A 72,089-nucleotide genomic window follows, 5' to 3' on the forward strand; every position below is an offset into this window, starting at 1 on the left:
GGGGAAGTTTTCCCTTTGTGGAGAGACAAAGGAAAGAGAAAGAGAGGCTGGGAAAGTGTAGAACTGTACTTGGACAAGAGAAAACAATATCGGACTGGGATGGAGAGGGATCCCATCTATAACTGCAGGTTAGAGGATTTCTAACTGAAGGTCCCATCTTTGGACTTGGGCCAGCTTCCCTGATTGCACACCTAGGGAGGAGGGGAGCCACTCCCATTTTTCAGTTGTAGGTCAGGGGTGTGGTCTGCAACAGGAGAAACCGGTCCCCTCCCCTGAAGGGCTGTGGCACAGGACAAAACAAGCCAGGACCTCACATTTGGAGATGTTTCCCCAGTACTGGGGCACACAAAGCAGGAGATTAATTCCCAGCCAAGCCCCTGGGGCAAAGGGATAGGCAGAGCCAGACAGGCAGCCTTGTATGCATCCACAGCACAGTGAGGATCGCTCCAAAGGAGTTATTTGGGAAACTGGGTTGTGGAGAAGAGACTGGGGGGGGGTCGCCATTTTTCTCCCCCCCCCCCACCACCAGGACGGGTCCTCAAGGATTGATCTGTGGGGCCCACAGTAGAGGCGGGACTAGCCTACACCAAACCACACACCTCCATGCTGAGTAAATGCGTTATCTACTGGAGCAGGACAGATGCTGTGGAACTAGATGGACAGCTCCTCCAGACCAGCACTGCAGCATTGTCTGGATCAATTCTTGGACAATTCTGGATATATAGGCATATTTTCCCCCCTACCCCGATTTCTCCTCCTTATCTCTTCCCTCCTCTAGGCTGGTTACTCTGGTTATTGGTTTGTTTAAACAGACATATTTAATCCATTCTCTTGATACATGTTCTACACCTCCTTCTTTACATTCCTTTCTCTCTCTCTGGAATAAGCCATTTAGTTCCCTGAGTAACTCTGTCTTCATTTCTTTTACCCTGCCTCCTTCCTTATTTTTCTTTCTCTCTCTCTGCATTAAGCCTTTGAGTCTCTCTCCCTGGTCAATGTTTATTTTTTCTTTTTCCTCACCCCTGTCATTTTTCTGAGTTCCTCCATCAACACTACCTCTACCCTGTTATTTATTTTTTAACTTTTTTACATTTATTTATTTCTGAGAGACAGAGAGAGATAGAGCATGAGTGGGTGAGGGGAAGAGAGAGAGAGGGAGACACAGAATCCGAAGCTGGCTTCAGGATCTGAGCTGTCAGCACAGAGCCTGACATGGGGCTCAAACCCACAAACTGCAAGATCATGACTGGATCTGAAGTCATACACTTAGCCAACTGAGCCACCCAGGTGCCCCTACCCTGTTCTTTATTTTTAACTGGTGTTTCTGTTGTTGTTTTTTTTTACTTTTGGATTGTTTTTAGTTTTTAGGTTTTAGGGGTTTTTTTTGTTTTTGTTTGTTAGTTTGTTTGGTTTATTTGTTTGTGTGTTTTTGTCTCCTGTTTGTCTGTTTGTTTTTCTTTACAGGTCTACTTCAAGGAACAAACCAAAGCACACCTGGTGGAGGGTCCAAAACATCAATACAAGTAGGAAAATAAAATAACAAAAGTGACAACAACAGAGAGCAAGTAACACTCTCCAAAAAAACAACTCCTGGAGGACAAGTCCTGGGACAGTGTATGACCCCCCCACTTTAATATATCAGTGCTTGCAGGTGAAGAGCACAAAACAAGCTTTTAAAACTCATAAGGGACAGAAAACTAGTAAAAGTAACAAAAAGGAAGAATTATCCTCAAAAGAATTTCCAGAAAGAAGTGACAGTCAAAGAATTGATCAAAACAGATCTAAGCAAGATTACTCAACAAGAATTTAGAATATCAGTCATAAAATTAATTGCTGGGCTTGAAAAAAGCATAGAGGACAGCAGAGGATCCATTGCTACAGAGAACAAGGGATTAAAATATAGCCATGATGAATTAAAAAATGCTATAAATGAGGTGCAAAATAAAATGGAGGAGGCCACAGCACAGATTTAAGAGGCAGAGGACAGAATAAGTGAATTAGAAGATAAAATTATGGGAAAAGAGGAAGATGAGTAAAAGAGAGATAAAAAAAAAACACCTTGGTTTATGAGGGGAGAATTAGAGAACTAAATGAAGGAATCAAATGGAACAATATTCATACAATAGGAATTCCAGAAGAAGAAAAGAGAAAATGGCTGAAGGTGTACTTGAACAAATCATAGCTGAGAACTTCCCTAATCTAGGGAAGGAAACAGATATTGATCCAAGCGACTCAGAGATCTCCCTTCAGACATAACTTGAATCAATCTTCTGCAGGACATATCATAGTGAAACTGGCAAAATACAAGGATAAAGAGAGAATTCTAAAAGCAGCCAGAGATAAACAGGCCTTAACATAAAAAGGTAGACACATAAGGGTAGTAGCACACCTATCTACTGAAACTTGGCAGGTCAGAAAGTAATGACAGAAAATCTTCAATGTGATCACAGGGAAAATGTGCAACCATGAATACTTTATCCAGAAAACCTGTCATTCAGAATAGAAGGAGAGATAAAGGTTTCCCAAACAAAAAGGGAAGGAATTCATCACCACTAAACAAGCCTTACAAGAGATCCTAAGGGGGATTCTGTGAGTTAAATGTTGCAAGGACTACAAAGGACCAGAGACATCACTACAAGCATGAAATATACAGATAACACAATGTCTCTAAACCCATATCTTTCAATAATAACTCTGAATGTAAATGGACTAAACGCTCCAACCAAAAGACATAGGGTATCAAAATGGATTAAAAAAAAAAAAAAAAAACAAGACCCATCTATTTGCTGTCTACAAGAGACACATTTTAGACCTGAGGATGCCTTTGGATCGAAAGTGAGGGGATGGAGTACTATCATGCTAGTGGAAGTCAAAAGAAAGCTGGAGTAGCCATATTTATATCGGACACCTAGACTTTAAATTAAAGGTTGTAACGAGAGATGAAGGAGCACATTACATAATAATTACAGGGTCTATCTATTGGGAAAAGTTAACAATTATAAATGTCTGTGCATCGAATTCAGAATCACACAAATATATAGAACAATTAATCACAAACATAAGCAACCTTATTGATAAGAATGTGGTGATTGCAAGGGATTTTAATACTCCACTTATAGCAATGGACAGATCATCTAGACACAGAATCAGTAAATACACAATGGCCCTGAATTTTACATTGGACCAGATGGGCTTGACAGAAATATTTAGAACTCTGGATCCCCCCCCAAAATAATATACTTTCCTCTCGAGTGCACAAGGAGCAGTCTCCAAGCTAGATCACATACTGGGTCACAAAACAGCTCTCAATAAATATAAACGAACTGAGATCATACCATGCACATTTTCAGATCACAATGCTATGAAACTTGAAATCAACCACAGGAAAAAGACTGGAAAACCTCCAAAAGCATGGAGGTTAAAGAACACCCTACTAAAGAATAAATGGGTCAACCAGACAATTAGAGAAGAAATTAAAAGATATATGGAAACAAATGACAATGAAAATACAAGAATCCAAGCCCTTTGGGATGCAGCAAAGGCAGTCCTGAGAAGAAAATACATTACAATCCAGGCCTATCTCAAGAAAAAAGAAAAATCCCAAACACAAAATCTAACAGCAAACATAAAGGAAATAGAAACAGAACAGCAAAGACAGCCCAAACCCAGCAGAAGAAGAGAAATAATAAAGATCAGAGCAGAAATAGACAATATAGAATCCAAAAACAGTAGAAAAAAATCAATGAAACCAAGAGTTGGTTTTGTGAAAAAAATACACAAAATTGATAAACCTCTAGCCAGGCTTCTCAAGAAGAAAAGAAGGACCCAAGTAGATAAAATCAAAAAGGAAAGTGGATGTATTACAACTAATTCCTAAGAAATACAAGTAATTATCAAGGAACACTATTAAAAATTATGTGCCAACAAACTGGACAGCCTGGAAGAAATGGGAAAATTCCTAAACACCCACACACTACCAAAACTCAAACTGGAAGAAATAGAAAATTTGAACAGAGCCATAAATAGTGAAGAAGATGAATCAGTTATCAAAAATCTCCCAATTAAATAAGAGTCCTGGACCAGATGGCTTCCCTGGGGAATTCTGCCAGGCATTTAAACAAGAGTTAATACCTATCCTTCTCAAGCTTTTCCAAAAAATAGAAAGGGAAGGAAAACTTCCAAACTCATTATATAAAGCCAGAATTACTTTGATTCCCAAATCAGACAGAGACCCAGCAAAAAAAGAGAATTACATGCCAATATCCCTAATGAATATGTATACAAAAATTCTCAACAAGATACTAGCAAATTGAATACACCAATAATGAAGCAATAGAAAGAGAAATAAAGAAACTGATCCCTTTCACAATTGCACCAAGAAACATAAAATACCTAGGAATAAACCTAACCAAAGATGTAATTATATATATATATATATATATATATATATATATATATATACATATGCTGAAATCTATAGAAAGCTTATGAAGGAAATTGAAGTAGACACAAAGAAATGGAAAAAATATTCCATGCTCAATGGACTGGAAGCATAAATATTGTCAAAATGTCAATAATACCCAAAGCAATCTACATATTCAATGTAATCCCGATCAAAATTGCAACAGCATTCTTCGAAAAGCTAGAACAAACAATCCTAAAATTTGTATGGAACCACACACACACAAACACACACACACACACACACACACACACACACACACAAAGAGCCAAGTAATATTGAGGAAGTAACCCAAAGCAGGAGGCATCACAATCCCAGATTTTAGCCTCTACTATAAAGCTGTAACCATCAAGACAGCATGGTATTGGCACAAAAACATACACATAGACCAATGGAATAGAATAGAGAACCCAGAATTGGACCCACAAATGTATGGTCAACTAATCTTTGACAAAGCAGGAAAGAGTATCCAAAGGAAAAAAGACAGTCTCTTTAACAAATGGTTCTGGGAGAACAGGACAGAAACATGCAGAAGAATGAAACTAGACCACTTTCTTACACCACACACAAAAATAAACTCAAAATGGATGAAGGACCTGAATGTGAGACAAGAAACCATCTAAACCCTAGAGGAGAAAGCAGGGGAAAATCTCTTTGACCTCAACTGCAGCAATTTCTTACTTGACACATCTCCAAATGCAAGCGAATTAAAACAAAAATGAACTTTTGGACCTCATGAAGATAAAAAGCTTCTGTACTGCAAAGTAAACAATCAACAAAACTGAAAGGCAACTGATTCAATGGGAAAACATATTTGCAAATGACATATCTGTTAAGGGTCTAGTAGCTAAAATCTATAAAGAACTCACCAAACTCCACACACGAAAAACAAATAATCCAGTGAAGAAATGGGTAGAAGACATGGATGGATACTTTTTCAAAGAAGACATCCAGATGGCCAACAGACACATTAAAAGATGCTCAACGTCACTCCTCATCAGGGAAATGCAAATCAAAACCACACTGAGATACCAGCTCACGCCAGTCAGAGTGGCTAAAATGAACAAATCAGGAGACTATAGATGCTGGTGAGAATGTGGAGGAATCGGAACCCTCTTGCACTGTTTGTGGGAATGAAATCTGTTGCAGCTGCTCTGGAAAACAGTGTGGAGGTTCCTCAAAAAATTGAACTAGGTTAAAAATTTAACTAGGTTAAAATAGAACTAACCTATGACCCAGCAATAGCACTGCTAGGAATTTACCCAAGGGATACAGGAGTACTGATGCATAGGGGCACTTGTACCCCGATGTTTATAGCAGCACTCTCAACAATAGCCAAATTATGGAAAGAGCCTAAATGTCCATCCACTGATGAATGGATAAAGAAATTGTGGTTTATATACACAATGGAGTACCACATGGCAATGAAAAAGAATGAAACCTGGCCATTTGCAGCAAAGTGGATGGAACTGAAAGGTATTGTGCTAAGTGAAATAAGTCAGTCAGAGAAAGACAGATACCATATGTTTTTACTCATAGGTGGATCTTGAGATACTTAACAGAAAACCATGGGGGAGGGGAAGTGGAAAAAAAATTAAAGAGAGGGAGGGAGGAAGACCATATGAGACTCTTGGATACTGAGAACTGAGGGTTGATGGGGGGTGGGGGAGAGGGGGAAGTGGGTGATGGACATTGAGGAAGGCACTTGTTGGGATGAGCACTGGGTGTTGTATGGAAACCAATTTGACAATAAATTATATTAAATAAATAAGTAAATAAGGAAGAAATACATAAATAAATAACATGTGGAGTTTTAAATCCAGCTTGTCTGGCTAAGGCAAAACACAGAAGCAGTGCACCACTGGGTGGGGAGAGAGCCCGGACACAGAAAGCATGAAGGTACCGATCTGGGAGATGCCTGGGACACAATAAGGGAGATTGCTCTTCTGTGAGGGCCTCCTGAACAGCAGCAGGTTTGAACTCCCTCCTCTAGGGATGAAAAAGTAGGATGATAAAAATTTCCCTCTATCATATGAACTTCAGTGAGCAACAGAGCACCTTCAGTGGAGGCTTGAGCCAATTACACTGAGTTCTGCCCACCTGCACATTGCAAGTCTTTTTTTACTGGGGCATATGTGCCAGAGCAGAGCAGAAGTAAAGGTCTCCTGCAGAAGATCAGCACATACTCCCTGCATGTACCATGTCTACTGACTATAATGGTTGCAAATCTTCAGCTATACTAGAAATATAGTCTAAATTCCTTGTAAAAAGCAGACCAAAACACACTTAGTTAAAACCCACCCACACTAGACAAGGTCCAACACTATCCAATTCAGAAAAGGAGAAACTCTTCAGATGACTGTCCTGAAGGAAAAATCAGCCAAAACATAGCAGTAGAGTGCATACAGCACACACCAGAGACACTTTCTGAAGCACCAGGCCCTGAACAGTATATGATCTCTTCTTAATAAAGCCATTACACTCAGAAGCAGGAAACATAACAGGCCTTCCTAACACAGAAGAAGAGACCTACAGGAAATGCCAAGACAGAGGAATTCAATCCAAAACAAAGAACAAGAGAAAGTCACAGCCAGGGATCTAATAGAAACAGATATAAGTAATATGCCTAAACCATAATGTAAAACAATAATCATAAGGGTACTACCTGGGCTAGAGAAAAACATTGAAGACAACAGGGAGTTCTTTACCACAGAGATAAAGGACCTAAAAACTAGTCAGGCCAAAATTTAAAAAAAAAATGCTATACCCAAGATACAAACCCAATTGATTGTAATGAATATGAGGATATAAAAAGCAGAAGAATGAATATTGATACAGAAGATAAAATTATAGGAAATAATGAAGCTGAAAATTAGAGAGAAAGGAAAATATGTGACCATGAAGGTAAATTTCGTGATTTCAGTGACTACGTAAAACATAATAATGTTCAGAACATAGGAGTCCCAGAAGAAGAAAGAGGGGAAAATGGGCAGCAGTTTAATATGAGAAATAACAGCTGAGAATTTCCCTAATTGGGGGAAGCAAAGAGACATCCAATTCCAGGAGGAACAAAGAATGGACCAAAAAAAGACCTATGTATATCATGCATACAAGAGAGTCATTTTAGACCTAAAGACACGTGCAGATTGAAAGTGAGTGTATGGAGAACAACTTATATTGCTAATGGACTCCAAAAAAAAATTTAAAAAGCTGAAATAACCATACTTACATCAGGCAAACTAGATTTTAATTTATTTTTCTAAAGTGTATTTATTTTTGGGGGGGGTCATAAAGAGAGGGAGGGAGAGAATCCCAAGCAGGCTCCATGCTGTGAGTGCAGAGCCCAACATGGGGCTCAATTTCACAAACTGTGTGATCATGACCTGAGCTGAAATGAAGAGTCATAAATTCAACTGACTGAGCAACCCAGGTGATGCCAGAGAAACTAGATTTTCTTTTTTTTTTAATATTTATTTATTTTTGAAAGATAGGGACAGAGTGCAAGCAGGGTAGCAGCAGAGAGAGGGAGACACAGAAATTGAGACAGGCTCCAGGCTCTGAGCTGTCAGCACAGAGCCTGACGTGGGGGTCTAACTCACAAGACCATTACCTGAGCCGGTCAGACACCCAGCTGACCAAGCCACCCAGGCGCTCCTAGACAAACTACATATCACACCAAAGTCTGTAACAAAAGATGAAGAAGGTTACTATATCATAAAAAAGCCTATCTAACAAGAATATCTAACAATCATAAATATTTATGCCCCCAACCTTGAATAACCCAAATATATGCATCAATTAATAACAAATATGAAGAAACTTATTGATAAAAATAGTAGGGGATTTTAACACCCACTAACCCCAATGGAGAGATCATTTAAGCAGAAGATCAACAAGGAAACAATGGTGTTTAATGACACATTTGACCAGATGGACTTAACAGATATATATATTCAGAATTTTTCCTCTTAAAGTGGCAGAATACATATTCTTTTCAAATTCACTTGAAACTTTCTCCAGAATCGAGCACATACTGGGGCAAAAATCAAGCTTCAACAAATACAAAAATATTGTGATCATACCATGCATATTTCCAGACAATAACACTATCAAACTTGAAGTCAATCACAAGAAGAAATTTGGAAAGGCTGTTAATACATGGATGTTAAAGAACATCCTACTAAAGACTAAATGGGTAACCAGGAAATTAAATAAGAAATACTAAGAATCATGTAAGCAAATGAATTGTAAACATGATAGTCCAAAACATTTGATACAGCAAAAGTGGTCATAAGAGGGAAATATATAGCAATTGAAGCCAAACTCAAGAAGCAAGAAAAATCTCAAATACACAGTTTAACTTTACACCTAAGGGAGCTAGGAAAGGAACAAAAAATGAAGCTGAGAACCAACAGAAGAAGGGAAATAATGAATATTAGAACAGAAATAAATATAGAAGCTAAAGAAACAGTATAACATATCAATGAAACTAAGAGCTGGTTCTATGAAAAAATTAATAAAATAGGTAAACCTCCAGCCAGACATATGAAAAAGAAAAGATAAGGGACTCAAATAAATAAAATCACAAATGAAGGAGGGCAAATCGCAAACACCACCACAGATATATAAGCAAATATAAGAGAATATTATGAAAAATTATATGACAACAAATTGATCAATGTGGAAGAGATGGATAAACTCCTAGGAACATACAAATTAGCAAAACTGCAACAGGAAGAAATAGAAACCTTGAACAAACCAATATAAAAATAGAAATTAATGAGTAATAAAAAATCTCAAAATAAACAAAAGTCCAGGGCCACATGGCTTTTCAGGAGAATTTTACCAAGCATTTAAAGTAGAATTAATACCTACTACTCACAAAATGATCCAAAAACGAAAATGGAAAGAAAATTTCCAAACTGATTCTATGAGTTCAAATTGATTAACTTGATTCCAAAAGGAGACAAAGATCCCACTAAAAAGGAGACTTACAAACCAATATACCTGATGAACATGAGTTCAAAAATTCTCAGCAAGATACTAGAAAATTGAATCCAACAGTACATTAAAAATAATTATTCACCACAATCACATGGGATTTATTCCTGGGCTGCAGAGCTGGTTCAATATCTGAAAATCAATCAACGTGATATATCACATTAATAAAAGGATAACAACCATATGATCCTCTCAATAGATGCAGAAAAAGCATTTGACAAAATACAACATCTATTTTTGATAAAAATTGTGAGAAATTAGGGATGGAGGAAACAGACTTCAACATCATAAAGAACATATACCGGGCACATGGGTTGCTCAATTGGTTGAGCGTCCGACTTCAGCTCAGGTCATGATCTCATGGCTGTGCGTTCGAGCCCCACATCGAGATCTATGCTGAAAGCTCAGAGCCTGGAGCCTGCTTTGGATTCTGGGTCTCCCTCTCTCTCTGCTCATCCCCTGCTCACACTCTGTTTCTCTCAAAAATAAATAAACTGTGAAAAATTGAAAAAAAAACATATAAAAACATCCACAGCTAATATCATCTTCAATGGGGAAAAATAGAGCTTTTCCACTATGGTAAGGAAAAGGACATAGATGTGCACTCACACCATTGGTACTTACCATAGTACTGGAAGTCCTAGCCTCAGTAATGAGACAACAAAAAGAAATAAATGGCATCCAGCAAGGAATCAGCAGCAAGAAGTCAAACTTCAACTACTCCCAAAAGACATTATAATCTATGTAGATTCAAAAGACTTCAACAAAAAAATTGCTAGAATTGGTACATGAATTCAGTAATGTTGTAGGATACAAGATCAACATACTGAAATAAGCTACAGTACTATACACCAGAAATGAAGCAGCAGAAAGAGCAATCATGGAATCAATCCCATTTACAATTTCACCAAAAGAAAAACATAAGATGTATAGAAAAACCTATCCAAACAGGTAATAGATCTGTATCCTTAAAACTATAGAACACTTATGAAAGAACTTGAAGATGGCACAAAGAAATGGAAAAACATGCAATGCTCATGGATTGGAAGGATAAATATTGTTAAAATGTCTAAAAAGACAGTCTCTTCAGCAAATGATGCTGGGAAAACTGGACAGAGACATACAGAAGAATAAACTTGGACCACTTTCTTACACAATACAAAAACATAAATTCAACATCTAGAAAAGACCTAAATGTGAGACAGGAAACTATCAACATCCTAGAGGAGATTTCAGGCAACAGTCACTTTGACTTTTGCCTCGGCAACTTCTTACTAGACATGTCTCTGGAGCCAAGGGAAACAAAAGCAAACATGAACTATTGGGACCTCATCAAGATAAAAAGTTTGTGGACAGCAAAAGAAACAATCAACAAAACTAAAAGACAACTAATGGAATGGAAGCAGATATTTGCAAATGACATATTAGATAAAGGGTTTGTATCCAAAATCTATAAAGAACTTAGCAAATTCAACACCCAAAAGAATGAGTCCTCCAGTGAAGAAAGGGGCAAAAGACATCAACAGACAAGAAGACATCCAGATGGCCAACAGACACATGAAAAGATGCTCAATATCATTCATCATCAGGGAAATACAAAGCAAAACGACAATGATATACCACCTCACACCTATTAGAATGGCTAGAATTAACAACTCAGGAAATAACAAGTGTTGGGGAGGATGGGCAGAAAGGGGAACCCTCTTACACTGTTGGTGGGAATGCAAACTGGTGCAGCCACTCTGGAAAACAATATGGAAACTCCTCCAAGTTAAAAATAGAACTACCCTATGACCCAGTAATTGCACTACTAGATATTTTTCCAAGGGGTACAAAAATGCTGATTCAAAGGAGACTCATGCACCCCAATGTTTATAGCAGCACTACCAAAAATAGTGAAATTATGGAAAGAGCTCAAATGTCCATCGACTGATGAATTGATAAAGTGGTATACACACACACACACACACACACACACACACACACACACACACAATGGAATATTACTCAGCCATCAAAGTGAATGACGTATTGCCATTTTCATTGGCATGGATGGAGCTAGAATATAATATACTGAAGTGTAAATGGAGAAATTAGAAGCCTGACACACTGCTCATAAGAATATAAAATTCTGCAGTAACCTTAAACACATGTTGGCAGTTCCTTGAAAGTGAAACATAGACTTCCCTATAATACAGCACTTTTACTCTTTGGTATATATACAAGAGAAATAAAAAAAAAACCTGTCCAGAGGAAAAAAATGCTCACAAATGTTTATATCAGTATTATTCATAATAGCAAAAAAGTGGATAATACCCTAAATGACAATAAATTGATAAATGTATTAAAAATGTGATATATCAATATGATAGAATATCACTTAACAATAAAATGGACTAAATTTCTAATAGTCCATTCTCACCATTGTTATTTAACATAGTACTGGAAATCCTAGATACAGCAATCAGACAACAAAAGGAAATAAAGGGCATCCAAATTGGCAAGGAAGAAATCAAACTATCCCTATTCTCAGACAACATGATATTCTATTTAGAAAACCTGAACGACTCCACCAAAAAATTGTTAGAACTGAGACATGAATTCAGTAATGTCAGAGGATACAAAATCAATGTACAGAAATCTGTTACATTTCATTCAACCATTAATGACCCAGCAGAAAGACAAAGGAAGCAATCCCATTTATAATTACACCAAAAACCATAAGACACCTAGAAATAAACATAACCAAAGAAGTGAAAGACCTGTATTTTGAAAACTATTAAAAACTGATGAAAGAAATTGAAATGACACAAAGAAATTTAAAGACATTTTGTGCTCATGGATTGAAAGAACAAATATTTTTAAATGTCCATACAACCCTAAGAAATCTACACATTTAATGCAATCTCTTTCAAAATACCACTGCCATTTTTCACAGAGCTAGAACAAACAATCCTGAAATATATATGGAACCAAAAATGATCCTAAATAACCAAAGAAATCTTGAAAAAGAAGAGCAAAGCTAGAGGAATCACAATTCTGAATTTCACACTATATTACAAAGCTGCAGTGATCAAGACAGTGTGGTACTAGCACAAAAACACATATAGATCAATTTAACAAAATAGAAAACCCAGAAATGGACCCGCAACTATATGGTCAACTAGTTTTTGATAATGTGGGAAAGAATATTCAATGGAAAAAGTCTCTTCAAAAAATGGTTTCGGGAATACTGAACAGCAACATAAAAAGGGCAAATAGACACATGCAAAGATGCTCAACATAACTCATAATCAGGGAAATAGAAGTCAAAACTACAATGAGATATTACCTCACATCTGTCAGAATTACTAAAATTAGGAACACATGAAACAACAGGTGTTGACGAGGTTGTGGAGAAACGGGAACCCTCTTGCACTGTTGGTGTGAATGTAAGCTGGTGCAGCCACCTGAAAAAGTTAAAAATAGAACTATCCTACAACCCAGAAATTGCACTACTAGGTATTTACCCAATGGATACAAAAATACTGATTTGAAGTGATACATGCACCCAATGTTTATAAAAGCATTGTCAACAATAGCCAAATTATGGAAAGAACCCAAATGTTGATTGACTGATGAATGCATAAAGAAGATGTGGTATATATATACAATGGACTGTTACTCAGCCATCAAAAAATGAAATGTTACCATTTGTCACAATGTTTATGGAACTACAGTGTATTATGCTAATTGAACTAATTCAGTCAGAGAAAGATAAATGCCGTATGATTCCACTCTTAAGTGCAATATAAGAAATGAAAGGATAAACATAGGGGGTGAAAAGAGAGTGGAAAACTATAAAACAGACTCTCAGCTGTAGAGAACAACCTGAGGGGACAAGGGAGGGGGATGTGTTACATGGATGATGGGTATTAAGGAGGGCAGTTATTGAGATGAGTAAAGGGTGTTATATGTAAGTAATGAATCACTAAATTTTACTCCTGAAATTATATTACACTATATGTTAACTAACTGGAATTTAAAGAAAACCTTGAAACAAGGAAAAAAATTCAGGTTCAACTACAAATAAATTAAATTTTTCAAAAAAAGAAAAAAATATATTATTTCTAGATTAAACTGTCTTGACACGCTTTTTAAATATCAGTTGACCACAAATGTAAGGGTTTATATCTACATTCTAAATTATATCCCACTGATTTATATGTGTCTCCTTATGCCAATATCATATTGTCTTAATTACTGTAACTCTATTTTAGTATTTTTTATTTTTATTAATTTTTATTTTTTTATTAAGTTTTTAGAGTACCCCAGTATACATAACATACAGTGTTATATTAGTTTCAGGTGGACAATAGAGTTATTAAAATTTCTATACTTTATTCGGTTCTGATGTGGTAAGTATGCTCTTTAATCCTTGTCACCTATTTCACCCATTCCCCTCATCTCTTGTCTGGTAACTATCAGTTTCTTTTCTATAGATATGAGACTAATTCTTGGTTTGCCTCTCTCTCATATTTTTTTTTCTTTTATTACTTTGTTTTGTTTCTTAAACTCCACACATGAGTGAAATCATATGGTATTTGTCATTCTTTCACTCACTTGTTTTACTTAGCATTGTAATCTCTAGTTCCATACATGTTGTTGCAAATGGTTAGATTTCATTCCATTTTATGGCTGAATAATATTCCAAGGTATATGTATACCACATCTTCTTTATCCATTCATCTTTTGATGGACATTTAGGCCATTTCCGTAATTTTGCTATTGTAAATAATATAGGGGTGCATGTACCCTTTGAATAAGTGGGGTTTTTTTTACATATTTTTGGGGTAAACACCAAATATTTAAATTACTGGGTTGTAGGGCAGCTCTATTTTCAACTTCCAGAGGAAACTCCATATTTTTTTCCAGAGTGGCTGCACCAGTTTGTTTCCCCACCAACAGTGCACCAACAGAGTATTCATATTTCTGCACATCTTTGCCAACATCTTTTGTTTCTTCTGTCGTTCATTTTAGCCATTCTGACAGGTGTGAGGCAATATCTCAATGAGTTTGAGTTGTGATTCCTTGTCAGATACTGATGATAAACATCTTTTCATGTGTCTGTGGGCCATCTTTATGTATTCTTTCGTGAAATGTCTGTTAATGTGTTCTGCCCATTTTTAAAATTGGATTATTTGGCGGTTTTGGCATTAAGCTGTGTATGTTCTTTACATATTTTGGAGACTCCCAGAGGAGGAAGAGAGAGGGAAAGGTGCTGAAGGTGTACTTGAAGAAATAATAGCTGAGAACTTCCCAGATTTGGGGAAGGAAAAAGGCATTGAAATCCAAGAGGCACAGAGAACTCCCTTCAGACGTAACTTGAATCATTCTTCTGCATGATATATCATAGTGAAACTGGAAAAATACAAGGATAAAGACAAAATTCTGAAAGCAGCAAGGGATTAATGTGCCCTAACATATGAAGGGAGACCTATAAGACTCGTGACTGATCTCTCTTTTGAAATTTGGCAGGCCAGAAAGGCATGGCAGGATACCTTCCATGTGCTGAACAGAAAAAATATGCAGCCGAGAATCCTTTATCCAGCAAGTCTGTCATTTAGAATAGAAGGAGAGATAAAGGTCTTCCCAAACAAACAAAAAGTGAAGGAATTCGTCACCACTAAACCAGCCCTACAAGAGATCCTAAAGGGAATCCTGTGAGACAAAGTACCAGAGACATTGTTACAAGCATAAAACATACAGACATCACAATGACTCTAAACCCGTATCTTTCTATAATAACACTGAATGTAAAAGGACTAAATGCAGCAACCAAAAGACATAGGATATCAGGTTGGATAAAAAAAACAAGACCCATCTATTTGCTGTCTAGGAGAGACTCATTTTAGATCTGAGGACACCTTTAGATTGAGAGTGAGGATGGAGAACTATTTATCATGCTACTGGAAGCTAAAAGAAAGCTGGAGTAGCCATACTTATATCAGACAAACTAGACTTTAAATTAAAGGCTGTAACAGGAGATGAAGAAGGGCATTATATAATAATTACAGGGTGTATCCATCAGGAAGAGCAAACTGTTGTAAATGTCTATGAGCCGAATACGGGAGCCCCCAAATATATAAAGCAATCACTCATAAACATAAGCAACCTTATTGATAAGAATGTGGTCATTGCAGGGGACTTTAACACTCCACTTACAGAAATGGATAGATCATCTAGACACGGTCAATAAAGAAAAGAGGGCCCTGAATGATACATTGGATCAGATGGACTTGACAGATATATTTAGAACTCTGCATCCCAAAGCAACAGAATATACTTTCTTCTCGAGTGCACATGGATCATTCCCCAAGATAGATCACATACTGGGTCACAAAACAGCCCTTCATAAGTATACAAGAATTGAAATTATACCATGCATACTTTCAGACCACAATGCTATGAAGCTTGAAATCAAGCACAGGAAAAAGTCTGGAAAACCTCCAAAAGCATGGAGGTTAAAGAACACCCTACTAACGACTGAGTGGGTCAGCCAGGCAATTAGAGAAGAAATTAAAAAATATATGGAAACAAACGAAAATGAAAACACAAAAATCCAAATGCTTTGGGATGTAGTGAAGGCAGTCCTGAGAGGAAAATACATTGCAATCCAGGCCTATCTCAAGAAACAAGAAAAATCCCAAATACAAAATCTAACAGCACACCTAAAGGAAATAGAAGCAGAGCAGCAAAGGCAGCCTAAGCCCAGCAGAAGAAGAGAAATAATAAAGATCAGAGCAGAAATAAACACTATAGAATCTAAAAAAACTGTAGAGCAGATCAACGAAACCAAGAGTTGGTTTTTTGAAAAAATAAACAAAATTGACAAACCTCTAGCCAGGCTTCTCAAAAAGAAAAGGGAGATGACCCAAATAGATAAAATCATGAATGAAAATGGAATGATTACAACCAATCCCACAAAGATACAAACAATTATCAGGGAATACTATGAAAAATTATATGCCAACAAACTGGACAACCTGGAAGAAATGGACAAATTTCTAAACACCCACACTCTTCCAAAACTCAATCAGGAGGAAATAGAAAGCTTGAACAGACCCAGAACCAGCGAAGAAATTGAATCGGTTATCAAAAATCTCCCAACAAATAAGAGTCCAGGACCAGATGGCTTCCCAGGGGAGTTCTACCAGACGTTTAAAGCAGAGATAATACCTATCCTTCTCAAGCTATTCCAAGAAATAGAAAGGGAAGGAAAACTTCCAGACTCATGCTATGAAGCCAGTATTCCTTTGATTCCTAAACCAGACAGAGACCCAGTAAAAAAAGAGAACTACAGGCCAATATCCCTGATGAATATGGATGCAAAAATTCTCAATAAGATACTAGCAAATCGAATTCAACAGCCTATAAAAAGAATTATTCACCATGATCAAGTGGGATTCATTCCTGGGATGCAGGGCTGGTTCAACATTTGCAAATCAATCAAAGTGATACATCACATTAATAAAAGAAAAGATAAGAACCAAATGATCCTGTCAATCGATGCAGAAAAGGCCTTTGACAAAATTCAGCACCCTTTCTTAATAAAAACCCTTGAGAAAGTCGGGATAGAAGGAACATACTTAAAGATCATAAAAGCCATTTATGAAAAACCCACAGCTAACACCATCCTCAATGGGGAAAAACTGAGAGCTTTTTCCCTGAGATCAGGAACACGACAGGGATGCCCACTCTCACCGCTGTTTTTTAACACAGGTTGGAAGTTCTAGCATCAGCATTCAGAAAACAAAAGGAAATCAAAGGCATCAAAATTGGCAAAGATGAAGTCAAGCTTTCTCTTTTTGCAGATGACATGGTATTATACATGGAAAATCTGATAGACTCCACCAAAGGTCTACTAGAACTGATACATGAATTTAGCAAAGTCGCAGGATACAAAATCAATGTACAGAAATCAGTTGCATTCTTATACACTAATAATGAAGCAACAGAAAGACAAATAAAGAAACTGATCCCATTCACAATTGCACCAAGAAGCATAAAAATACCTATGAATAAATCTAACCAAAGATGTAAAAGATCTGTATGCTGAAAACTATAGAAAGCTTATGAAGGTAATTGAAGAAGATATAAAGAAATGGAAAGACATTCCCTGCTCATGGATTGGAAGAATAAATATTGTCAAAATGTCAATACTACCCAAAGCTATCTACACATTCAATGAAATCCCAATCAAAATTGCACCAGCATTCTTCTCGAAACTAGAACAAGCAATCCTAAAATTCATATGGAACCACCAAAGGCCCCGAATAGCCAAAGTAATTTTGAAGAAGACCAAAGCAGGAGGCATGACAATCCCAGACTTTAGCCTCTACTAGAAAGCTGTCATCATCAAGACAGCATGGTATTGGCACAAAAACAGACACATAGACCAATGGAATAGAATATAATCCCCAGAACTAGACCCACAAACATATGGCCAACTAATCTTTGACAAAGCAGGAAAGAATATCCAATGGGAAAAAGACAGTCTCTTTCACAAATGGTGCTGGGAGAACTGGACAGCAACATGCAGAAGGTTGAAACTAGACCACTTTCTCACACCATTCACAAAAATAAACTCAAGATGGATAAAGGACCTGAATGTGAGACAGGAAACCATCAAAACCCTAGAGGAGAAAGCAGGAAAAGACCTCTCTGACCTCAGCTGTAGCAATCTCTTCCTCGACACATCCCCAAAGGCAAGGGAATTAAAAGCAAAAATGAATTACTGGGACCTTATGAAGATAAAAAGCTTCTGTACAGAAAAGGAAACAACCAACAAAACTAAAAGGCAACCAACGGAATGGGAAAAGATATTTTCAAATGACATATCGGACAAAGGGCTAGTATCCAAAATCTATAAAGAGCTCCCCAAACTCCACACCAAAAACAAATAACCCAGTGAAGAAATGGGCAGAAAACATGAATAGATACTTCTCTAAAGGAGACATCCGGATGGCCAACAGGTACATGAAAAGATGCTCAATGTCACTCCTTATCAGGGAAATACAAATCAAGACCACACTCAGATATCACCTGAAGCCAGTCAGAGTGGCCAAAATGATCTATAGTCAGGAGACTATAGATGCTGGAGAGGATGTGGAGAAACGGGAACCCTCTTGCACTGTTGGTGGGAATGCAAATTGGTGCAGCCACTCTGGAAAACAGTGTGGAGGTTCCTCAGAAAATTAACAATAGAGCTACCCTATGACCCAGCAATAGCACTACTAGGAATTTACCCAAGGGATACAGGAGTACTGATGCATAGGGGCACTTGTACCCCAATGTTTACAGCAGCACTCTCAACAATAGCCAAATTATGGACAGAGCCTAAATGTCCATCAACTAATGAATGGATAAAGAAATTGTGGTTTATATACACAATGGAGTACTACATGGCAATGAGAAAGAACGTAATATGGCCCTTTGTAGCAACGTGGATGGAACTGGAGAGTGTGATGCTAAGTGAAAGAAGCCATACAGAGAAAGACAGATACCATATGTTTTCACTCTTATGTGGATCCTGAGAAACTTGACAGAAATCCATGTGGGAGGGGAAGGAAAAAAAAAAAGAGTTTAGAGTGGGAGAGAGCCAAAGCATAAGAGACTCTTAAAAACTGAGAACAAACTGAGGGTTGATGGGGGTGGGATGGAGGGGAGGGTGGGTGATGGGTATTGAGGAGGGCACCTTTTGGGATGAGCACTGGGTGTTGTATGGAAACCATTTTGACAATATTTTTCATATATTGAAAAAAAAAATATTTTGGATACTAACCCCTTAACATTTTTGTCATTTGTAATACTAACCCCTTAACAGTTTTGTCATTTGTGAATTCAGTAAATTGCTTTTTAGTTTTGTTGATTTTTCCTTTCACCATGAAGAAACTTTTTATTTTGATGAAGTCCCAATAATTTAATTTCATTTTTATTTCCTTTGCCTCAGGAGACATACCTAGAGAAATGTTTCTAGGGCCAGTGTCAAAGAAATTACTGCCTGTACTCTGTTCTAGGATTTTTATAACCATAAAACCTGTCCAATATTTATGTCTTTTTTCAGTTTTGAATTTATTTTTGTATATGACGTGACAAAGTGGTCCAGATTCATTATTTTGCATGTAACTGTCCAGTTTTTCCAACACCATTTGTTGAAGAGACTGTCTTTTTCCCATTGTATATTCTTTCCCTCCATGTCAAAATAATTGACCATATTATTTCTGGGTTTTTATATTCTTTTGTATTGATCTATTTGTCTATTTTTGTGCTAGCATCATACTGTTTTGATTACTAGAGCTTTGTAGTGTAATTTGAAGTCTTAAATTGTGATACCTTTAATTTTGTTTTCTTTTTCAAAATTTCTTTGGCTATTCAGGTTTTTTGTGGTTTCATACAAATGTTATCATTGTTTGTTCTAGTTTTGTGAAGCATTCTGTTCATATTTTTGTATAGATTGCATTGACTGCATAGATTTCTTTGGAAGAACATTATTCTTTCAACCTGTAAGTATGGATTATCTTTCCATTTCTTTGTGTCACTTTCCATTTCTTTCATAATTGTTTTATAGTTTTCAGAATACAGGTCTTTCACCTCTTTGGTTAGGTTTATTTCTAGGTCCATTACTGTTTTTGATGTAATTGTAAATGCGATTTTTTTCTTAATTTCTGTTTCTGCTGCTTCATTATTAGTGTACAAGGATGCAACAGATATCTGTACATTGATTTTGCATATTGTGACATTACTGAATTTTTCAGTTTTGGTAGTTTTTTGTGTAACCTTTAGCATTTTATATATATAATATCATGTCATATGTAAAAATTAATTTTATTTCTTCCTTACCAATTTACGCATATTTACTCTCTTTGTTTTTTTGATTTCTGTGCTAGGATTTCTCTTCCTATGTTGAATAAAATTGGTGAGAGTGGACATCCTTGTCTTGTTCCTGACATTAGAGAAAAAGATCTCAGTTTTCCCCCATTGATTATGATGCTTGCTGTTTTATTTTTTTAATATACCCTATAGTATGTTGAGGTATGTTCCCACTAAACCTACTGTGTTGAGGGTTTTTATGATGGATAGATGTTGTACTTTGTCAAATGTTTTTTACTCGTCTATTGAGATAATCATATGCTTTTTACTGTTTGTATTATTGATGTGATACATCAATACATCAATGTTGATTGATTTGAGAATATGGAAGCACCCTTGTTTTCTCAGAATAAATCTTACTTGTTTGTGGTGAATGTTTTTAAATGTACCGTTGCATTCGGTTTGCTAGTATCTTATTGAGGATTCTTTTGCATCTATGGTCCTCTGAGACATTGGCCTTCAATTATTTGTGTGTGTGTGTGTGTGTGTGTGTGTGTGTGTGTGTGTGTGTGTTGTCCTTATCTGGTTTTGGTGTCAGGTTAATTCTGACCTCAAAGAATGTATTTGAAAGTTTTTTCTTTCTCCTATATATATTTTTTAAACAATGGTTATTAACTCTAAGTGTTTGGTAGAATTAGCTTTTGAATCCTTCTGGTTCTGGACTTTTGTGTATTTATTACTGATTCAATTCCATTGTTCATAATCAGTCTTTTCAAATTTTCTATTTCTTCTTTATTTAGTTTTGGGAGGTTATATGTTACTAGGAATTTATCCATTTCTTATACATTGTCCATTCTGTTGGCATATAATTTTTCATAATATTCTCTTACATTTGTTTGTATTTATGTGGTGTTGCCTTTTATTTATCTTTCCTTTGCTTTTGTGTATTTGAGTTCTCCCTCTCTCTCTCAAAGAGTCTGCCTATTGGTAAATAAATTTTGCTAATCTTTTTTAAAGAACAAGTTTCTTGTTTCTTCCCTCTGTTCTATTTATTTGTCTCTGGTTGTTGTTGTCATTTCTTTAATTTCTGCTGTAATCTTTATTATGATTTTTCTGCTGGTCTTGGGTTTTATTTTTTCTTCTTTTACTACTCCTTTAGGTGTAAGATTAGGTTGTTTATTTGAGAGTTTTTTTGCTTCTTGAGATAGTCCTGTATTGCTATAAACTTCCCTTTTAGAGCCACTTTTTTTCTTCCTAAATATTTTGGACTATTTTGTTTGCTTTTTAATTTTTCTTCATGTATTCTTTTATTTCCTCTTTAATTTCTTTGTTGATTCATTCATTGTTTCATAGAATGTAATTTTACCTCTATGGGTTTGTCTTCCTTCCAGATTTATTTCTTCTGGTTGATTTCCAGTTTCATAATGTTTTGGTCAGAAAAGATGCATGATATGATTTTGACTGCTTTGAATTTGTTGAGACTTATTTTGTAGACTAGTGTGTGTTCTATTCTGGAGAATATACCATGTGTATTTTAAAATAATGTGTATTCTGCTGTCTTAGGATAGAATATTCTGAATATATCTGTTAAGTCCATGCTCCCCCCTTTCTGCTGCAAGCAAATTGTGCACATTCCTAAGTGTATTGAAGACAGTAAGCTATAGTCTACACAGGGTGCTCAATTAATCGAGGAAGATTGGTGGGTTAGACAGAAACCACAAACTTGTGTTATACTGCCACCTTCTGGGAAAAAAGACTGGTAATAGCCAGTTTTTTGAACTTTAAGAACAAAAGAAAGCATAAAAGTTTATTTAAGGAAGCATTGCCTACTTCAAATGCAAAAGCAAATACAAGGGAACTGGAGTGTATTATGCTAAGTGAAATTAGTCAGTCAGAGAAAGACAAAAATCATATGACTTCACTCATAGGAGGACTTTAAGACACAAAACAGATGAACACAAGGGAAGGGAAACAAAAATAATATAAAAACAAGGAGGGGGACAAAACAGAAGAGACTTACACATATGGAGAACAAACAGAGGGTTACTGGAGGGGTTGTGGGTGGGGGATGGGCTAAATGGGTAAGGGACACTAAGGAATCTACTCCTGAAATCATTGTTGCACTATATGCTAACTAATTTGATGTAAATTAAAAAAAAATAAAATTAAAAAAAATCAAAGAATACAGTAATAAGAGGAAAATGCTAATTCGGCAACCAAACCCAAAACATAAAATATTGTGACCTACCGGATAAAGAATATCAAATAGCTGTTATGAGAAATGTTAATAAACTACAAGTAAACTCAAAAGGCAATTCAATGAAGTCAGGAATAAAATTAATAAAATTAAAGATTCCTTTACCAAAGGAATTGAAATTATAAGAAAAAAAAAAGAAATCACATTCTGGATCCAATGAACGCAAAAAACGAGACAAATAATGTGATAGAGATCATTGATAACAGTGAAGACAGATAGAAGAAATCATAAGGAGCATAGGAATGTAGAAATAATTCAGTTACAAGAAGAGAGAGAAGTAAGATTTTTTTAAATGAAGAAACCATACAAAAGCTATCAAATACTATCATAAAGGCAAAAATTCAAATAATTGGAATTCCAAAAGAAGAGTGAGAGAAGGATGTAGACTTTATGTAAAGGAATAATTGCAGAAGATGTTTTAAACATGGGGAAGTACTTAGAAATACAAATCCACCAAGCTAATAGAACATCCTATTATCTTGATGCAAAAAGAACTTCTCCAAAACACATTATAATGAAACCATCAGAAATCAGTAATAAAGAAATAGACTTAAAGTCAACCAAAGGTTAAAAAAAAAAAGTAACCTACTAAGGAACCCCCATTTGGTCAGCAGAAGATTTCTCTGCAGAAACACTGCAAGTCAGAAGAGAGTGACATGATATACACAAAGTGTAGAACTATGAAAAATGGTAGGAAAGAATAGTTTACCCAGCAAAGTAACCCTTCAAATTTGAAGGATAAATAAAGGCTTTCTGAGACAAACAAAATCTAGGGAATTTATCACCAGTGGACTTGTTTTCCAAGAAATTTTTGAAAGAGTTTTCATGCTGAAATGAAAAGAAAGACACTAATCAGTGTAATAAAAATATAAGAGCTGGTTCTGGTCCAAGATGGCAATGTCGGAAAATGCTGAGCTCATCTCTTCCACCAAATTATACCTATTTATAGAGGAATTCCTCCTTAAGCTGAACTGCAGTCTCACTAAACAGTTTCTGCACAAAAAAAGAGAGGACATCAAAATGGAATAGCAAGAGCACAGCAAGAATGATGAAGACACAGTAATGAAAGAAACTCCTACCTCCATACTGCAAACCACAGTGGGGAGGGATAGTATTGAGGGACCTGCAATATATTATCATCCTTGGACACATATAAAAAGCCACAGTTTAAAAAAGCAGCTAGCATATGGAAGAACCAGCTCCAGAGCTCTGCCAAATGGGAAAGAAGCTGCTGGAACTCTCTCTGCGTGAGAAAGACTGGAAAGTGATGTAATTTATATTCCCTCCTCCACCTTGAAAGTGCAGACTGGAGCTGGGTAAAGTTGTGACAGCCAGCTTGCTGATTTCTCATGCTCCAGGTCTCCTAGTATCGTCAGCCCTGGATGCACTGGGGCATAAAATAGCAACTTTGGATTAAAAGAACAACTGGCATATAAAAGAACTAGCTCCAGAACTTTACCAAATGTCAGGAGACCTGCTGGAATGTTCTCTGGGTGGGCAGGGCTTTTGGACACAGTTTATGCTCTCCTTCCACTTTAGTAACATGAATGGCAACAGAGCTCAGGTGCCCTAACCAGCCTACTTCCTCAGTAAGCATTGGGTCCCCTAGCCCACAACAGCCCCAGGCACCCTGGGGTACAGAAAAACAAGCTGTGATTTTAAAAATAGCTAGCATATGAAAGAGTCAGACTTACAACTCCACAAAATGAAGAGGGAGTTTCTGGGACTCTATCTGCATAGGAAGGACTAACAAATAGGGTCTGCCTTCACCCTACACCATGAAAGCAAAAATTAGTGCATGGTTTGGGTATCCTAACTGGCCTGCTCCATCAGTGAGGCCCAAGCTGCTCATCCAAAGCAGTTCCATCCATTCCACCATGATGGCCAAAGGGCGGCCCCTGAACAGAGTGCCCCAAAACAGCCCCACCTATGCCAGCTTTATCTCCAGTACCTCTGCCAGTACACTTCATGTTCTAAGCACTTTGGGACACCCCAGATGGTACCCACTTTGACTTTAGATGTCACACAAGGACACCCTCAGTGGGGAGAGCCCCAGGCTGTCCCAGCTTGAACTCACTTCAGCTTAATCTGTCCAGCCAGGACACATTTTACTCAGAGAGCTCAAGGACAAAAACAGCATGTGCCCACTTTAGCTTTAGCTATCCTGGTAGGTAACACCCTGCACAAAGCATCCCTGGACTCTGTGACATATACCCTGCCTCATATCTAGCTGCACCTCTAGTGCATTCTCATTCTGAAAATCCTTGGAACACAATGGTCTACACGCATTTCAGCTTTAGCTGCCAAGATGACTTCTGTGCATAAAACATTGGGACATACTGGCCTACTCCCACTTCAGCTGCAGCCACCCGGCTAGGGAACCCCCAGCACAGAGCACCCTGGAATCCCCCAGCTTGCACCCAAATCAGCTTCAGATGTCCTTCTAGAGTGCTCTTAGCACATAGAACCAGAGGTCTGCCCACTTCTGATTTAGCTGTTTTTCCAGGGCACCCAATGTGCATAAAACATCAGGATCTTCCATCTTTCAATCCATCTAAGCCCCAGTCACCCTGCCAGGGCACCTGCTGTGTGCAGAGCTCATGAAAACCCCAAATAACACCTACTTCAGCTTCAGTTATCCTGCACAGGTGTTCCCCCTGACATCCCAGCTTGCAACCACTTCTGCTTTAGCTGTCCTTCTAAAACACCTGCTCTGTGAAGAGCTCAGGAACCACCCAGACCTGTACACATTTTAGCTTTAGCTGTCCTTCCAGGGTACCAAATACATGGACAGCCTCAGGAGAACCCCAACCCCACAATAGCCACAGCTCCATCCAGTCAGAAAAAGTCACCAAGCACACATCACCTACATAGGGGATGACATACACAAGACCAGTCCTGCAAGATTAGTTGTTCTGCTTAATCCATAGAAATGAACACAGAAAGTTGGACAAAATGCATACATAGGAATAAGCTTCAAAAGAAAGACCAACTTACACCTGTCAGAATGGCTAACATTAACGACTTAGGCAACAACAGATGTTAAGGAGGATACGGAGAAATAGGATCTCTTTTTCATTGTTGGTGGGAATGCAAGCTGGTGCAGCCACTCTGGAAAACAGTATGGAGGTTACTCAAAAAACTAAAAATAGAACTACCCTATGACCCGGGAATCGCACTACTAAGCATTTATCCATAGGATACAGGTGTGCTGTTTCGAAGGGACACATGCACCCCCCCATGTTTATAGCAGCACTATCAACAATAGCCAAAGTATGGAAAAAGCCCAAATGGCCATCAATGGATGAATGGATAAAGAAGATGTGGTGTATATATTACTCGGCAATCAAAAAGAATGAAATCTTGCTATTTGCAACAACATGGATAGAACTGGAGGGTATTATGCTAAGTGAAATCAGTCAGTCAGAAAAAGACAAAAATCATATGATTCACTCATAGGAGGACTCTGAGACAAAACAGATGAACATAAGGGAAGGGAAACAAAAATAATATAAAAACAGGGAGGGGAACAAAACAGAAGAGACACATACATATGGAGAACAAATGGAGGGTTACTGGAGGGGTTGTGGGAGGGGGGATGGGCTAAATGGGTAAGGGGCACTAAGGAATCTACTCCTGAAATCATTGCTGCACTATACGCTAACTAATATGGATGTAAATTTAAAAAAATAAAAAATAAAATAAAATAATTTAAAAAATTAAAAAAAAGAAAGACCATGAAAAAACCTCAGAAAAACTAAATGAAAAGGAAAAAAAATGATATGCCTAATAAAGAAATTAAAATAATGATTGTGAAGCTGATCACTGGCCTGGAAAAAAGAGTGGAATAACTTAATGAGACCTTCAGTAAGGAGACAGAAAATATAAAAAAAAAGAACCATCCAGAGTTGAGGAATATAATAACTTAAATGAAAAGTACACTAGAAGGGATCAATAGATTCACAGATGCAGAACATATCAGCAATGTGGAAGATAGGGTAATGGAAGCCACTCAAGCTGAATAACAAAAAGTGAAAAGAATTATTGAAAAATGAGGATAGGCTAAGGTATCTCTTGGAAAACATCAAGAAAACAAATATTTGCATTATATGGGTCAGAGAAGAATGAAAAGAAAAGAACTTGGTGGAAAACTTATATAAAAAATAGTATCTATAAACTTTCTTGACCTAGGGAAAGAATCAGATATCCAGTTTCAAGAAACAGAAAAAATTCCAAAAAATGAACTGTAGAAAGTCCACACCAAGACACATAATAATTAAAACGTCAAAAGATAAAGAAAGGATTTTTAAAGCACAAAGACAAAAGAAAAATTATATATAAGAAAAAGCCAGAGGACTGTCAGGCAATTTTTCAACAGAAACTTTACATTTTAGAAGGGACTGCCATGATATACTCAAAATGCTGAATGGAAAACAAAACAAAACAAAACAAAAACAAAAACACTAGAGCAAAGAATACTCTGTCCAGCAAGTTTACCATTTAGAATTGAAGGAGAGATAAAGAGTTTCCCAGACAAACAAAAAGTAAATAAGTTTATTAGCATTACACCAGCCTTAAAGAAAAAAAAAAAAAAAAAACTTTTGAAGGGACTTCATTGAATGGAAAAGAAAAGGCCATAATTTGATCTAAGAAAATAATGAATAAAAAGATTTAAAATATTACAGCATATACATAAAATGTGGAAGAGAAGTAAAGAATAAGGTTTCATAGAATGTGTTTAAATAAAAATGACCTTCAACTTAATTTAGACTGGTATACACTTAGAATGTTATGTATGAACCTCATGGTAACCACAAACTGAAAACCTATAGTATATACACAAACAAAAATGAGAAAGAAAGCAAACAGAGCACCACAGAATCTTATTAATCACAAAGAAAGAGAGCAAGAGAAGAAGAAAGGAACAAAGAAACACAACAATACAGCCAGAAAACAACAAAATGACAATAAGTACATACCTATCAATAATTACTTTGAATGTAAATGGCCCAAATGATCCAATTAAAAGACATAGAGTGGTGGAATGGATAAAGAAAAGAAGAGAAAAGAAAAGAAAGGAAAAGAAAAGAAAAGAAAAGAAAAGAAAAGAAAAGAAAAGAAAAGAAAAGAAAAGAAAAAAAGAGAAAAAAAAGAAAATAAGACCTATCTATATTCTGTCCCCAAGATACTCACCTCAGATCTTAAGACAAATACAGACTGAAAGTAAAGGGATGGAAAAAATATGTACCTTACAAATGGAAACAAAGAAAAAATAGGCAGTGGCCATACTTAGAAAAAATAGATACTAAAACCTCAGAAAAACTAAATGAAAAGGAAAGACTACAACAAGAGGCAAAGAAGAGAATCACATAATGATAAAGGACTCGATCAACCAGGATGATATAACAATTGTAAAAATCTATATACCCCACATTGGAGCACCTAAATATATAAAGCACATATTAACAATATTAAAAGGAGAAATTTATAGTAATACAATAACACAGGGGATTTTAACAACTCATTTACACCAATAGATAGATCAACCAGACAAAAAAATCAGTAAAGAAGCAGTGTCTTTGAATGACACTTGGGATGAGATGGGCATAATGAATATATAAATAACATTCCATCCAAAAACAAGAGAATACATATTATTTTCAAGAGCACATGGAACATTCTCCAGAATATATCATATCATAGACCACAAAACAAGTTACAATAAATTAAAGAATATTTAAATTATACCATGGATCTTTTCCAAACACAAAGATATGAAGTTAGAAATCAATCACACAAAAAATTGTAAGTACAAATATGTGGATTTAACAAGAAGCTACTAAAACACCAATGGGTCAACAGAGACATAAAAAAATATTAAATCCATGGAAATGAATGAAAATAAAAATGCAATGGTCCAAACTATTTGGGATGAAACAAAAGCAATATTTTTTCTTAACATGAAATGTTTTATTAATTTCATGTTTACAATATACTGATTCAACAATTACATAAATTACCTGGTGCTCATTAAAGTGCACTCTTTAATTCCCATTATCTATTCAACCCATCTCCCTACACCACTCCGCTCTAGTAAACATCACTGTTTCCAATAATTAAGAGCCATTTCCTAATTTGTCTCTATGTGTCTCCTTTTTTTTCTCCTTTTCATTTTTCTTTATTAAATTCCACATATGAGTGAAATCATATGGTATTTGTCTTTTTCTGACTGAAATATTTCACTTACCAATGTATTCTGTAACTCCAACAATTTCATTGCAAATGGTAAGATTTAATTATTTTTATGGCTGAATAACATTCCTATATATATATATATATACATATATATACTTAATATGATATATAATATATTATATACATAAATATATATGTATTCAGATATTATACACAAATATTTATATATATATAAAACAAGTTGGTCCAAAACCTTTTGGATGCACCTAAAGGTTCTCACTGAGGGGGCAGGCCAGTTGGGATACCCAAAACATGCACTAATTTGTGCTTTCAAGGCATAGGGTGAGTGCAGAACCTGTTTGTCAACTTCTCCTACCCAGATAGAGTTCCAGCAACTCCCTCTTCATTTTGTGGAGTTGTAGGGCTGACTGTTTCATATGCTAGCTACTTTTTAAACCACAGGTGTTTTGTTTTTTTTTTTTTGGTTTTTTTTTTTTTGGTCTGTACTGCAGGGTGCCTGGGTCTGTTGTGAGCTAGGGGACCCATTGCTTACTGAGGCAGCAGGCTGGTTACTGGGCTGCAAGCGTGGTTCAATATGTTCAAATCAATCCACATAATACATCACAATGTTTAAAGAAAGGATAAAAAACATATAATCCTCTCAAGAGATGTAGAACAAACATTTGACAAAGTACAACATACATTCTTGATTTTAAAAATTCAAGAAATTGGGGCGCCTGGGTGGCTCCGCCGGCTGAGCGTCCAACTTTGGCTCAGGTCATGATCTCACAGTTTGTGAGTTCAAGCCCCATGTCTGGCTCTGTGCTGACAGCTAGGAGCCTGGAGCCTGCTTCAGATTCTGTCTCCCTCTCTCTCTCTGACCCTCCCCTGCTCACGCTCTGTCTCTCCCTCTCTCTCAAAAATAAATAAACACTAAAAAAATAAAAATCAAGAAATTAAGGATAGGAGAAACATATCTCAACATCATAAAGGCCTTTTATGAGAGACAAACAGCTAATATCCTCCTTAATTGGGAAAATCTGAGCGTGTTTCCTCTATGGTCAGCAACAAGACAGGGATATCTACCTTCACCACTGTTTTTTAAAATAGTCCTGGAAGTTCTAGCTTTAGCAATCAGAAAACAAAAATAAATAAAAGACATTCAAATCAGCAAGGAAGAATTCAAGTTTTAACTAGACACTGATGACATGATATTCTATGTAGAAAACCAGAAAGACTCCACAAAAATTGCTAGAACCGATACACAAATTTAGTAAAGTTGCAGGATACAAAATCAATATGCAGAAATTGGTTGCACTTCTATACAGCAATAATGAGGCAGTAGAAAAAGAAATAGAGGAAAGATCCCATTTACAATTGCACCAAAATCAATAAGATACCTAGGAATAAACATAAACAAATAAAAGATCTGTACTCTGAAAACTATGAAACACTTGTGAAAGAAATTGAAGTTGACACAAAGGAATGGAAAAATATCCCATCTTCATGGACTGAAAGAACAAATATTGTTAAAATGTATGCTTTTCTATTTCAAGTTTGATTTGGCTATTTGACATCTTTTTGTGTTTCATACAAACTTAAGGATTGTTTGTTCTAGCTGTGCAAAGTATGTTTTGTTGTTTTTGACAGGGATTGCATTAAACGTGTTGATTGCTTTGGATAGTAAGGACTTTTTAACAATATTTGTTTTTGCAATCCATGAGCATGGAATATGTTTCCATTTCTTTGTGTCATTTTCAATTTATTTCATAAGTGTTTTTTTTTTAATGTTTATTTATTTTTAGACAGAGAGAGACAGAGCATGAACAGGGGAGGGTAAGAGAGAGGGAGACACAGAATCTGAAATAGGCTCCAGGCTCTGAGCTGTCAGCACAGAACCTGACGCGGGGCTTGAACTCACGGACCGCAAGATCATGACCTGAGCAGAAGTCGGAAGCTTAACCGACTGAGCCACCCAGGCGCCCCCATAAGTGTTTTTTTTAATACTTTTATGAGTACACATCTTTCATCTCTTTGATTTAAGTTCCTCCCTAGGTATCTTATTTTGGTGGAATTGTAAATGGGACTGTTTTGTTAATTTCTCTTTCTCTTGCTGCATTATTGCTTTATAGAAATGCAAGAGATTTCTGTACATTGATTTTGTATCCTGTGACTTTACTGACATCATTTATCAATTCTACCAGTTTGGGGATGGAATCTTTGCAGTTTTCTACGTAAAGTACCATGTCATTTACAAATCGTTAAAATTTTACTTCTCTCCTTACTGATTTGGATGCATTTTTTTTTTAAATTATTTTTTGTCTGATTGCTGTGGCTAGAACTTCCAGTACTATGTTGAATAAAAGTAGTGAAAATGGACCTCCTAGTTTTATTATTGACCTTAGGAGAAAACTCTCACTTTTCCCCATTTAGCATGATATTAACTGTGCATTTTTAATATATGGCTTTAATTATCTTGAGGGTGTGTTCCTTATAAACCTACTTTATTGAGGGCTTTTATCATGAATAGATGTAATTTGCCATATTCTTTATTCTGTGTCTTTTGACATGATCATATTGGTCTTATTCTTTTCCTTTTTGGTGTTATGTATCACATTGATTGCTTTGCAAATATTGACCACTATTCCAACACAGAAATAAATCTAACTTTGATGTGGTGAATTTTTTTTTTTTAATATACTTTGGGTTTGGCTTGCTATACTTTTGCAGTGGATTTTTCCATCTATGTTCCTCAGGGATATTTGCCTGTAGTTCTTTTTTTTAGTGGCATCTTTATCTGGTTTTTGTATCAGAGTAATGCTGGCCTCATAGAATTAGTTTGGAATTTTTCCTTCCTTTTCTATTTTTTGGATTAGTTTGAGAATAGGTACTCTCACTTAAATGTGTGGTAGAATTCACCTGTGAACCTATCTGATCCTGGATTTTGTTTCATGGGAATTTTTAATTACTGATTTCTTTCTTTGCTCATTTTTGTTATGTTCAAATTTTCTATTTCTTCCTCTTTCACTTTTGGTAGTTTATTTTTTAAGAACTTTTTAATGTTTATTTATTTTTGAGAGAGAGTGTGAGCAGGGAAGGTGCAGGGATGGGGGTGGGTAGAGGATCTGAAGCAGGCTTCATGCTGTGAGCAGGGTCTGAGCTGTCAGCACAGAGCCAGACGCAGGGCTTGAGCCCTCGAACCGTGAGAACATGACCTGAGCCGAAGTTAGACACTCAACCAACCGAACCACCCAGGCCCTCCTCATTTTTGGTATTTTATATGTTCCTAGGAATTTATCCATTTCTTATAGGTTGTCCAATTTGTTTGTTTATACTTTTCTAAAATATTCTCATAATTTTTTCTATTTCTGTGGTGATGGTTGCTATTTCCTTTTTTTCATTTCTGATTTATTTATTTATATCCTTTCTCTTTTTTTCTTGATACGTCTGGCTACGAGTTTATCATTTTTATTTATTTCTTCAAGGAACCAGCTCTTGGTTTCATTGACCTCTTCTACTGTTTTTGTTTGTTTTTTGCTTTGTTTTGTTTTAGTTCCTATATTATTTATTTCTACTGTAACCTTTATTATTTTCTTACTTCTGTTGGTTTCTGGTTCTGTTTGTTTTTCTGTTTAGGTTTTTATTTAAGTTTCTTCTTTCTTCTTAAGGTAGTCTTGTATGGCTATAAACTTCCCTCTTAGAACCACTTCTGCTGCATCCCAAAGGTTTGGACCATGGGTTTTTTTGTTTTGTTTTGTTTTGTTTTGTCTTTTTTTTGTTTGTTTGTTTTTTGTTTGTTTTTGTTTTGAGTTGCTTTCTTGAACTTTTTAATTTCTTCTTTGATTTCCTGGTTGACCCATTCATTGTTTAGTAGTATATTGTTTAAACTTCATGCATTTGAATTCTTTCCAGATTTTTTCTTGTTGTTAATTTCTACTTTCATAGTATTGTGGTCACAAAAGATGCATAGTAGGACTTCAATATTTTTAATTAGTTGTAGCTTGTTTTGTGCCTTAATATGTAAGCTATTTTTGGAGAATGTACATGTGCATTTGTACTGAATGTATATCCTGCTGTCTTAGAATGGAATATCCTGAATATATCTGTTAAATCCATGTGTTCAAGTGAATCACTCAAAGTCATTTTTTCTTTACTGATTTTCTGTTTAGATGATCTGTCTATTGATGTAAGCGAGATGTCAAAGTCCTCTACTATTAGTGCAGTATTATAATTTTTTTTCATTTTTTTAAAATTAACTGTTTAATGTATGTGGATACTTCCATACTGAAGGGATAAATATTTACAATTGCTATATCTTTTTTGTAGGATTGTCCTATTTATTATTATATAGCATATTCCTTGTCTATCGTTACAACGTTTGTTGTAAAATCAGTTTTGTCTGATATAAGTATTGCTACTTTGGCTTTCTTTTGATATCCATTGGCATGATAGATGTGTCTCCATGACCTCATGTTGAATCTGTTGGTGTCTTTTGGTCTGAAATGAGCAGTCTATAGGTAGTATATAGATGGCTCTTGTTTTATGTTTTTTTCTGTCACACTATGTCTTTTGATTGGTGCATTTATTGCATTTACATTCAAAATAATTATTGACAGATATGTACTTAATATCATTTTACTATTTATTTTGTTGTTATATCTAAAGATTATTTCTGATCCTTTCTTGTCTTTCTCTCTTTCATGGTTTACTTATTTTCTTTAGTGATATATTTGGATTAATTTCTCTTATTGCTTGCATATCTATGATGAGGTTTACATATAACATCTTCTGCATGTAACACTCTATATTGTGTTGGTGATAGTTTAAGTTTTAACCCGCTCTTTACTTGTCACCACGTTTTAGGTATATATTGTCATATTTTACACCCTTTTTATTTTGTGAGTTCCTTGATGATTTTTTTATAGAATATTCATTTTTTACTGATTTTGTATTTTCTACCTTCATATTGTCACTTTTGATCTCTCCTTTGCACTCAAAGAGTCCCTTTTAATATTTCTTGCAGTGCTGGTTTAGCAGTCATGGACTCCTTTACTTTTGTTTGTCTGGGAAACACTTGATCTCTCCTCCTCTTCTGAATGATAGCCTTTATGGATAGATTATTCTTGGCTACAGATTTTTTTTCTTTTTCAGCACTCTGAATATATCATGCCACTCCATTCTGGCTTGCTGTTTCCACTGAAAAATTCCCTGATAACTTTATGGGGTTTCCCTTTATGTTACTCTTTTCTTTTGTCTTTCTGCTTAATATTTTTTCCTTTATCACTATGTTTAGTTAATTTAATTATAATATATTTTGGTGTGGATCTGGTTTGGTTGATTTTTTGGGGGGTTCTTTGTGCTTTCTGGATCTGGATATCTGTTTCCTTTACCAGATTAAGGACATTTTCAACTATTATTTTTTCAAATAAATTTTCTGCCACCTTTTGTCTCTTCTTCTGGGATTCCTATAATAGGAATGCTATTATATTTGATGGAGTCACTGACTTCCTTATGTCTATTATCATTTTGCATTCTTTTTTTCTCTTTTGTTCTGCTTGATTACTTTCCTCTACTCTTTTAGGTCATTAATTTGTTCCTCTGCTTCTTCCAGCCTGCTGTTTATTCCATAAAGTTTGTTTCCCAATTCATTTACCAAGCTCTTTATATCTGTTGTTACTCCATATCTCTTTGTTAAGGATTCTACTGATGTCTTCCCGTCTTCAATGAATGTTTTCCTTAATTTCTCTTTCTGGTACTTTATTATGAGTGTGTAGATATGTTATTAATTTCTGGGCCTTAATTTTGTGTCCTGCAATGTTACTGAATTCATCTATTAGTTCTAATAGTTTCTGGATTCTTTAGGGTTTTCTATTTATAGTATGTTTTTAGCAAATACTGACAATTTAAGTTCTTCCTTACCAATATGGATTCTTCATTTGTTTTTCTTGTCTAATTGCTAGCACCAAAACTTCCAGTACTATGTTGAATAAATGTGGTGTAAATGGATATTCATGTATTGTTCCTGATCATATAGGAAAAGCTCACAATGTTGCATCATAGAGTATAATGTTACCAGTATTAATATATGGCCTTCATTATGTTTAAATATGTTCCCTCTAGGGGCACCTGGGTGGCTCAGTCAGTTGAGCGTCCAGCTTCGGCTCAGGTCATGATCTCACAGTCTGTGAGTTCGAGCCCCGTGTCAGGCTCTGGGCTGACAGCTCAGAGCCTGGAGCCTGCTTCTGATTCTGTGTCTCCTTCTCTCTCTGCCCCTCCCCTGCTCATGCTCTGCCTCTCTCTGTCTCAAAAATAAATAAAAACATTAAAAAAAAATTTAAAAAAATGTTCCCTTTAAACTCACTTTGTTGAGAGATTTGTCAGGAACTGATATTGAATTTTTTCTAATACGTTTTCTGCATATGTTGAGATTATCATATAATTTACATAATTTCTTTTGTTGCTATGGTGTATCATATTGATTATTATGTGAATATTCAGACATCCTTCCCTCCCTGTAATAATTTTAATTTGATAATGGTAAATGACCTTTTAAAATGCATTTTTTCAGAGTGATTTATGTATATATATATTTTTTTTTTTTTAATTTATTGTTTTTTAATTTACATCCAAAGTAGCACATAATGCAACACTGATATCAGGAGTAGATTCTTTAATGCCCCTTACCCATTTAGCCCATTCCCCTCCCACACCTCCTCCAGTAACCCTCTGTTCTCCATATTTATGAGTCTCTTATGATTTGTCCCCCTCCCTGTTTTTATATTATCTTTGTTTCCCTTCCCTTATGTTCATCTGTTTTGTCTCATAAAGTCCTCCTATGAGTGAAGTCATATGATTTTTGTCTTTCTCTGACTGACTAATTTCACTTAGCATAATACCCTCCATTTCCATCCACATAATTGCAAATAGCAAGATTTCATTCTTTTTGATTGCCGAGTAATACTCCTTTGTATATATATACCACATCTTCTTTATCCATTCATCCATTGATGGCCATTTGGGCTCTTTCCATACTTTGGCTATTGTTGATAGTGCTGCTATAAACATGGGGGTGCATGTGTCCCTTCGAAACAGGACACCTGTATCCCTTGGATAAATACCTAGTAGTGCACTTGCTGTGTTGTAGGGTAGTTCTATTTTTAGTTTTTTGAGGAACCTCCATACTGTTATCCAGAGTGGCTGCACCAGCTTGCATTCCCACCAACAATGAAAAAGAGATCCTCTTTCTCCACATCCTCGCCCACATCTGTTGCCTGAGTTGTTAATGTTAGCCATTCTGACAGGTGCGAGGTGGTATTTCATTGTGGTTTTGATTTGTATAAAATGCATTTTTGAGTGTGGTTTGATAACATTTTTTGCTAAGGAGTTTTGCAACTATGTTCGTCAGAGGTATTGCCCTGTATCTTTATTTTTCTGTGTTATGTTTGCTTGGTTTTGATATAAGGGTAATATTGGTCTCAGAGAATGTATTTGGAAAATTTTGTTCTTTTCCTGTTTTCTGGTATAATTTGAGGACAATAAATATTATCTTCTCAATAAATGCTTTGCTAGAATTCACCTCTGAATCCATCTGGTCTTGAATTTTATTTTTCAGTTGCTCTTTGATTACTGTTTCAATTTCATTACTGGTAATTGGTCTGCTCAGATTTCCTAGTCTGTCCTGATTTAGTTTTGGAAGATTTTATCTTTCTAGAAATGTATTCATTTCTTCAAGTTTTTCTAGTTTGTTTTATACTGGTTTTATACTCTGCAGTTGGGAGAGATAAAATCAAGAGGAAGTTTCTTAAAGGGATTTCCATATGCTAAAGAAGACTCACAGAATACTGGAGGCCTAGCTATTGTCAAGCTAAAGTTGTTTTACCCTCTAGAAAAGAATTATCATTAAGACAGTAGGGAGTTCCTGGAAATTAGGCTATTGATAAGATTGGTTTTTTTCTTGTAATATTACTAAGATACCTGTAAACTGATGAATACTATCAGTTTAACTATTGGTTTTCTGTCCTTTCCCTTGTTCTTGGGCAGCCAGGAGTGCCTGAGGAATGCTACACATATCCCAGGTGTGTATGTATGTGTGTGTGTGTGTGTGTGTGCATGAATGCGCGCAAGGGTGGGGGTTGTGCTAGCTTGTGCTTGGCCATCAGCTTGCCTTATGGTCCCTCATCAAATGGACCCCATAGATCCCATTGCCTGCTTCTGGGGATTCACCCTACTTTCTTACCAAAGCTCTGCCAGGCACTGAGCTCCTAACCTTCAGCCTCTGCCTTCCACTGTTTATAGAATCCTGGTGGTAATGAAACCCTCTCCTTTCTTCGCATCAATGATTTTGGGGAACAGATTTCTTGTTCAGTCCCCTACAAGTGTTTTCACTCTCTTTCACTTTATTTCCAGCAACTTTCAGGTGAGTGCTTTTTTTGTACTCTCCTGATATGCTGCACTCTCCCCCTTTCTCTTTCTCTGTTGTCTTTTGCAAAAACAGCTCCCTACTTTCTATAGCTTTTCTCTCCCCCAGTTCACCCCTCCACTTCACATACCTGCCGAGTTCTGTGGTTCAAGTTATCAGATCGTTATGTTAATCATCAGATGAATTTTCTAGATATTCAAGATGTTTTGGTGCTAATATAGCTGCATTTAATGGAAGAGACAAGATCAGGGTGTCCATGTTGCTTTGCCATCTTAACTGAAAATTCTTTAAAGTCAAGTGTATGTATTTTTAATATCACACTTTTTTAAGGTTTATTTTTTATTTAAATTTTAGTTAAAGTACAGTTCAAAATTGGTTTCATGAGTAGAATTCAGTGATTGATCACTTACATACAATACCCAATACTCATCACAACCAGTGCCCTCCTTAATACCCATCACCCATCTAGCCCATCTCCCACGCACCTCCCTCCATCAACCCTGTTTGTTTTCTATCATTAAGAGTCTCTTGTGGTTTGTTTCCCTTTCTCCTCTTTTTTCTCTCCTTCCCATATGTTCATCTATTTTGTTTCTTAAATTCCAGGTATGAGTGAAATCATATAATACCACACTTGAATATTTCACTTTAGAGTAATCTTGAAATTAGGTAGTATAAATTCTCTGTTTTTCTTTAGTGTATTTTTATACCTAATTATACATTTTCAAACGTGCTTTTTATTTTCTTTGAAAAGCCTTATGGGATTTTGAGTGGAATTCTATTGACTCTAGAAATCAATTTGGAAAACATTTCCATCTCTAAAAAATTGGAAATATTAAATGTAACTCTTATGTACACATTTTGATAAATTTATCCTTAAATATTTCATGCTTTTATGATATTGAAAAGGCATATTTAGTTAAAGATTATATTTAGAAAAGTAGATTTGTTTACAGTTGTAAGAAAAAATACATTTATATCATATACATAATCAGCCATTTAAAATCTCCAGAAATTATCTTAAGGGTATTACACAAAATGAAGAAACATTAACTCAACTAATACTACTAAAATTACTTAGGATCAGCAAGAATCTGTGACACTTTAGCCTCCATACATTTCTTCTGAAAATTCCCATCCCAGCTTAGTGTATGTAAATTCCACTGTAGATGTGTGTGGTCAAGAAAACAGGACTCCCACTGCCTCCAGCTCCCAGTCAAGAGCAATGGTATACACCAAGGAGGGAGAAATCTCCAGCAGTTTTCATCTCCCTGCCCTGCTTGGTGTTGCAAAAGTTAAGTTACAAATGAATGTGGCTAATGGAGCCTCCTTTAATCCACTCAGTCCACAATCAAAGGAACATACCAGGTGCAACAATGAGAAAATCCTGTGGTCTTGATTGCCTTCATCCAAGATCATTTGGGCAGAGCTGACATATCAGAAGAGGAAAGCCAAAACCAGAGGTTACTGCCCTTGCCAGGACCTTCCTTATAAGGCAGGAGTATAAATTTGAGATAAGCAATTGTCCTTGTCTCTAACTCTTTGAGCAGTGGTGGAGAGGTTTTGCTCAAGGGGAGAGGCTGGCCAATCACACAGATCCAAAACTCTCCCCAAGAAAATGAACATTATTTGGAACAGAGTATAGAAGTATTCAAGTCTAAGGATGCTCTCAAAAATAAGATATTTTGACAGCAAGCAAGAGAAAGTTTATAGCCCCATGAGATTAATAAGCTAAATCATATGACATTCAGCTTATAAGAAAACAAGAATAGGGAATGAGAGATATAAATTAGATAAGTTGCTGTCTAGTGCTGGGACATTTGGAGATAAAATAGAGAATGACCATCAATGGGTATGGGTGTTTTGTTGAGGAGTGATGTTCTAAAATTGTTGTGATGGTTGCACATTTCTATAAATATGTTTTAAAATCATATATCATTCACTTTAAATTGATTAAATTGATTAAATCTAATCATTTAAATTTAAACTGATGAATATGGCATGTGAAGTACACCTCAGTAAAGTTGTTATATGAATAAATGGGGGGAAAACTGTATGACAATAACACCATCATACTAACATCCATAAAGCTAAAACACAGAACAGTTCAATTACCACAAGGTACTTGTTCTTGTCCTTTTATAGACATATGCAGATCCTTTTATCTATTTTTCTACCTAACATCTGGCAACTGTGAATCTCTTCTCCATTTCTGTATTGTTGTCATTTAAAAAAAAATCTATATAAACTGAATATTACAGTATGTGACCTTTTGGACTATCATTTTCAACTCAGCATAATTTCTTTTGAAGATTCAATCTAGTATTAATAGTTTATAGCTTTTTATTGCTTAGTAGTATTCCATGTATCAATGAAATATAGTTTGTTTAATAATTCACTTGTTGAGAGCATCTGAATTACCACTTTTTGTCAATTATGAATGAAGCTCCTATAAACATTCATTTATAGGTTTTTCAGTAAGCTAAAAGTTTTGTTTCTGTTGGATTAATGCCCAAGAAAACATTTTTTTCAGGTTGTATGATTTGTGTATGTTTAGTTTATAACAAACTGACAAACTATTTCTAGAGGTGCTTTATTCCTATATATTTCCAATAGCAATATATGAGTCACATATTTTCTCTCCATCTCCCAGATTTGATGTTGTCATTATATTTTTTGGCCTTTCAGACTGCTGATTAGTGGTATATCATTGTGATTTCAATTTTTATTTCTTTAATGTCTAATTATTTTGAAAACATGTTTATGTGCTCATGTGTCATTTGTTTAAACTCCAGTTAAAATGTATGTTCTTGACATTTACATTTTCCAATAGTTGAGTTTGGAAAATTCTTATATATATTTTAGAAAATAATAGTCCTTTGTTAGATATGTGCTTTGACAATATTTTGCATCATTATATTTTTTTAATTTTTAATTTTAATTTTAATTCCAATATAGTTAACATACACTATAATATTAGTTTCAGGTGTACAATATAGTGACTCAACAATTCCATATATCACCTAGTGCTCATCATGACAAGTATACCTCTTAATCCCCATCACCTGTTTTACCCCTCCACCTCTCCTTTAGTAACCTACAGTTCGTTTTCAATATTTGATTCTATTTATTGGCTTGTCTATCTCTCTTTTTTTTTCCTTTGTTCATTTGTTTTCTCTTTTAAATGCCCATATGAGTGAAATCATATGGTATTTGTCTTTCTCTGGCTGACTTATTATGCTTAGCATTACACTGTCTAGCTCCATCCATGTTTTTTTATGGCTGAATATTATTCCATTGTATGTATATACAATACAACAGAATTACACACACACACACACACACACACACACACATACATACATACCACTTCTTTATCTATCAACCAATGGACTCTAGGGCTTCATCCATAATTTGGCTATTGTAAATAATGCTGCAATAAACATAGGGGTGCATGTATACCATTGAATTAGTGTTTTTGTATTTGGGAGATAAATATCCAGTATATCAATTACTGAATCATAAGATAGTTCTATTTTTAAATTTTGCAGAACCTCCATACTATTTTCCACATAGGCAGCATGAGTTTGCATTTTCATCAATAGCACAAGAGGGTTCATTTTTCTCCACATCTTCACCAACACTCGTTGTTTCTTGTGTTGTTGATTTTAGCCACCCTGACAGATGTGAGGTGATAAATGATTGCATTTTTGATTTGCATTTACCTGATGATGAGTGATGTTGAGCACCTTTTCATGTGTCTGTTAGCCATCTGTATGTCTTCTTTGGAGAAATGTCTATTCATGTCTTCTGCACATTTTTGAAACATTTTTTAATGTTTATTTTTGAGAAAGAGAGAGAGAGAGAGAGACAACAGGGGAGGGGCAGAGAGAAAGGGAGACACAGAATCCAAAACAGGCTCCAGACTCTGACCTGTCATCCAAGAGCCCGATGTGGGCCTCAAACTCACAAACTGTGAGATCATGACCTGAGCTGAAGTTGGACGCTCAACCAAGTGAGCCATCCAGTTGCCCCTGTCTTCTGCTCATTTTTAATTGGATGATTTTGTGGGAATGTTGATTTGTATAAGTTCTATATATATTTTGTATACTAACACTTTAACATATATGTCATTTGTAAATATTTTCTTCCATTCAGTACATTGTCTTTTAGTTTTTGTTTCTTTTGTTCAGAATATTTTTATTTTGATGTAATCCCAATAGTATATTTTTGCTTTCATTTCCCTTGCCACAGGACATATGTAGAAAAATGTCGCTATGGCCAATGTTAGAGATTTTACTATCTGTGCTCTGTTCTAGGATTTTTATGGTTTCAGGTCTCACATTTATGTCTCTAATCCATTTTAAATATAATTTTGTGTGTGGTGTAAGAAAGTGATCCAGTTTTATTCAATTGCATATTGTTGTCCAGTTTTCCCAACACCATTTTTTGAAGAGACTGTCTTTTTCCCATTAGATATTCTTGACTGCTTTGTCTTTACCTTGTTTTTAATCCTCTTAAAATTATTTTTCATAAGGTAGAATATTTTAATTTTCATGTGGTCCAATTTATCAATTTTTGCATTTTGTGGTTTGTGTTTTTGTTGTCTATTATAAGAACTCTATGTCTAGCCCTAGATATTAGTTTTCTCCTAAGTTGTTTCTTCTAAAAGCTGTATAGTTTTATGATTTACACATAAGTCACATAAGTGTATGATCCATTTTGAGTTAACTTTTGTGTAAGGGATGAAAACTGGTTGGGATTTGTTTTTCTTTTGCCTATGGATGTACACTTGCTTCAGCACCATTTCCTGAAAAGGCTATTTTTCCTCCATTGAATTGGTTTTAACATTTTTCAAAATTAGTTTAGCATATTTATGTGGGTCTCTTTTCAGATTCTCTACTCCATTGTTCAGTATATCTGTCTCTCTGCCAATTCTACACTTCATTGATTACTGTAACTGTATAATAAGACTCAGTGTCCAGTGCAGTGATTCCTTGTATTGCATTCTTCCTTTAGAAGACTGTTTTAGCTATTCTAAGATGTGCACTTAACATAAATTTTAGAAAAATCTATGTATGTCTTCAAAACACCTTGATGGTATTTTGATAAGAATTTCTTTAAATGTATACATTAATTCGCAAAGAATTAAAATATTTTCTATGTTCCATCTTCCAATTCATGTATATAATATGTCGACTTATTTAGACCTTATTTCTTTCATTATCATTTTGTAATTTTCAGCTTACAGATGGATGATCCATGGGCACTTGAGCATTCTATATGTTAATTAGACCGTATGGATTTATTGCATTATCTCATTCTTCTAACTCAGGGCTAATTGTTTGTCTAATAACTATTGCTGATTTTTGGGTGTTGGAGTCCTTCACTATATTTATGATATTGCCTATTTCTTCATTCACATATGTTGGCTTTTTCATATATTTTTTATCTCTTATTTGATACACACATATTAAGTAATGTTTATTTTACTGGTGGATTGATTATTTAATCATGCAATAAGCCTTTTTGTCTCTATTGCTTTTATTTCATCTGAATTCTACTTTATCAGATATTAATACAGACATTCTTGTTTTTAACTGGATGTTTGCACATCTTTTTTCCACTGTTTGCTTTGAATATACTACCTATGACATTTTGTTTGAAGCCAGTTTCTTATATGAAGCACACTGTTGTATCCTTTTAATACCCACTTTCCCAATGTCTTTTTATTAACATTTATTTATTTTATTTTATTTTTTTGAGAGTCAGAGAGAGACAGAGCATAAGCAGGGGAGGTGCAGAGAGATGGAGACAGAGAATCTGAAGAAGGCTCCAGGCTCCGAGCTGTCAGCACAGAGCCCAATGCAGGGCTCAAACCCACGAACCATGAGATTATGACCTGAGCCAAGGTCAGTCGCTTAATTGACTGAGCCACCCAGGCGCCCCAATCCCAATGTCTTTTAATTGGTGTATTTACACAATTTAGATTATTAAGATAATAATGTATTTATTTAATGTAATAAAAATGTAATTAGTGATTTACTGTGATTAAATGTGATGATATACACTTTGTAATTAAATATATAATTATTTAATCATAAGTATTTAAAATAATGCTATGTTAATGCTTATATCTATATTATTCATTTTTTGTTTGTTTCATTTGTTATCTCTCTTTCTCTACTTTCTGGGATATGTTTCAACATTCTTTTTAAATGTTCAAACATTCTTTAGAACATTTTTTATATTTTTATTTATTTTATTTTATTTTTTAAAAAAATAATGTTTATTTATTTCTTTATTTAATTTTATTTTTTTAAAAATTTATATCCAAATTAGTTAGCATATAACTAATGCCCCTTACCCATTTAGCCCATCCCCCATCCCACAACCCCTCCAGTAACCCTCAGTTTGTTCTCCATATTTATGAGTCTCTTCTGTTTTGTCCCCCTCCCTGTTTTTATATTATTTTTGTTTCTCTTCCCTTATGTTCATCTTTTCTGTCTCTTAAAGTCCTCATATGAGTGAAGAACATTATTTTTAAATGATTAAATAATTAAATATTTAATTATAAAGTTTAAATAATCACAAGAGACTCTTAATGATATAGAACAACCTGAGGGTTGATGGAGGGATGTGGGTGGGGGATGGGCTAGATTGGTGATGGGTATTAAAGAAGGCACTTGTGATGAGTATTGAGTGCTGTATGTAAGTGATGAATCACTCAATTCTACTTCTGAAACCAATGTTCCCCTTTAAATTAACTAAGATATATTTTTAAAAATAATTTATGGACCTAGAGGATATTGCACTAAGTGAAATAAGTCAAACTGATAAAGACAAATACCATATGATTTTACTCAAATGTGGAATCTAATAAACAAGTAAATAAACAAAATAACTGAAAGTAGAATCACACCTATAAATACAGAGAGAAAAAAGGGGCACCTGGATGGCTCAGTCTGTTGTTAAATGTCTGACTGTTGATTTCAGCTCAGGTCATGATCTTACAATTCATAAGTCTGAGCCCCATGTCAAGATCTGTGCTAACAGTGTGAAGCCTGCTTGGGATTCATTCTCTCTCTCTCTCTCTCTCTCTCTCTCTCTCTCTCTCTCTCTGCCACACCCCTCATTCTTTCAATAAATAAATAAATAACTTTAATAAAAAATACAGGGAACAAACTGATGGTTGTCAGAGGTGAGGTAGTTGGCAGGATGGGTGAAATGGGTGAAGGGGTATAGAAGATACAGGCTTCTAGTTATAATGGGAATAAAATGTACAGTATAGGGAATATAGCATATGATATTGCAATAGTGTTGTGACAGTGGTAGCTGGATCTTTGATGAGCATAGCATAACATTTGGAGACGTTGAATCACTATGTTGTACACCTGAAACTAATGTAATGATTTATTTCCACAATATTCAAATAAAAATAAAAAAATAAATATAAATATAAAAAGAGTCCATGTTAATTTACTATAGTGTTTAGAGTGTTTTACTTTGCATTTATCTCTTTGTTTTTGGACTAGGTGTTACAGTTCATGAAAAACTTATCACAGTCTACTTGCATTGACATTTAATCATTTGTACAGTGAAGAAAATTCCTACTTAAATTTCTCTATGCCCCCACTTTTAAAATATAATTATCTTAAATATTGCCTCTATAGACATTAAACACAACATGATATTGTGTTATAATTTATGTTTCAATAATCTAATTAGATTTAAAAAATATAAGAAGTGTGGTCATCTGTTATATTTACCCCTACTTTTACTCATCTGATGCTCTCCTTTCTCAAGTTTCAAGTTTTATTCTATTACATCCTTTTTGTTTAGAGAGCTCCCATTGAATTGCAACATTAAAGCTGTTTTTTTATTGATAGTAAGACATAATTTACTTTTTCTTTTTTTATCTTGAATTACAAAATATATATTTAATTAATATATTGTACGATATTGGTTTCAGAAGTAGAATTCCATGATTCATCACTTTCCTACAACATGCAGTGCTCATCACAAGTGCCCTCCTTAATATCCGTCACCCATCTAGTGCATTTCCCACCCACATCCCTCCATCAACCTTCACTTTTTTCTTTATAATTAAGAGTCTCTTGTGGTTTGTTTCCCTTTTCCTCTCCCCCCACCAATGTGTTTCTCTGTTTTTTTTTTTCTTAAATTCCACATATGAATGAAATCATATAATATTTGTCTTTCTCTGTCTTATTTTGCTAGGTATAATACATTCTAGCTCCATCCACATAGAGCTGTATTATTCACACTACTTTTTTTTTCTTCTTCCAGAACAGTGGTTTGAACAGCAATTAAACTCTTTGTCTATTTGTCTTTTTCAATTCTATTAGTTTTTTTTTCCTTTAATGAAGTATAATTAACATACATTTATGTTGTTATTTTTGATCATACAATATGTTAATTCAACAATTCTATACATTGTTCAGTGGTCACCCTGATTAAGTGTACATATCATCTGCCATCAATCAAAGTTATTAGCATCTTTTTGACTATATTTCCTGTGCTGTACATTTCATCTCCATGAATTATTTATTTTGTAACTAAAAGACGTACCTCTTAATAACCTTTATCTGTTTCACCCATTCCCCTACCCACCTTCCTTCTTGCAAAAACTACTTTGTTCCCTGTATTTAAGAGTCCGTTTTGGATTTGTATTTTTTTTCTTTGTTAGTTTTTAAAATGTTATTATTATTGTTAGTAGTAGTAGTAGTAATAGTAGCAGCATCTTATTCTCAACGTGGTCAACATACAGTGTAGTCTTAGCTTCAGGAGTAGAGCCCAGAGATTCATCACTTTCATATAACACAGTGCTCACCCCAATAAGTGTGCTCCTTAATGTCCATCACACATTTAATACACCTCCCTCACCTGTTCACCCTCATAAAACCCCAGTTTGTTCTCTGCATTTGAGTTTCTTATGGTTTGCCTCCCTGTTTTTATCTTATTTTTCCTTCCCTTCTCCTATGTTCATGTGTTACATTTCTCAAATTCCACTAATGAGTGAAATCATATGATATCTGTCTTTCTCTGACTGACTTATTTCACTTAGCATAATACTCGCCAGTTCCATCCATATTTTTGTAAATGGTAAGATTTCATTATTTTTGATTACCAAGTAATATTCCATTGTATATATATACCACACATTCTTAATCTATTCATCAGTTGATGGACATTTGGACTCTTTCCATAATTTCAATAGCACTGCTATAAACATTGAGGTGCATGTGCCCCTTCAAATCACCATTTTTGTATCCTTTGGATAAAGTCCAGTAGTACAGTTGCTGGGTCATAGAGTAGTTCTATTTTTAATTTTTTAATGCTAATTTATTTTTGAGAGAGAGAGACAGAGCATGAGTGGGGGAGGGGCAGAGAGAGGGAAACACAGAATCTGAAGCTATCATCACAGAGCCCGATGCAAGGCTTGAACTCATGGATGGCAAGACCATGACTTGAGCCAAAGTCAGACGCTTAACTAACTGGGCCACCCAGTTTCCCCTATTTTTAATTTTTTGAGGAACCTCCACACTGTTTTCAAGAGTGGCTGCACCTGTTTCCATTCTCACCAACAGTGCAATAAGATTTACCTTTCTCACATCCTCACCAACATCTGTTTCCTGAGTTGTTAATTTTAGCCATTCTCACAGGTGTGAGGTGCCATCTCATTGTGGTTTTGATTTGTATTTCCCTGATGATGAATGATGTTGAGTATTGTTTCATGTATCATTTTGAAATCTGGATGTCTTCTTTGGAAAACTTTCTATTCATGTCTTATGCCCACTTCTTCATTGGGTTATTTGTTTTTTTGGTGTTGTGTTTGGTAAGTTCTTTATAGATTTTGGGTACTAACCCTTTATCCGTTATGTCATTTGCAAATATCTTCTCCCGTTCTGTCAGTTGCCTTTTAGCTTGGTTGATTGTTTCCTCTCTTGTGCAGAAGCCTTTTATCTGATCATGTCCCAATAGTTCATTTTTGCTTTTATTTCCCTTGCCCCCTGAAACCTGTCAAGAAAGGAGATGCTGCTGCCTAGATCAAAGAGGTTGCTTCCTGTTTTCTCCTCTAGGATTTTGATGGTTTCTTTTCTCAAATTTAGGTCTTTTATCCATTTTAACTCACTTTTGTGGATGGTGTAAGAAAGTTGTCCAATTTCATTCTTCTACCTATTGCTGCCCAGGTATCCCAGCACCATTTGCTAAGGAGACTGTCATTTTTCCATTGGATACTCTTTCCTGCTTTGTTGAAGATTAGTTGGCCATGTATTTGTGGGTCCACTTCTGGGTTCTGTATTCTAGTCCATTGATCCATTTGTCTGTTTTTGCACCAATACCATACTGTCTTGATGATTACAGCTTTGTAATATAAATCAAAGTCTGGGATTGTGATGCCTCCATCTTTGGTTTCCTTTTTCAACGTTATGTTGGCTATCCAGGGTCTTTCATGGTTCTATACAAATTTGAGGATTGTTTGTTCCAGCGCTGTGAAGAATGCTGGTGCCATTATGCCAGTGATTGCATTGAATGTGTAGATTGTCTTTGGTAGTACCAAAATTTTAACAATATTTGTTCTTCCAGTCCATGAGAATGGAATATTTTTACATTTCTTCATGTATTCTTCAATTTATTTCATAAGCTTTCAATGGTTTTCAGTATACAGATCTTTTACCTCCTTGGTTATATTTATTCCTAGATATTTTATGGTTTTTGATGCAATTGTAAATGGTAAATGGAATTGATTTTCTGATGTCTCTTTCTGTTGCTTCATTATTGGTGTATGGAAATGCAACTGATTTCTGTACATTGATTTTATATCCTGCAACTTTGCCGAAATCCTGTATCAGCTCTAGCAGTTTTTTGGTGAAATCTTTTGAGTTTTCCATGTGGAGAATCATGTCATCTGTGAAGAATGAAAGTTTGACTTCTTCTTTGCCTATTTGGACACTTTTATTTTCTTTTGCTGTCTGATTGCTGAGGCAAGGACTCCCAACACTATATTAAACAACAGTGGTGAAACGGGACATCCCTGTCATTTCCTTCAGCCCAAGGGGAAAGCTCTGTTTTTCCCTTTAAGGATAATATTAGCTGTAGGCCTTTCACAAAGGCTTTTCTGATGTTAAGGTTTTTTTTTTCCTTCTATCCTGACTTTCTTGAGGGTTTTCCTTCTATCCTGACTTTCTTGAGGGTGTTTATTAAGAAATTATACTGTATTTTGTCAAATGCTTTTTTTCTGCATCTATTGTCAGGATCATATAATTCTTATCCATTCTTTTATTAATGTGGGTACCAGGTTGATTGATTGCAGCCCTCCAACCCAGGAATGAATCCCACTTGATCATGGTGAATAATTCTTTTAATGACTATTGAATTCAATTTGCTAGTACCCTGTTGAAAATTTTTGCATCCAGTTTCATCAGGCATATTGGCCTGCAATTCTCCCATAAAGTGGGGTCTCTGTCTTGTTTAGAATCAAGGTAACTTTGGATTCATAGAATGAGTCTGGAAGTTGTCCTTCCATTTCTATTTTTTGGAACAGTTTGAGAATAATAGGTATTAACTCTCCTTTAAATGTCTGCTATAATTCCCCTGGGAAGTGATCTGGCTCATATGTTGGGATATTTTGGATAACCAATTCAATTTCTTTGCTGATTTTGAGTTTGTTCAAATTTTCTATTTCTTCCCATTTGAGTTTTGGGAGTGTGGAAGTGTCTATGAATTTTTCCATTTCTTCCAGATTGCCCAGTTTTTTGGCATAAAATTTTTCATAGTATTCTCTAATTATTTGTATTTCTGTGGTTCTGGTTATAATTTGTCTTATTTCCTTCATGATTTTATCTCTTTGGGTCCTTTATATTTTCTTTTTGAGACATCTGTCTAGGGGTTTATCCATTTTATTTATTCTTTCAAAAACCCATCTCTTAGATTAATTGATGTGTTCTAATGTTTTTATTGATTCTATATCATTTATTTCTGCTATATTTTTTTATTATTATTTCTCTTCTTCTGGATTTGGCCTTTATTTGCTGCTCATTTCCTAGCCCCTTTATGTGTAAGATTAGGTTGTATGTTTTGGACCTTTCTTGCTTCTTGAGATAGGCCTGAGTTGCAACAGGCTTTTAGGACTGACTTTGCTGCATTCCAAAGTGTTTAGACAGTTGTGTTTCCATTTTTATTTACTTCCATTGAAAATTTAAATTTCTTCTTTAATTTCCTGGTTGACCCATTCATTCTTTAGTAGAATGATCTTTAACCTCCATGTATTTGGGGGCTTTGCAAATTTTTTCTTGTGGTTGATTCAAGTTTCATAGCACTGTGATTTGAAAATATGCAAGGTATGATCTCAATATTTTTGTACCTGTTGAGGGCTGTTTTGTGAATCTATATGTGATCTATTCTGGAGAATGTTCCATGTGCACTCAAGAAGAATGTGTATTCTGCTGATTTAGGGTAAAAAGTTCTGAATATGTCTTTTAAGTTCATCTGATCCAATTTGTCATTCAGAGCCATTATTATTGATTTTATGCCCAGATAATCTGTCCATTGTTGCAAGTGGAGTATTAAAATCACCTACAATTATGGTATTATTATCAATATGTTTCTTTATGTTTGTGATTCATTGATTTATGTATTTGGGTGTCTCACTTTGGGAGCATAAATTTTTACAATTGTTAGGTCTTCTTGGTGGATAGACCCTTTAATCATGATATAACACCCTTCTTTATCTCTTATTATAGTCTTTGTTTTAAAATATAGTTTGTTGATATAAGTATGGCTACTACTCCGTCTTTCTTTTGACATTCATTAGCATGATAGTTGGTGGTCCATCCCCTCACTCTCAATCTATAGGTTTCCTCAGATCTAAAATGAGCCTCCTGTAGGAAGCATATAGATGGATCTTGTTTTTTTTTTTTTATCCACTTGATATCCTTTATCTTTTGATTGGGGCATTAAGTCCATGTGCATTCAGAGTTATTATTGAAATATATGGGTTTAGTGCCATTGTGTTACCTGGGTTTTTGGGTTTTGGTGATGTCTCTGGTCTTTTGTAGTGTTTGCTGCTTTCCACTCAAGAGTCCCACTTAGGATCTCCTGCAGGGCTAGTTTAGTGGTCATGAACTCCTTTAGTTTTTGTTTTTCTGTGCAAACCTTTATCTCTCCTATTCTGAATGACAGTCTTGTTAGATAAGGGATTCTTTGCTGCATATTTTTCCTATTTAGCACATTGGATATTTTTGCCACTCTCTTTTGGCTGCCAAGTTTCAGTGGACAGGTCTGCTACTATTCTTATGTGTCCATCCTGTATGTGAAGGACCTGTTGTCCCTAGCTTCTTCAGAATTTTCTCTTTATATTTGTCCTTTGCCAGTTTCACTATGATATATTTTGATGTTGACCTATTTTTATTGATTTTGAAGAGAGTTCTCTGTGCCTTTTGGACTTTGATGCCTGTTTCTTTCCCCAGATGAGGGAAATTCTCAGATATAATTTGTTCAAATAAACCTTCTGCCCTTTCTCTTTGTCTTCTTCTTCTGGAACTCCTATGACATGGATATTGTTTTGTTTCATGGAATCATTTAGTTCTCTAATTCTCTCCTCATGTTCTAGTAATTTCCTTTTCTTCTTTTTTCAGCTTCATCCTTTTCCATAACTTTATCTTCTATTTCACCTCTTCTCTCTTCTTCTACTTCTATGATCTCTGTCTCCATAAGTAGTTTATTTTACATCTCAATTACGGCATTTTGTTAAAATTCATCATGATTAATTCTTTGGGTTTGATCTCTGCAGAAAGATATTCTCTGCTGTCTTCTATGCTTTCTTTAAGCCCAGCTATTAGTCTTATGGCTGTTATTCTAAATTCTTGTTCAGATGTATTGTGTATATCTGTTTTGAGAAGTTCTCTTGATGTGATTTTTTCCCTGAATTTTTCTTGAGGAGAATTCTTCTGTTTTGTCATTTTGGTTAAGTTTCTGTATTTTTCATGATTTAATAGCTCGTTATGTGTCTTGCACCTGTGAGTACTACTATATTTACAAAGGGCCATACACTGTCCGGGGCCTGGCACTTCAGGAAATGTTTTTGGTGTATGTTGTGTGCACTCTGTTGTTACATTTTGTCTGTTTTATCCCATTTCTCAGTCCTCTGCAAAGTTCCTTTCTTGTAGTAGTGGGGTATTTGGTCCTTCTACCAGGTGTGCTTTGATTTGTTTGTTGAAGTAACCCTGGAAAAAAAGAAAAAGGGTGGGGAAAGCCTGATCCCGTAGAAAGAGAAAGGTGAAAGGTGAGAAAAGAAGACCAAAAAGAGAATCAAACAAAACGAAACAAAACAAAATGAAACAACAAAAACAAAAACAAGAACAAACCTATAAGGTTAAATCCAGAGAAAAAGAAAGGGAAGTAAAGAAGAGATAGAAAAGGTGCAAAAAGAATAGAGTAAAAATGCCTGATCAAACATATATATATATATATATATATATATATATATATATGAATGAATTGGCCAGAAACAAATCAGAAACTATGAGCCTGATTCCAAAAAAAAAAAAAAAAAAAAAAAGAGGGTGAAAAAAAAGAAAACAGAGAGAAGAAAAGAAAAGAAAAGCAAAAGACAAACAGACAAAAACAAAAAACAAAACAAAACAGTTGTCTGTTGGAGTTTGACATCGGTGGGTGTGCTGGTCTAGAGGAGAGGCCAATTGCATTGGGTCAGTCAGTCTTCCTCCAGTAGATAAGCTGTTGCCAGTCATGGAGGAGGGAGACGGGTTTGGTGTAAGCATGTCCTGCCTCCACTGGTGGTTGCTGTGTTGCTCTCTGAAGTCCCGTCATATTGGTATTGGGGGGAAATGGTGACACCCCGATTACTTCTCCATGGACAGGGTATCTCAAATGATAGTGTTCAGGTGGCCTTCACAGAATAGTGCAGGCAGTCACCTTGCCCTCTTCCACAGTTCTCCCATGCTTTCTGGACGCTAGACTGGGATTCAAAAACCAATGTCTTAAAGGACTCTATACCACGCTCATCTCACCAATTAATCTGCAGTAAAGGAGGTAAGAATACACAGTGGGGGAAAAGAGACTTTCTTCAACATACAATCCTGAAAAACTGGACAGCTACATGGAAAAGAGTCAAATTGGACCACTTTTGTTTACCATACCCAAAAATAAATTTAAAATGGCTTAACGACCTAAATATGAAACAGAAGCCATAAAACTCCAAGAAGAAAACATAGGCAGTAATTTATTTTACATCAACCCTAGAAACATTTTTCTATGTATGTATGTCTCTTTGGGCAAGATGAACAAAAGGGGACTACACCAAAAAAAAAAAAATTTGCACAGCAATGGAAACCATCAATAAAATGGCAAGGAACCTACTAAATGGAAGAAAATATTTGCAAATGATATATTTGATAAGGGATTAATATCTAAATATATAAAAACGTATACAACTTAACACCAATTAAATAATAATAATAATATTTTTTAAATGGGCAGAGGACCTGAATAGACATCTTTTATAGAAGACATGCATATGATCAACAGACACATGAAAAGATGCTGAACATCACTAATCATCAGGGAAGTGAAAATCAAAGTCACAATGGTGGCTCAGTCAGTTAAGCGTCTGACTTCGGTTCAGGTCATGATTTCATGGTCCGTGATTTCAAGCCTTGCATTGGGTTTTGTGCTGACAGCTCAGAGCCTGAACCCTGCTTCAGATTCTGTGTCCCGCTCTCTCTCTGACCCTCCCTTACTCACATTCTGTCTCTCTCTTTCTCAAAAATAAATATTTAAAAAAATTAAAGCCACAGTGTGATCTCACCTTACACCTGTCAGAATGCCTAGAATCAGAAAGACAAAAAAGTAACAAGTGTTCTTGAGGATGTAGAGAAAGAGAATCCCTCATGCACTGTTTGTGGGAATGAAACTTGGTAGAGCTGTGGAAAGTAGTATGGAGGTTCCTTAAAAAATTAAAAATGGATTGACTATATATATGATCCAGTAATTTCACTCTGAGTACTTACCCAAAGAAAATAAAATACTAATTTGCAAAGATATATGCACCCCTATATTTACTGCAGCATTATTTATTTACAATAACCAAGATATGGAAGCAACCCAAGTGTCCATGAATAGATGAATGGATAAAGAATATATGGGATATGCGTGTGTGTGTGTGTGTGTGTGTGTGTACTTCACCAGAAAAAAGCATGAGATATTACCATTTGTATTGAGGCTACTATGTCATGTGAAATTTACTCAGAGAAAGAAAGAAAAATACCACATGATTTTACTCCTATGTTTAATTTAAGAACAAAGCAAATGAACTATCAGTATTTCTTTGAGACATGTCCATTGTGAAAAATATACATAACATAAAAATCATCATATTAAAACAATTTAAGCATACCCTTCAGAGGCATTAGTACATGCAATATTATTCAGCCTTTACCTCCACCCACCTCTAAAATTTTTTCTATCTTAAACTGAAACTTTATATGCATTAAATAGCCTCCTCATTTTCCCCTTTCACAACTACTGGAAACCACCATTTTACTTTTCTGTCTGTATGAATTTGAGTTCTATACATGCCTCATATAAGTTGAATCATACAGTATTAATCTTTTTGTGACTGTCATTTCACATAACATGTTTTAGGTTTATTAATCTTGTAGCAAATGTCAGAATTCCCATTCTCTTTAAGGCTAAATTATGTCTCATTATATCTATCTATCTATCTATCTATCTGGATAGATAGATGATATAGATAGATACAGATATAGATATAGATATAGATATAGATATAGATATAGATATAGATATAGATCTCACATTTTCTTTCTCCACTCATCCATGAACGGATGTTAGTTTTTGTTTTTTGACTATTGTTAATAATGATGCTATGAACATGGATGTATAAATATGTGTCTCAGTTTGTATTTTATTTATTTTGTGTATATATCAGATGTGGAATTCCTGGATCATAAACTTTTTTTTTTTGTGAGAAGCCACCATAATGTTTTTCATGAAGGCAGCACCATTTTACATCCCCAACAATCAATAGTGCATAAGAGTTTCAATATTTCCACATTTTTACCCACACTTGCTTTTCCGTTTTTTTATAATAATCATTTTAAAGGATATGAAATAGCTCTCATTGTGTTTTTAATTTGCATTTCTCTATTGATTAGTGATGTTGAGCGTTTTTCATGTGTTTATTAGCCATATGTATATATTTGGAGAAATGTTTATGCCCTTTGTCCATTTTATAAAGGGGGCTATATGTTTTTTTTTTGTTGTTGTTTGTTTGTTTGTTATTGAGTGTAGGACTTTTTAAAAATATATACTCTGGGAAACCTAGGTGGCTCAATCAGTTAAGCATCTGACTTCATCTCAGGTCATGATCTCAGGGTTCATGAGTTCAAGCCTTGCATCTGGTTCCACACTGACAGTGTAGCGCCTACTTGGCATTCTCTCACTCTCCCTCTCTCTCTCTGCCCCACCCACACTTACACATGCGCTCTCTCTCTCTCTCTCTCTCTCTCTCAAAAATAAATAAACTTCATGGAGCGCCCAGGTGGCTCAGTCGGCTAGGAGTCCGACGTCAGCTCAGGTCATGATCTCACGGTTTGTGAGTTCTAGCCCTGCAGGTCAGAGCCTGGAGCCTGCTTCGAATTCTTTGTCTCCTTCTCTCTCTCTGCTCCTCCTCTGCTCATGCTCTCTCTCTCTCCTTCAAAAATGAATAAAAACATGAAAAATAATTTAAAAATAAATAAACTTTAAAAATAAGAAATAAAAGTATAATTCTGGGTATTAACTCCTTATCAGATACATTGTTTGCTTTATTTTTTATTATTTTTTCATTCTGTGGTTTCATCATCATTCTACTGATAGCGTCCTTTCATGGTCTTCTGTTAAGTTTCTCAAGATGCACCTATGAGTGAAAACATATGGTATCTGTCGTTCTCTACCTGGCTTATTTCACTTAGCATAATACCCTCCAGTTCCACCCACATTGCTGCAAATGTCCAGATTTCATTCTTTCTCATTGTCAAGTAGTATTCCATTGTATATATAAACCACGTCTTCTTTATCCATTCATCAGCTGGTGGATATTTAGGCTCTTTCCATAATGTAGCTATTGTTAAAAGTGCTGCTACAAACATTGGGGTACATGTGCCCCTATGCATCAGCACTCCTGTATCCCTTGGGTAAATTCCTGTCAGTGCTATTGCTGGGTCATAGGGTAGTTCTATTTTTAATGTTTTTAGGAACTTCCACACTGTTTTCCAGAGTGGCTGCACCAGTTTGCATTCCCACCAACAGTGCAAGAGGGTTCCCATTTCTCCACATCCTCACCAGCATCTATATTCTCCTGATTTGTTCATTTTAGCCACTCTGACTGGCATGAGGTGGTATCTCAGTGTGGTTTTGATCTGTATATCCCTGATGAGAAATGACATTGAACATCTTTTCATGTGCCTGTTGACCATCTGGATGTCTTCTTTTGAAAAGTGTCTATTCATGTCTTCTGCCCATTTCATCACTGGATTATTTGTTTTTAGGGTGTGGAGTTTGGTGAGTTCTTTATAGATTTTAGATACTAGCCCTTTATCTGATATGTCATTTGCAAATATCTTTTCCCATTCTGCCGGTTGCCTTTTAGTTTTGTTGATTCACTATATTGTACACCTGAAACTAATACTACACTGTATGTTAACTAACTGAAATGTAAATAGAAACTTAAAATAAGAAGAAATCCCCTCAGCTAAATATAAAAGTTACACTTACCAGAAATATAAGGGCAAATTTTTGTTATTTAAGCCACTCAGTTCTATGGTACTTTGTTATGTCAGTCTTAACAATTTTAGCAAACTAATACAGGTCTGATACTTTGAAATGGAATGCTTCTGTAAAAAAAAAATGCCTAAAAATGTGAAAATGGCTTTAAATCTAGTTAATGGTTTGAGGTTGGAAGTGTTTTGAAGTTCATATTTAAAAAAAAAAAAACATAGATTGGCTTGAGGAAACTGTTGGTAGAAATGCGAACATTAAAGGTATTTCTGGTAGCATATCAGGCTAAAAGGAGGACTATATTACAGGAAATAGCTGAAATGGTGATCCTAAGTATAAAGTGGCAAAGAACTTGGCTGAATTCTGTTTCAGAGTTTGGTGGGAAGTAGAAAAATTGTAAGTGATAACTTTGTTATTCAGCTCAGGAATTTTGTTCTTTCTTATCCAATAGATTCTACTATCCAAGTTCTAAGTAAGGAAACTGAGACATTGAGAGGTAATGTAACTTGTCCAAAGGCACACAGCTCATGAGTGCCAGACCTGAGATTTGCACCCAGGCAATCTAACTCCAGAGTTCATCTCTGAAATCTTTCTCCTATGCTGCTTCCATTTGAACATGATGTTACAAAGAATATAAACTGGTGCAAGTTTTCATATGGCATTTTGACAAGTATCAGAATGTTTAGTGTGAATTCTTATTGACTCAGAAATTCCATTTCTATATATTAATGCTGAGAAATAGCAGTATATATGCTTTAAGGGATTTTTTAAAGGAACTCCATTTCAGCAATGCATGTGAAAGCAAACACATACCAAAATAAATCAATATTTACCAATAGAAGATTTATTTTTTTAATTATGACATAGTACTCTCAATCTATACTTGTTTACAAGGAAGATATTTTTTATTTATTCAAAAATATATATTTAGTGGCATCAGGTAATTTTCCTTAATAATTTTTCCAAATGGTGTGTAACAAATGATAAATTATTGCTATTCCATATTTTCTATGTAAATCATAAGTCTTCAAGTGTTTTCAATTTTAATATATTTTATTATATATTTTAACTTATTTCTACTTAAGAGATCATGTTTAGCCTAAGTATTTTTGGTGTGGAAATGATATTACGTCATGTTTCTACAGAGCAAGTCTCTGCAAACTTTTCTGGTAAAGAGCCATATGGGAAAATTTTCAACTTTGTGGCATATACAGTCCTGAAACTATACAACACTGCTGTTGTAGCATGAAAGCAGATATAGACAATATGTAAACAAATGAATGTGGCTGTGCTCTAATAAACTATTTATAAAATAGGTGATAGGGTCAGTTTTACCTATGGCCCATAATTTAGTGACCCATACTATCAGTAATAATGACCAAGCACTGGCTAATGTTCACTACTGAGAAAATCAAGAGATCAATTCATGAATTAGGGTACTGATTAGGATGATTTTTGTTAACATAGATTGTTTTTGTCTTACAATAGTTTGTCTTAATGTGTTTAAGTTACATTGGAATTTCTTCACACATCTTTGAAATTTCTGGTATTAAAGTATTAATGTGGCTTGGTTTTTCCTTGTTCTTCCTAGTAAAATTCAAGAAAATAGGTAATTGAAGAAGATATTGCTTATTAAAAAGAAATCAGAACTTGAAGATTTTGAAACCTTTCATATCATTCATATTGCAAAAAAAATGTGACATATGTTCTGAGAACACATCAAAGACGTGGTTGGCCAACAATTTGTTAATGAGATCATGGGTGTGATTCATATGTCCAATAAACTATCTCAACAGAATCCAGGAGTAGAGATGCAGGTTTCCAGGAAATATCTGTGAAACAGCCTGTTGTCTAATAGTTTTGACTTCTGTGATTTGCATGGGAGGCAACATGGTTTTAGTGTTTTATACCAGCAAAAGCATGGGAGGACAAAAGGCTTTTAGGATTTTATACAAACAGAAACATGCCCAGATTATACTAAAAGGGAGAAAATAAAAGAAAGCTATCACCTTTCTTGGATTCTTCAGGAAGGGAAAAAGAGATATCTGGCTTAAAATGTGTTATTCTTTAAGGAAAGGGAAGAATGGCCCTAAAGGCAGTTTACTGGTCTTCATAACTGCCACCACAACCACAGGTCCAGAGGATACAGACCTGGATGGCAAGGCTGTCTCCTTGATTTCAGAGGGCAGAACCTAATCCTTGGTTTCAAAGATTAGGTCTATCACTCAGATTTAAGTGGTCCAGGCTGCTTCTGCGCAGGTCTAAGAATGCATGGCTATTGCCCAAAGCCAAGGGTATAGAGACATTGATCAATGGACGCAAAAGATAAAGAATGCAGTTAAGAAGGATACAATTAAATGGAAATTTCCTTGCTGGGTTTTGGTTTAGCTTATGTATGAAGACTTTTTTATTCTTTACAATTTCTCCCATTTTGAATAAGGATGTATGCCCTATTAATGTCACACCATTCAGTTGGGGAAGCATAAATCTTCTCTGGTTTCACAAGTTCATGGCTGAAGAGGAATTTTGTCTCAAGGAAGAATCATACCTTAAGTCTCCCCCATACCTAATGAGAAAATATTTAGATTAGATATTAGAATTAGAGTTTATGCTGGAATGGGTTAAGACTTTGGGGGATTTTGTGATGCATGAATGCATTTTATATGCGAGAAGAAAATAAATATGGGGGACTTATAATACATTGGATTACTACTCCCAAAATTAATATGTTGAAGTTCTAACATCCAGTGCCTCAGAATGCGACAGTATTTGGAGAAAAGACCTTTTAGATAAGTAATTAAAATCAAATGAGGTAATTAGTGTGGGTCCTAATCCAATAGGATTGGTATCCTTATCAGAATTAGAAATATAAATGTGGTCAAGTACAGAGGAAAGATATGTGAAAACACCGAGAAGATGGCCATCTTCAAGACAAAAAGAAAATCTTCAGAAAAAATCAGCTGTACTGTCACTGTGATCTCAGACTTCTAGTGTTCAGAGTTGTGAGAAAATAAATGTATACTGTGAAGGCAGTCAGTCTGTGGTACATTGCTATGTCAATTTTAGAGAGGTAAAATACAACGCGATTATTACGTTAAGGGAGTTTCCTATTTCTAGTTTGTTGAATATTTTTATCATTAAGGAGTGTTGAATGTTGTCAAATTATTTTTCCAAATTAGTTGAGATTATTGTGTGGATTTTTCCTTCTTTCTGTTAGCATGGTATATTAAATATATATATATATAATATACATTTTTTCATTTTGTTAGTAAATTATAAATTCTCAATACGTATTTTTTGATATGGTGTTGTTTTTGGTTTGCTAACATTTTTAATGTTCTTAAGTTTTTTTAAAAAAGGATTTAAATTCTAACTACTTAATATATAGTGTAACATTAGGTTCAGGTGTGTAATTTAGTGATTCAACACTTACATATGACACCTGGTGTTCATCACACAAGAACACTGTTTAATCCCCATCACCTATTTAACCCATCCTTCCACCCACTTCGCCTCTGCTAACCATCAGTTATTTATCTATAGTTAAGAGTCTGTTTCTTGGTTTGTCTCTTTCTTTTTCCATGATGCTCATTTGTTTTGTTTCTTAAGTTCCACATATGAGTGAAGTCATATGGTATATGTCTTTCTTTGACTGACTCATTTTGCCTAGCATAATACTCTCTAGCTCCATCTACATCATTACAAGTGTCAAGATCTCATATTTTTATGGCTGACTAATATTCCATCATATATATATACCACAACTTATTTATCCATTTATCACTCAATGCACACCTGGGCTGTTTCCACAATTTGGCTATTATAGATTATATTGCTATAAATATTCGGGTGCATGTATCCTTTTTAAATGGTGTTTTTGTATTTTTTGGGTAAACACCCAGTAGTACAATGGAGGGATCACAGGTAGTTCTATTGTGAACTTTTTGTGGAACTTCAATACAGTGGCTACACCAGTTTGCATTCCCACAGGCAGCACAAGAGCATTCTCCATTCTTCACATCCTCTCCAATGCCTGTTGTTTATTGTGTTGTTGAGTTCAGCCATTTTCACAGGAATAAACTGATATCTCATTTTAGTTTTGATTTGCAATTCCCTAAAGGTAAGTGATGATGAACATTTTCTCAGGTGTCTGTTGACCATTTAATTTCTTCTTTGGAGAAATGTCTATTCACGTCTTCTCCCCATTTTTAATTGGATAATGTTTTTGGGGGGTATTGGATACTCTTTTTCAAGGTTTTATTTAAATTCTAGTTACCTCTCATATATGGTAAAATTGGTTTTGGGTATAGAATTTAGTTATTCATCACTTACATATAACACTCAGTGCACATCACAACAAGTGCCCTCCTTAATACCCATCAGACATTTAGCCCATCACTAGCCCACCTCCCTCCATCAATCCTCAGTTTATTCTCTAAAGTTATGGTTTGCTTCTCTCAATTTTTCCCTTTTCCAAAATATTCATCTGTTTTGTTTCTTAAATTCTACATATGAGTGAAAACATATGGTATTTGTCTACCTCTTACTGACTTATTTCACTTAGAATAATACACTCCAGCTCCATCCACATTGTTACAAGTGGCAGTATTTCATTATTTTTTGATGGCTGAGTAATATTCCATTGCACGTATATGTATGTGTGTGTATGCATCACTACTTGGTTATCCATTCATAAGTGTGTATGTGTGTGAATATAAACATAGTCATAAACATAAGTATAAATACAAATATAAATATAAATATACCACAACTTCTTTATCATTTTAATCCTTTCATCAGTCAGTAGACATCTGAGCTCCCTCTATAATTTGGTTATTGTTGATCATGCTGCTGTAAACATTGAGTTGCATGCGCCTTTTTGAATCAGTATTTTGTATCCTTTGGATAAAAACATAGTAGTGCAATTGCTGTGTCATAAAGTAGTTCTATTTTTTTAAATTTTGAGGAGCCTACATACTGTTTTCCAGAGTGACTTCACCAGTTTTCATTCTCACTAACAGTATAAGAGGATTCCCCTTTCTCTACATCCTCAACATCTCTTGTTTCCTGTATTGTTAAATTTAGCCTTTCTGGCTGATGTGAGGTGGTATCTCATTGTGGGTTTGATTTGTATTTCCCATATGATGGGTGATGTTGAGCAATTTTTCATGTGTCTGCTAGCCATCTGTGTGTCCTTGGAAAAATGTCCCCCCATGTCTTAACTGGATTATTTATTTAGGGGGCATTGAGTTTGATAAGCTATTTATAGATCTTTCATAATAGCCCTTTATCTGATATGTCATTTGAAAATATTTTCCCCCATTCAGTTGGTTTCCTTTTAATTTTGCTAATTGCTTCCTTCACTGTGCAGATTTTTATCTTGATGAGGTCCCAATAGTTCATTTTTGCTTTTGTTTCCCTTGCCTCCAAAGACATGTTGAGTAAGAAGTTGCTATGGCCAAGATCAAAGAGGTCTGCTTTCTTCTCTAGGATTTTGATGGCTTCCTGTCTTACGTTAAAGTCTTCCATCCATTTTGAATTTATTTTTGTGTCTGGTGTAAGAAAGTGGTCCAGGTTCAATCTTCTGCATGTCGCTGTCTAGCTTTCCCAACACCGTTTGCTGAGAAGACTGTCTTTATTCCATTTGATATTCTTTCCTGCTTGGTCAAAAATTAGTTGGCCGTATGTTTGTGGGTCCACTTCTGGGTTCTCTAGTCTGTTCCATTGATCTGAGTGACTGTTCTTGTGCCAGTACCATACTCTCTTTATGATTACAGGTTTGTAATACATCTCGAAATCCAGAAATCTGATGCCTCCAGCTTTGGTGTTCTTTTTCAGGATTGCTTTGGGTATTCGGGGTCTTTTTTTGTTTCCTTACAAATTTTAGGATTTTTTGTTCTAGCTCTGTGAAAAATGCAGGTGTTATTTAATAGGGATTGCATTGAATATGTAGATTGGTTTGGGTAGACAGACATTTTAACAATATTTGTTCTTCCAATACATGAGCATGGGATATTTTTTTCCATTTTTTTGTGTCTTTTTCAATTTCTTTCATAAGCTTTCTATAGTTTTCAGTGTATAGATTTTTCATCTCTTTGGTTAGGTTTATTTTACTTCTTTGGTTAGGTTATTTTATAGTTTTTGGAACAATTTTAAATCTGATCTATTTTTTGACAATGGGATATATTTCTTAATTTCTCTTTCTTCTGCTTCATTATCAGTGTATAGAAATGCAACCGATTTCTGTGCATTGGTTTTATATCCTGTGACTTTGCTGAATTTATGGATCAGTTCTAGCAGGTTTTTGTTGGAATCTTTTGGGTTTTACATATAGAGCATCATGTCATCTGCAAAGAGTGAAAATTTGACTTCCCCCTTGTTGATTTGGATGCCTTTTATTTCTTTGTATTGTCTGATTACTGAGGCTAAGACTTCCAATACTATGTTGAGTTAGAGTGGTGAGAGTGGACATCCCTGTCGTGTTCCTGACCTTAGAGGGAAACAGCTCAGGATGATGATATTATTGCTGGGTCTTTCATAAATGGTTTTCATGATCTTGAGGTATGATCCTTATATCCCTACTTTCTTGAGGGTTCTTACCAAGAAACAAAGATGTATTTTGATATTTTATCAAGAAAGATGCTCTCCCTGCATCTTTCAATATGACAGGATCATATTGTTCTTGTCCTTTCTTTTATTAATGTGATCTATCATATTGATTGATTTGTGGACATTGAACCAGACCTGCATCCCAGGTATAAATCCCACTGGGTCATCGTGAATAATTCTTTTAATGTATTGTTCTAACCAGCTGGCTAGTTTCTTGTTGAGATTTTTTGCATCCATGTTCATCAGAGAAATTGGTCTGTAGTTCTCCTTTCTAGTGGGGGCTTTGGTTTTGGAATCAACTTAATGCTGACCTCATGAAATGAGTTTGAAGTTTTCCTTACATCTATTTTTTTTTGAAATAGCTTCAAAAGAATAGATGTTACTTCTTTAAATGTTTGATAGAATTCTCCTGGAAAGCCATTTGGCCCTGGACTCTTGTTTTTGGGAGATTTTTGATTACTAATTCAATTTCTTTACTGGTTAAGGGTCTTTTCAAATATTCTATTTCTTCCTATTTCAGTTTTGGTAGTTTATATGTTTCTAGGAATTTGTCCCTTTCTTCCAGATTGGCCAATTTATTGGCAAATAATTTACCATAATATTCTGTTATTAATGTTTGCATTTCTGTATTGTTGGTTGTGATTTCTCCCCTTTTATTCTTGATTTTATTTATTTTGGTCCTTTCCTTTTTTTTAATCAAACTAGCTAGGGACTTATCAATTTTGCCATTTTTTTCAAAGAACCAGCTCCTGGTTTCATTGATCTGTTCTACTGGACTTTTTTGTTGGTTTTTTTATTTGTTTGTTTGTTTTTGTTTTGTTTTGTTTGTGTTTTGTTTTTTTGGTTTTGATAGCATTCATTTCTGCTCTAGTCTTTATTATTTCCCTTATTCTGCTGGTTTGGAATTTTATTTCCTCTTCTTTTTCCAGGTATTTAATGGGTAAGGTTAAGCTGTGTATCTGAGACTGTTCTTCCTTTTTTAGGAAGGCCTGGATTGCTGTATACTTTCCACTTATGACCACCTTTGCAGCATCCCAGAGGTTTGGGGCTGTGGTGTTATCATTTTAATAGACTTCTATGTTCTTTTTAATTTCTCTCTAAACTCCTGGTTAACCCATTAATTCTTTAGTACAATGTTCTTTAATCTCCAAGTATTTGTTGTCTTTGAATTTTTTTTTTCCTGGAGTTGATTTCAATTTTCATAGCACTGTGGTCAGAAAGTATCCACGATATGATCTCAATATTTTTGTACTTGTTGAGGGTTCATTTGTGTCCTAGTATGTGATCTATCCTGAAGAATGTTTCATGTGGACTCCAGAAGAATGTGTATTCCATTGACTTAGGATGTAATGTTCTGAATATATCTGTTAAGTCCACTGGTCCAGTGAGTCACTCAAAGCCAGTGTTTACTTCTTGTTTTTCCGTTTAGATGATCTGTCCATTGTTGTAAATGGGGTGTTGAAGTCACTTAGTTTTATGGTATTACTGACAAAGAGTTCTTTATGTTTGTGATAAAATGATTTATATATTTGGGGACCCCATTGGGAGCATAAATGTTTAAAATTGTTAGATCTTCTTGGTGAATAGACCCCTTAATTATGATATAATGCCCTTCTTCATCTTTTGTTACAGTCTTTATTTTCAAATGTAGATTGTCTGATATAAGTATGGCTATTCCATCTTTCTTTTGGTGATCACTAGCATGATAGATTGTTCTCCATCCCCTTACTTTCAATCTGAAGGTGACTTTAGGTCTAAAATGGGTCTCTTGTGGAGCGTCTGGGTGGCTCAGTTGGTTAAGCATCTAACTTCAGTTCAGATCATGATCTCTTAGGTCATGGGTTGGAACCTGCATTGAGCTCTGTGCTGACAGCTCAGAGCCTGGAGCCCGCTTTGGATTCTGTGTCTCCCTTTCTTTCTGCTCCTCCACTGCTTGTGCTCTCTCTCTCTCTCTCTATCTCTATCTCTCTCCTTCAAAAATAAATAAACATTCAAAAAACCAAAATGGGTCTCTTGTAAACAGCATACAGATGGATCTTGTTTTCTTATCCATTCTGTTACCTTACGTATTTTGATTGGAGCATTTAGTCCATTGATGTTTAGACTGAGTACTGAAATATACAAATTCATTGCCACTGTGTTGCCTGTAGAGTTGGAGTTTCTCATGATGTTCTCTGGTCTTTTCTAGTGTTTGTTGCTTTTGGTCTCTGTTTTGTTTCATCTTTTCTCCTCGACTCCCAGCGAGTCCTCCTTAAAATTTTTTGTAGGGCTGGTTTAGTGGTCACGTACTCCTTTAGTTTTTGTTTGTCTTGGGTAATTTTTATCTCTCCTATTTTGAATGACAGCCTTGCTGGATAAAGAATTCTTGGCTACACATTTTTCTGATTCAGCATGTTGAATATATCCTGCCACTCCTTTCTGGACTGCCAAGTTTCTGGCCTGCCAGTTTCTGCCAAGTGGATGGGTCTCCGGCAAACCTGATCTGTCTTCCCTTATGGGTTAAGGACTTTTTCTTCCCTTGATGCATTCATAATTCTTTGTGTATTTTGTGAATTTGACTATGAAATGCCTTATTGATGGTCAGTTTTTGTTTTATCTAATGGGAATTATCTGTGTTTCCTGAATTTGGATGTCTGTTTCTTTCCCCAGGTTAGGAAAGTATTCTGCTATGATTTGCTCACATAAACCTTCTACCCCTTTTTCTCTCTCTTCATCTCCTAGGACTCCTATGATTCAGATGTTACTTCATTTTAATGAGTCACTGAGTTCTCTAATTCTTATATCATGCTCTTCTGCCTTAGTTTCCCTCTTTTTTTCTGCTTCATTATTCTCCATAATTTTGTCTTCTATATCAATGATTCACTGCTTTGCTTCATCCATCATTGCCGCATGGCAATCATTTGAGATTGCATCTGAGTTATAGCATTTTTAATTTCATCCGGACTACATTTTATTTCTTTTATCTCTGTGGAAAGGGATTCTATGCTTTTTTTCAACCCCACCTAGTATTCTTGTTATCATGATTCTAAATTCTAGTTCAGACATCTTGCTTATATCTGTGTTCATTAAGTCCCTGACTGTCACTTCTTCCTGTTCTCTCTTTTGGAGTGAATTCTTTCTTTTCATCATTTGGGAGGAAGTGAAATAATTAATAAACTAAAAAATAAAAATTAAAAGATTAAAAACAAAAAAATCAAGTAAAGGAAGCCAAATTCTAGGTGTGTTTTGGTCTGGTTGTTGAAATAATATTATAGAATAGAGAATAAAGGGAAATGAATAAAAAGAGGAAAGAAGAGTATAAGAAAATGTTTAAAAATTAAAAAAATGTATACAATAAAATAGAATATAATGAAATGAAGAAAATAAAAGAAAATAAAAAATTACTAAAAAATATAGTAAAAATTTATTTTTTTAAATGTGAAAGAAAGATAAAATTCTATTTCTGTATCCAAGAATAAGAAAAGAAAAAGAGAAAAAAAAATGAATAGATGGACCAGCGAACAGAATGACATCTGAATGAAATTACATCCAGATTCCCCTAGAAGTCAAACTATGAAGCCCTTTATAGTATGTACACTAGGTAGGGGGAGAGATTTTGGTGGTCCTCTAAGGCTTGGTTTGTGCAGTTGGACAGGGCTTGGTGTAACTGTTCCGTTATGCATTAGGTGGTGATGCTTAGCTTTTTGGGGTGGATTGATCTGGGGCTCATCCACCTGTAAGTGCAGGCATGGGAGAGTTGAAAATGGCATCACCAAGCTTCCCAATCTCTAGCATCAGATCTCTGCTCTCACCCACCAGCCATCAGGCACCCCTTCTTTATCTCAGGCTTCTGTCCCCTCTCGGCTTCTTCAGTGTCCACGATCAAGCTGTCAGCATGCCAGGTGGTCCCTGTCTCCTGAATTTTAACTCATATGGGATTGTGTTTCCAAACCTCTCACCCCTAAGGGCACTGCAGCTTCGGCCCACTCCAACCCTCTGGGGGAAGGTATTGCTGAGCAATGGCTGGGTTCTGGCTTGCCCCTGGAAAACGCTTGTGCAACTGTGCCACTGCAGAGGCTCAGAGACTGCATCTGGGTGCCAGTCTGCCCCCAAAAAAGTATGTGTGATCGTGTTGCAAGAGTGGTTCAGGGGACTATGCAAATCACAACACACAACTAGAACCAGGCTTCACCGCACCCTAGCACCCTTGTTCCAATAGCAGCAAACATTGCTGTTCTCTGGGATCCACTAGGACCTTTTCCTATGGGAAGGCTGCATGGCCTCTACCAAATGTCTTCCCACCAGGGTAACTGCCTCTCCCCTTGTGGCCTGAGGACCCCTCAGACCTTGCTGTGTGCTCCCAAGGATTTGCCCTTCCCACCAGAGCACTGCCAAGTATCGAGCTATGGAATTTCTGACTCTGTGCTCCCCTGTTTGTAGAGTCCTATGGTATTGACCCTCTCCTTTCTCCATTCTCCCTTTCTTGTTTAGACCCCTGTGGGTGCTTCCACTCTTTCTCTCCAGCTGCTTTCAGAGAGAGTGCTTTTCCTGTGCTCTCCCACCTATCTCTGTACTCTCTCCTCAAACAAAAACAGCTCCCTACCCTTCACAGCATCTCTCTCCCCCAGTTGGCCTCTCAGTGACAAGTACCTGCTGAGTTATGTGGCTTGAGTTATGCAGATTGTTGTATTAATCCTGAGATCAATTTTATAGGTGTGAAAAGTGGTTTGTTGCTGACCTAGTTTCATTTCAGTGATGAATCAGTGAACTTCCATGATGCTCCACTATCTTGTCCCCTCCTCATTAATTCTTCTTTAAATGTTTGGTAGGATTCATCTGTAAAGCCATCTAGTACTGGACTGTCGACAGTTGTGGGTTTTGTGATTACTAATTAAATATTTATACTAGTTATCAATTTGTTCAAGTTTTCTATTTCTTTCTGTTTCGGTTTTGGTACTTTTTATGTTTCTAGAAATTAACCCATTTCTTCCATGTTGCCTAATTTGTTGGCATATAGTTATTCATACTACTCCCTTACAATTGTTTGTATTTCTGTGATGTTGGTTGTTATTCCTCCTCTCCAATTTGTGATTTCATTTACTTGTGTCCTTTCCCTTATTTTCTTAATAAGTTTGGCTAGAGGTTTATCAATTTTTTTTTTCAAATAAGTAAGCAGCTCCTGATTTCATTGATTTGTTGTATTGTGGGGTTTTGTTTTTAGTTTTATAACATGTTTTTCATGTTAAAATATATATTTTTTCCTTTATTCTACTGGTTTCAGGTTTTGTTTGTTATTCTTTTTCTAGCTCCATAAGGTGTAAAGTTCTGTTATTTATTTGAGATTTTTTTGCTTCTTGAAGTATGCCTGTTTTTCTATACATCCTTCTTAGAACTGCTTTTGTGGCCTCAAAAGGGTTTTAGAACATTCGGTTTTCATTTGTTTCCATGTGTTTTGTATTTCTTCTTTTATTTCCTACATGACACATTCATTATTTAATAGCATGCCATTCATCCTCCATGCATTTGTATTTTCTCCTGATTTTTTTTCTTGTTCTTGACTTCTACTTTCAATATGCTGCGGTCAGAAAAGTTGCATAGTATGAATTTGATCTTGAATTTGTTGAAGCTTATTTTATGAGCTAATATGTGATCTATTCTGGAGAATGTTCCATGCATACTTTAAAATGATGTGTATTATGCTGTTTCAGAATAGAATGTTCTGAATATACCTGTGAAATCCATCTGGTCCAATGTATCATTCAAAGCCATTGTTTTCTTTTTGGCATTCTGTTTAGGTGATCTGTTCATGGATGTAAGTGGGGTGTTTTAGTCTGCTACTATTATTTTATTGTTATTGGTTAGTCCTGTTATGTTTGTTATTAACAGTTGAAAGTATTTGGGTGTTCTATGTTGGGTGCATATATATTTACAATTGTTATATCTTCTTGTTGGATTGTCCCCCTTATTATTGTATTGTGTTCTTGTTTTTCTCTAGTTACAGTCTTTGTTTCAAAGTCTATTTGGTATGATGTAAGTATTAACACTCCAATGTTTTTTGACATCCATTTACTTGATCGATATTTCTTCATCCACTCACTTTAAATTTGTAGGTGTCTTCGGGTCTGCAATGGGTCTCTTGTAGGCAGCATACAGATGGGTCTTGTTATTTTACCCATTCTGTCAACCTATCAACCTAGGTCTTCTGATGGGAGTGTTTACTCCATTTACACTCAAAATTTTAGTAATTGTTTCTGTAAATTTTTTCTGACCCTTTCTGGTCTTTCTCTTTCATGGTGTGCTGGGTTTTTAGTGATATATTTGAATTTCTTTCTCTTTATTCTTTGCATATTATTGGTATATGCTATATGGTTATCATTAGGTTGTATACAATCTCTTCTGTGTATATCAAACTATATTAAGTTGATGGTTTAAGCTTGAACACACTCTTCTCTCCACACCCAGCTTTGGTATGTGTAATTATATCATATATTATATCTTGTGAATTCCTCGACTGATTTTTTACAGAATTATTCGGTTTTACAGCTTTTGCATTGCCTACATTTATACGGTCAGGAAAAGTCCCCTTTCATATTTCTTGCAGGCTGATGTAGTTGTCATGAACTTTTTTAGTTTTTACTTTTCTGGGAAATTTTATCTCTCCTTCCATTCTGAATGATAGCCTTTCTGGATAGAATATTCTTTCCTGCAGACTTTTCCCATTCAGCACTTTGAATATATCATGCCGCTCCCTTCTTGTTTGCAAAGTTTCTGTTGAAAAATCTCCAGCTAGCCTTATGGGTTTTCCTTTGTAAGTTACTGACTTTTGTCTTGCTTCTTTTAATTTTCTTTTCATTATCAGTATATTTTGCCAATTTATTTAAAATATGTCTTGGTGTGGGTCTCCTTTTGTTGATTTTGATGGAATTTCTCTGTATCTCCTGGATTTTGACAATGATTTCCTTCCTCAGAGTAGGGAAGTTTTCAGCTCTCATTTCTTATATAATTTTTCTGCCCCTTTTTATCCCTCTTCTTCTGGGTCACCTATAATGTGAATGTTATTACATTTGATAGAGGCACTTAGTTCCTTAAGTATGTTCTTCTTTTGCATAATTCTGTTTCTCTCTTTTATTCAGCTTGACTACTTTCCATTACTCTGTCTTCCAGGTCACTAATTCATTCCTCTGTTTCTTCCATGGTGCTCTTAATTCCATTAAGCCTATTTCTCATTTTGTTTATTGGGCCCTTTATCTCTGTTATATTATTCATTACTCTGTGTTTAGGATCTCAATCATGTCTTCCCATCTTTTCTTAAGTTCAGTGAGTATTCTTATGATCATTGCTGTAATTCTTTATCAGGTATGTTACTTCTGTCTCTTTTGTTTCTATCTTGGCCTGTGGCCTTGTCCTGCTTTTTTTAAATTTTGGGATAAATTTCTTTCTCTCCTCATTTTGTCTGCTGCTTTGAATGTTTGTGTTAAGAAAGTGAAATATATCTTCTGCTCTTGAAAGTAGTGACTTTATGAGGAAGAGATCCCAGAGTACCTTGCAGTGCAGTGTCCCCTGTTCACCGGAACCTGACATTTCAGAACAGTATCTTATGTGTGTTTCTTAGACCTTGCTGTTGTCTCTGAGTCACTTGTCCTTTTACTGCAGTCGTCTACAGTAACTGTTATGGGCTATGCTTGCTTTCTCTGGTATTACTGGGATCTAGGAAGGCAAGCTCTGAGGGGGCATTCCTCCCCCTGAGAAACTGGGAGAGAGGCAAAGAAAATAGCAATATTTTCACTTGTCCACTTTTTTATATACAAGTTCCTCTGAAGCACTGTTGGTTGGGTGGCTGGGGGTGGGAAGCTGAGTACAGCACAGTGATGGATTGGCACAGGTAGGCCTGGTGCACAATGGTTGCTGAGGGCATGCAGCTGAGTTCAGCAAAGTGCCTGAGTGTAGTACATGGTAACAGATGTGCACCAGGTGACTGAGCATGGTGCACATCTAACAAAATTTGTCCTGACCCTGGGCCTGAGGCTATCATGCTTGGAGCATGCAAGTCCTCAGGAGAATTCATGGGAATGGTGCACTGCCAGCAAGTTAGGTACCAAGTGTATGTGCAGCACCACTTCCTAAAGGTGGCTCTGTGTTTACCCTGGGGGGTAGGGGAGGAATATGACAGCTGCCAGTTCTCCAATTTTTGGAATAGTCCTCCAACACACTCCAAAATCAGTATGAACAGATCTATCTTCCCTTTGCTCTGGCATTGTGAAAACTTCAGTTTTTATGTTGCCTCTCCATTTAGGCTTCTGTCTCCTTAAGGGCAGAGACCCACTCACCCTATTGGTTCACCCAGTGCTGAGTCAGATGATTTTAAAAGCTCCAGGCTTCAAGTCCCACTATTTTTACAAATGCAAGGAATTCATTCTCTCTTCTTTTTAAGCCAAATATTATGGGGATTAAGCTTCCCCATGGAAGCTCCCTAGAGGGAGGGCCTGGTTCTCTGCCCTGTCTGCATACAGAGCTCCCTTCTTCCTGTGCAGTTTCCCTCCACATTTCTGATATTCCTAACGTTTCAAATACAGCTTCTTCTCTATTTAGTTGTGTATTTTATTCTGCCAGGTTTTGGATCAGTCTCTGGTTAATTGACTTGAATACGGATAATCTCTAGTTGTAAATGTGGGACAGGGAGATCTCAGGGTCCTCCTACTCTGCTATATTCCTAAACTCTCTCTCTCCAAGGTTTGGTTTGCTAACATTTTGAGGGGATTTTTGCATCAATATTTATTAAAGAATTTAGTCTGTAGTTCCCCTTTCTAGTACAGTTTTTGCCTGGCTTTGTTATAAAGGTAATGCTGACTTTATTAAATGACATAAAAGGTTCTCCATCATTTTCAATTTTTAGATGAGTTTGAGGAGGTTTGGTATTTATTATTCTTTGAATGTTTGATAGGATTCACCAGTGAAGCCATCTATTCCTAAGATTTTATTATTTGCAAGAATATATAATTACTCATTCAATCTATTTACTCAATGTAGATCTTTTTAGATTCACTTTTCTTCATTATTCATTCTTGGTAGTTATCTATTTCTAGGAATTTGTTTATTTACATCTAGATTAATTTGTTGGTATATAGTTGTTCATAGTGATCTCATAGTATTTTTATTTTCTTTAAATCAATACCAATGTACCTTTGTTTATATCAGAATTTATTTGAGCTTTAATTATTTTTTATTAGTCAGTCTTGCTCAAGTTTTGTTAGTCTTATCAATTAAAAAATAAACAACTCTTTGTCTTATATACTTCATTTTTTTTCTATTCCCTATTTTATTTATGATTTATACTTTATTTTTCCTCTGTTCTTCTAGCTATGATGTTAGTTTGTTCTCTTACTAGTTCCTTAATAATTAAAATGAGCTTGCTGATGTAAGAGGTGTGCCTGTCTTGGAGGGGGCCTCTGCCTAACGTAGGGAGCAGTAGCACTCCAAAGGCAGCACTTGGCCAGTACCCT

The sequence above is a fragment of the Panthera tigris genome, chromosome X, assembly GCF_018350195.1.
Source record: "Panthera tigris isolate Pti1 chromosome X, P.tigris_Pti1_mat1.1, whole genome shotgun sequence".
Lineage (NCBI taxonomy): Eukaryota > Metazoa > Chordata > Mammalia > Carnivora > Felidae > Panthera > Panthera tigris.